This window comes from Durio zibethinus, chromosome 1 (genome assembly GCF_047325235.1).
Source record: "Durio zibethinus cultivar Kanyao isolate XHJ-2024 chromosome 1, ASM4732523v1, whole genome shotgun sequence".
Classification (NCBI taxonomy): domain Eukaryota; kingdom Viridiplantae; phylum Streptophyta; class Magnoliopsida; order Malvales; family Malvaceae; genus Durio; species Durio zibethinus.
In genome coordinates this window covers 25,184,570-25,256,658 of record NC_143162.1, presented here as the reverse complement: position 1 = coordinate 25,256,658, position 72,089 = coordinate 25,184,570, and the positions used below count along the sequence as shown (strand labels likewise).

The window sequence follows — 72,089 nt, the reverse complement described above, 5'->3', positions numbered from 1 at the left end:
AAATTATGTATTTAATAGATACTTCAACTATTAAAGAATTTTAAACTCACATACAGATTGAAGGTAAAAATCATGCAAGAGATGCACTCTTTCTTGGAGGTTCTAATGTAAATTATATGAGTGGATAAAATTTTGGAAAATCTCACAAGCTTTCTAGTAAATTTTAAAATAATTTTAAAGTTAAGGAGAATGGATTTAAGAAATCCAAATTTAATAAGAATAAAATGTATTTCCATTATGGAAATAAAAGACATTTAATTAAAGATTACGGATTTAAAAATGCTAGAATTAAGATTGGTTCTAGTTTTGAAAACAAGGTAAATTTGGTGGAGCAAGAAACTAATGAACTTGTTATAATGGTGAGTGACATGCAAATTGAAATGATCATTAAAGTTCATATGGCTATTACGAATAAGTCATCTGATTGGTGGCTAGATTCTGGTGCAACAATTCATGTTTGCAACAATAAAAAGCAGTTCAAGACTTATGAAGAATGCAAGAGACTAGAAAACATCCTTAATAGAAATCATGTTCCTGCCAAAGTGATTGGAAAAGGAACGGTTGAGTTGAAATTCACCTCAGGGCAGAAACTAACTTAATGTTTTTCATGTTCTTGAGATTAGAAAGAACCTTGTATCTACAAATCTATTATGTAAGAAAGGCTTTAAGTTAGTAGAGCATGATAAAGTTATAGTGTCCCAAAATGGTGTATTCATTGGAAAATGATATTTCAATGGTGGTATTTTTAAACTAAGTATTGATGAAATAAATAATGTTTCTATTTATATTATTGAACATTCTTCTTCTTGGTGGCATGCTAGATTAGGACATTTAAATTATCAATATATGAATCATATGACAAAGCATGGTTATATAACATATTAGAAAAATCATGACATTAAATGTTAAATCTATATTAAAGCAAAAATGACTAAGAAACCTTTTCCTAAAGCTGAAAGAAATACAAAATTGTTAGAACTCATACATTTTAATATTTATGAGTTAAATGGTTTATTAATAAGGGGAGGAAAAAGGTATTTTATAATATTTATAGATGAGAGTTCTCGTTTTACTTTTGTATATCTAATGAGAACAAAAGATGAAGCTTTTGATAAATTCAAAAAATATAAATCAGTTGTTGAAAATCAAAAAGAGAAGAAAATTAAAATTCTTCGAATTGATAGGGGTGGCGAATATTTTCTAGATTCATTTTCTTTTTTTTGTGAAGATAATGGAATTATTTATCCAAAAACAACCCCTTATACACCTCAACAAAATGTTTAGTAGAAAGAAGAAATTAAACCTTAGTTGATATGGTAAATAGTATGTTGTTAAATGCTAAATTACCTCTAAATCTTTAAAGAGAAACACTTTTAATAGCATGCCATATACATAATAGAATTCTTTCAAAGAAATTCTTGAAGACACCACATGAACTTTGGAATCATGGCAAAAAATCGAATTTGGATTATTTTAAAGTGTGGGGGTGCATTGCCTTTCATAAAATACCTCATCCTCATAAATCAAAATTAAGACTTAGAGGTATTAAAAGTATTTTTGTTAGTTATGCATAGAATTCAAAAGCATATAGATTTCTTGATTTAAATACCAATGTTATTGTTGAATCTATTCATGTGGAATTTTTTGAAAATAAGTTTATATGTGATACTAAAATTGATATGGAGAGACAAATTGAAATGATTCATATGACTAGAAAATAAAAGTAAAGAAAGTAATGATTTTGTTAAACTTAAAAGGAGCAAAAGAACTAGAAAAGAGAATCTTTTGCCTTTTAATTTTGTTTCTCCAGATTCTATAGTATTCTTAGTAGAAGGAAATAGAACCAAAGTGCTTAATAACACACCAATTCTACTAAATGTAGATGAAGACCTTAAAACATTTAATGAAGTTATTAATGAAAACTTTAAGAGATGTTACTTTTTAGAAAAAGGCTATTAATGATGAAATGGCTTCAATCATGTCCAATAATACATGGGTTTTGGTAGATTTACCTTCAGGTTCTAAACCTATAAGATGTAATTGGGTCTTTATAAAGAAATATAATACAAATGGTTTTGTACAAACCTTTAAAGTAAGATTAGTTTCAAAAGGTTTTAAACAAAAAGAAGGCATAGATTATTTTGATAGATATGCTCCAGTAGCTAGAATAACATCCATTAGAGTTTTTATAGCTTTGGCTTTCATTTATAAATTACATGTGCATCAAATAGATATTAAGACAACCTTTTAAATGGTGATTTAAAGGAATAAGTATACATAGAACAACCGAAGGTTTTATTCTTCCAAATAATGAAACTAAAGTTTGTAAATTAATTAAGTCATTTTATAGGCTAAAGCAAGCTCCTAAACAATGGCATGAAAAGTTTGATTCAACCATAGTACCCAATGGTTTTAAACGTAATGGAGTGGATAAGTGTATGTACTCAAAATTTACTAAAGAATATGGAGTTATAGAATGCCTTCATGTGGATGATATGCTAATTTTTAGTACTAGTATGATTGGCATAAATGAAACTTAAAGGTATCTAATTTCTAATTTCAAAATGAAAGATTTAAATGAAGTTGATACAATTTTGGAAATTACAGTTAAGAGACATAACGAGGGTTTCATACTTAATCAAAGTCATTATATTGAGAAACTACTTAATAAGTTTAAGTATCTTAATATAGAAGCCAATACTTCATATGATACAAGTATAAAATTAATAGAAAATCAAGGTTATGTAATTGCACAACTTAAATATGCTTGTGCTATTGGAAATATTATGTATGCTATGCATTATACTAGGCCAGATATAGCTTTTGTTATTTACAGGTTATCAAGACATACAAGTAAGCCTAGTATAAGTTAATGGAAAGCTATAGGAAGAGCTTTAGGTTATCTTAAAAGAACTAAAGAATTTGGCTTATTTTATTTCGGATATCCAGTTATTTTGGAAGGTTATTTAGATGCAAGCTAGATGACTAGTATAAGTGATAATAAATCCACTTTATGATGGATGTTTACTCTAGAAAGTGATGCAATTAGTTGGGTATCCAAAAAACAAACTTGCATTTGACATTCAACTATGGAATCTGAATTTATAGCTTTAAATACAATAGGCAAGAAAGCTAAATGGCTAAAAAATTTATTAATAGATATAAAGTTATGGCCATAACCAATGATAGCCATTTCCTTATATTGTGACAATAAAGTTACTATGTCTAGAGCTTATAGTGAAATTTATAATGAAAAATCTAGATATATTAGTCTAAGACATGATTATATCAAAAAATTGACAAAAAATGGGGTGATTACCATAATATATGTTAAATCAGCTAACAACTTAGCAAATCCTCTTACTAAGGTGCTACCTAGAAATTTGGTAAGAAGCACCATAAGTGGAATGGGTTTAAAAATCCTTTTAGACACCAATAATGGGAACCTAACTTTGAATTAGTAACCTCTAATTGCAAAGTTTAATAGGCAACAACAAGTTATTGTTATGTATCTGTAAACACTAGTCAACCCATTCTAAATATTTGGAATACTAGTGTAAGCCATTGTGTAAATGAAGGATGAGATTGAACTCTTAATGGAGTTTATAATTAAATGTCTATAGCAATGGAGACATAAACAAGAAACTCCACCTATATAAACATAGAAGTGGTGCCACTTCAACAAGAAAATTGGAAACTTTCTTGTAAATGTTTTATGAATAATGATAAACACATGGCCATAATAGTGCTAAAACGATTATAAACATCTAACAGAATATTAAATAAGTATTATGTGTGTTATATCTTCAATTTTAACATTAAGAGTTAAGGTTTAATCTATGAATACCATCAACTTTGTTAGAATTCTAAGGTATATATGCTAATTGAAGGTTTAAATTAAAAGATACCTTATTGTATTCATAATATTTATTTGTGTGCAAGGTTAAAGATTAAGCACAAACATTCCAAACTAGTGGGGGATTGTTGGTTGTTTAGAATGTGATATATCCCACATTGAGTAGAAAGATCATTTATATGTAGTTTAAAAGAGATTACTTATGTTATATAAGTAATTGAGCTTAGTGTTAGAGTGGGCCAAGTCATTTGGGCTTGCTAAAAGTTTTCCTAGTGGGTCAAACAATTTTAAAAATCAAAGATAGGTACTTGGGCACTTGGGGCACTTATGCTTGTTTGGTAAATAGATTTAATTTTTAAATCTTTTATTATTATTATTATTTTATTTCAAAATATTACTAATTTTGAGTAAACATGTTTGAACAAAGAAAAACATGATACTCTGAATAAATATATCTGAACAGAAAAACATGACCATTTAAATAAAGTTTATTTAAATAAGAAACCATGACTATATAAAATGTCATGGCTTTTTGAATTGGCTTGATTAGTAACTATTCATTTATTATAAATAGATCTTTCTACCTAACCAATTTCACTACTTCTGATTTTGAGGGTTTTTTAAGGCTTTCTTATATCCTATAGGCATAATTGCCTTTAAGATAGTGTTCTTCATGCCTTAAAGCCATATTTCTTTTTTTTATTATTATTTTTTTCTTAAATTTTTTGACAGTTATTGTTTCTTATTTTTATTTTTATGCTACTACTTCTTTACTATGTGTCTTATTCTACCAGGTTTTTTGCTGCCTTTTTCTTTTATTTCCTTTTCCCACATTCTCAAGCATGACCCTTTTTTTAACTCCTTTCATTAATGCCCAAGTAATGCATGACTTTGCATGCTTTTCCATCATTTGCTTACGACTTCAAGTGGCTTTAAACCACTTTGCTTTTAGCTTCTTTTTTTTTGGGATTTTTCATCTTATTTTTGGGCTTTTAAAATTGCTTGAGTTTAGTTAGGCTCTTTAATTGATTTTGGGCCAATTTGTTATTTTATTTTATTTTATTATTTTAATCATTACTTTTTTTTAATTTTAATTTAAGATTTAAATTTTTTATATTTTAATATCATTATCATCATCATCATCATTATTATTACTATTATTTATTGTATATATATTTTTGCCTAATAGCCGCTAAGGGGCTTTTAAGATTAGGCTTTTATTAAGCCATTTTGGGCCTTATACAGAGCATCAAAAGTGGGTTGGATATCAGGTTTGAAAAATAAAGATTGGGCTTGAATGCAAAAACAAGCTTGGATCACAAGAAAAAGTATCCCGAACAAAATTAGGTATCTATAGCTATCCCTTTTTGTATACTTTTTAGGATTAGGAATAATGCAAAGACATAGATAATAATTTTGTTTGAATACTGCCTTTTAAAACGCTTTTTTGTTTGTTTTTTGTTTTTTTTTTCATTTTCATTTTCATTTTTTTGTTTGTGTTTGTGTTTTTGTTTGTTTGTTTGGTTTTTGTTTTGTTTTTTTTTTATTTTTTGTTTGTTTTTTTTCACAATAACGTAAGTTAGAAAATACAGAATGACTAGGACAATACTACAAGTCAAAAAATAAAAAATGACTGAAACAACATCAAAAGTTAAAAAATAAAGAACGACTCGGACAATATTCCAAGTCGAAAAATAAAAAATGATTGGGACAACACCATAAGTTAAAAGAAAAATAAATAATGATCAAGATGAAATTTTCATTAGTGCTACTTCAACTAGGCTTAAATTTTCTTTGGTGCCAGGTAATTGGGCTTATATTTTTCATTGAGTGCTAACTCAACTAAGCTTAAATCTTCATTAAGGCCAGGTAATATGGGCTTAAATCTTCATGGAGTGCTAGCTAAACTAGCTTAAATCTTTCATTGATGCCAATCAAATTAGGCTTAAATCTTTCATTGATACCAGTCAAACTGACTTAAATCTTTCATTAATGCTAGCCAAACTGGCCTTAAATGTTTTCCATTGGTGCTAGTTAATACTAGGCTTAGATCATGGGAGCTAGCTAATCTAGGCTTAAATCCTAGGTGCCAGCTAAACTGGGCCTAAATCCTAGGTGCCAGATAAACTAGGCTTAAATCTTTTCATAATGTGACAGCTAAAACGAGCTTAAATCTTTCATTGATGGTGGCCAAACTAGGCTTAAAACTTTTATTAATGTCAGTCAAACTAGGCTTAAATCTTTTCATGAGGTGCCAAATAAACTAGGCTTAAATTTTCATTGTTGGCAGTTAATATTGGGCTTAAAGCATGGGTGCCAACTAAACTAGGCGTAAATCTTTTCATAATGTGCCAGCTAAATTGGGCTTAAATCTTTTCATGATGTGCCAGCTAAACTAGGCTTAAATCTTTCATTGATGCTATCAAACTGGCTTAAATCTTTTCATGAGATGCCAGATAAACTAGGCTTAATTTTCATTGGTACCAACTAAATTGTGCTTAAAACCTAGGTGCCAACTAAACTAGGCTTAAATCTTTTCATGATGTGCTAGTTAAACTAGCTTAAATCTTTTATTGATGCCAATCTAGGCTTAAATCTTTCATTATTACTAGCCAAATTAGGCTTAAATTTTCATTGGTGCCAGTTAATATTGGGCTTAAAACCTGGGTGCCAGCTAAACTAGGCTTAAATCTTTTCATGATGTGCCAATTAATTGGGCTTAATTCTTTTCATGAGGTGCCAACTAAATTGGGCTTAAATTCTGGTGCCAGCTAAACTAAACTTAAATTCTATGTGCCAACTAAACTGGGCTTAAATCTTTTCATAAAGTGCCAGCTAAGCTATGCTTAATTCTTGTCATGAATGCTAGATAAATTAGGCTTAATCTTCATTGAGTGCCAACTAAATTGGGCTTATATCTTTTCATGAATGCCAGCTAAGTTGGGTTTAATTCAAATTATGAGTATTAGATAAACTGGGATTGAATCTTTTCACTAGGTGCCAGCTAAGCTATGCTTAAATCTTGAGAATTGGCAATTCCTATCTAAAATGAAAGAGGTGAAAGGTTTCTTTTCAAATGGATTAAATGGTTTAGCACATGAGGTTTTATATTCATTCAAAAGTGTTTCTCCACCTAAAAGGGATATAAAAAGCATATTTTTTTTTGTGTAAGCTTATAGATGAAACCTAGATTTTTTTTAAAAACATGAATTCCTTAAAAGTCAAACATGTTAAACACTTTCTTTAGTCTCCAAATGCGACATTTTGATATATGTCAAGGTCAACTATAAGGGTTTGATATTTTGAAAGGTTTTTAGGAATGAAACAAGGCTAAGATTTTAAAACATCAATCCTTCTCAAACTTTCGGGACTTTGATAATCAAATCTTTCAAAAAGATCTGGCTTATATTTGTTTAGCATCTATTGCATTAACATTAGGAGTGGTTTTCAAGGTTTGCTTTAGACTACCCTCTTGTACGATTTTCACCCTATAGCTACATTCATTTTTTTTTTATTTTTTCTATTTTTTATATATTTTTTTATTGATTATCACACCATGCACTTAAATATCCAAACATATCCAAATGGTCTAAATAGGAAATTAGGTAATAAAGAGGGCCTAAAAGATTCATGCGTTTCATAACCATTTCCCAAGAGAAACTCTTCAATTTCAAGCCTCCATGCTTAATCCAATATAGACTTTTCATAAGATGTAACATATGCTAAGTTTTGGGGTTGTCAAGGAAAAGGATAAAAAGTCCTAAAACAAGTGTTTAAGGATAATTAAGACCAAGGATCAAACTCGTTTGAAGGATACACTCTAAGTTATATTCCTTTGCATTCTCTTGTACTTTCCACCGATTATTTTCTATCCTTTTTTTCTTTTTCCTTTCCTTATTTTTTGTTCACTATTTCATTCCTTCACTAGGTAGATTCAAAACTTTTAAGAATTTTTATGTTGGGCCTTTGCCCCAACATATGGGATGCCATTGGAACATCATTATTCTTAACCACTAAATTTATCATTTTTTGCCCCTAGTGTAGAAAGTGATCCTTACTTAGGGTTTATTTTGAAAGAAAACTAATTAGGCTCAATGGGGTAGCAAAGAATAAATTTCTACATTTGTGAATGGATAATGAAAGATAACCATTTGTCATTTCAAGCATTATCACTTAAATTGAAGAAAAGTTTCTTTTGGGAAAATGAATTTCAAAAAAAGGTTTTTATTTCAAAAGCTTTTTCGTTTTTACCTTATTAGCTTTCTTGACTTTTTTTTTTTTTTGCTTTTTCATCTTAGGCTTTTGTTTTTGCCTTTTATGTCTCCAAAATTTTTGGACTTGTTTGGGCTGTATTTGGACTTATTCAAACTTCTTAAGTGCATGATGTCATAACCATTTTACCTTTCCCTTTCTTTCTCTTTTGTACTTTTTTTCTTTTTTTTTTGTTTTTTGTTTTTAACATGCCCTTTATAATTCATACCTTTGTCCACTTTGCTAGACATGCATTTTATGGAAGATTACCCATCTTAACAAATATCCCTTAATGAAAGTTATTATAAAAAAAGTACCATGTGGAATGAATGAGAACAAGGTCATATGGAGTGAACCTATTTAAGGTATCAAATGATCCACGTCACTTTATCAAAAAAAAAAAAATGACTGAGTTGATCATAGCTCAAATTGTCTTAAAGGCAATGAGGTTTTTTTTTTTGATTAACGTTCATTCGAAAAGTATGGGTCAAGCCAATTTTGAGGTAAAGAACTAAAAGGTTGGTAAGTTTCATGATCAACACACCCTTGAAACACATAAGCCAAGTTAATTTTTTGGGTAAAAGGGCTAAAAGGTTGGTAAATTTGAGCAACATGCCTCTGAGACACATGAGCCAAGACAATTTTTAGGTAAAAGATTGACAGATTGGTAAGTTTTAGGTCATTTTCTAGGACTTGAGTTGGCTTTGATTTTGAAAAATTTTTGGAACTATAGGATAACATTAACATATCAAATTGCCACATCTAAAATTTTTTAAAAAATGTCATGTTTGCTTAATCTTCTAGGAGTCCAAATTTTTTCCTTTTTAATTAGATGTTTCTTTGTTTATTGCCTTGGAAAAGAATATCATCCTTTGACATCATAACATTATCAAATGAAGGCAAGGTTCACAAATTCAGCTTCTTGGGTTTTGAAGAGTTATGGCTGATGAAATGGAGTCAACTGAATGATTTAAGAATTGGTGTTTAAGTATTTGCGAAATTCCTAATAGGGATTGCCAACTCATCCAAGACTTAAGACTTTTTTTCCCTTTTTTTTATCTTTTTCCTTTTTTCACTTTTTCACTTTTTTTCATTTTTTTTTATTTTTTCCTTTAAGGCATTTATCTTTCTATAGCCTCAGTACTTAACTACGTGGGCTTTTATTCAAATCTAACATTTTCTCGTTTCCCTAATTTTCTTTTAAGAAAACCTATGATATCCAAAACTTAAAGGAAATAAAAAGACTTCAGATGATAATATAAATCCATAAAACACTATGATGCACAATGTCTACTCATGCAATGCAAACATGTAGACTAAATCCAAAAATTCACAATCCCATTGGTGCTCTTGAGATGACATTCAAAGTTATAGAAACAAAAGTTCCCTGCTTGACACTTTAGCATCATTGACTCACAATTCCACTGCTATCAATTATTAAAAGCACTAACCAGCTCTTTAAACTTTGTGAGATTTGAGTCAATCAAAGCTGAATCATATCTTTGAAGGCAATACAGTCTTCTATAGAATACCCTTTAACCACATCATGGAATTCACACTTAACATTCGGATCATACCATTTCGGGTAAAATGACATTTTGGGTCTTGTAAGAACAACAAAAATCATATGATTTTTGACCAGTAAGGTAAAAAGCTTAACGTAAGACATTGAGAGAAACCTCACCATCTTGACTTTTTTTCTTTTATGGCTTTATGAATGGCTTAGGTTGATTTTTTATTTTATAAGTGTTTGCGGTGAAAAAACTAGAGCACACAGATGATGTGATTGAGGAAATTACCAGCCTATGGTGTTGGTTGAGAGCAATATGGTGACCATTAGGAATAGTTATCCGTCAAATCTTCTTGTATAATGGTGAGGTTTCTCTTATTTTGCCCTTTAACAATTATCTTTTGGGCATATCCTTTGGAAATATTTCCTTACCTCTCATTAGGAATTTTCACATTGACATCCATGCTCCCATAAATGTCATTCCCTTCCATGACTCCTAGTCTTTATTCTAATAGATCATACTTATTTTTTATCTCACCATTCACTACTGGTACAAACATGTCATGTAGCTTTTTTTGTTCAATAAGATCATCTAAAAATGATAGGATTGATAGGACCAGATCTTGGATTAACATTCACATGTACCTGAAATTGACTAGAAGAAGGTCCAACACCAATGTAAAGTTAGGGTTGACTAACAGAACGTCCAACAAAGTGAAAGGTTGTGTGCCTAGTGGCTTCAAATAGGTTCCTTGGGAAATATGAACTTATGGTGGAGCGAATCCCAAAAAATATAGTGATTCCTCCTCTATATTAATCCCATCTCCTAATCCCTATATGCTAGCAATTTCTTTGCCTTTTAGGGAGCTAGTTAATAATTGTCTTAACTCAGACATTTGTGCCTTGATATTCAACCATATTTCCATCACTCTCTTCTTTATCTCCTCTTATGCCTTCTTGACCCTCTCAAATCTAGTTGAATTCTTTTCTTCCATAACTCGAGAATTAGAACGAGTATTATATTGTATGAAATTGCTTCACCTGACTTATTTGGCTATGCTATCCTTGAACTTCTAATTATTAATCATGAATTAGAACACATGGTATAATCATTATTGTTATTACTATCAATATTATTATTATTATTATTATTTTTAGTTTGTTTTTATTAATTTACATGTATGCAATGAATGTAATGTAATACAAAAAATGGTATTGCTTTGGATTAATCTAAGCAAAAGAAACATCCATTAACCATAGAAATGTTTATACATCAACCAATCATCCATGCATTAAAACTATAAAAACACCTAATTTGAGCATACTACTCCTTAACTTTACATAAGAAACTTAATAATCACTAATTGTAATGCTGAGTCGGTATGACCTTTCGCTCAAGTTCTTTAACTCTCTCCACCAATTTGTTTGCTTTCTGCACTACCTTGTAGATATGTAAAGTTAGGTGCTCTATGTACTTTGCCTTTCTAGGCTTTTCTCTTTCTATATTTCTTGAGTTTCCACTTTTATATTGTAGGTATGAGCCCAATTATCCTCTCTTTCTTGCCATTAGGTCAAAATCTTATCTAGTGATTTGATTATTGACCAACTGAATTTCCAAGCTTAGTAGTTCATGTTCCAAACTTTTTTTTGTTTTTGGAAATCAAAACTCCTATTATGTTATTTCTTTAATCTGGCCTTTAGCTTCTCATTTTCTTCTTAGCATTTGGCTATCTTTGCAGAGATTTTTGAAAACCTTTCTTTTTATGCATGCTGTTTTTTCACGAGTGTAGAGATCTTTTTCTTGTTTTCTTGAGTCAACTTTTCCAAAAATCTATGCACATCCTTTTTGGATCCCCTTGAAGGTCCGATATCCATCTTTAATCGCTTATTCTTTTGGTGAAGATCTTGCAAATCTCTTTTTAACACCTTTTGTTCTTTGGTCAACTTTTGTAATGCATCAACTTTTATCATTAAATCATTCCTCAACTGGTTGACGTGATTTATCATCGCCATCTTCTCTTTCTCTATCTTTTTCTTTCAATCTTGAACTTTCACCAGGTGATCTTAAGAATTGATAATACCGGCTCTAAAATAAGAGTGGGCAACTAATCTGAAACATTTGCTAGTAGGGGTCTAACTTTATTGACTCTCTTTATTCTACATGCAAGGTACCTTTTAGCAATATTATCTATATATTTGGCTAGGTTCATCTGATTAATCAATTACTATGCCTTGATGACCTCTCAGACCTTTTTTCATATAACCAAATGCCCTATAGTCAAATTTGAGCAAACTAAGTCCATCAGTCGTAAGGATGAATTGATGAGAATCATATTGCCTTTGAACCATAAAAGGTGCATAACTCACTACCTCCTATATCCCTAGTAATGGTACCCATGACTCAACTCCACAACTATAAAAAATGGCTATGGGAACCATCTAGTGCTCCCTCCATGTTACATCATCACCAGTAAGCTTTAGAAAAAATGACATCCATTAACCTTTTGTCCAATCTTTACACCATTCTTTGTTGACAAACTCCTTAATGGGAACAAAATGAATAGAGAAAGGTCAAAAAGATATCTTTTTTTTCCCCAAAAGTGACTTCTAAGCTAAATAAAAAGCAATTGAGCATATCTTATGAATTGACCTTGACCCTTTATTCAATAAAAGTTAAGCAATCTAATGGTCTCCACTAAAATGGTCAACAAAAGATTTATACCCTTATCCAACTACTTGAAAAAATCAACTATTGATACCTCTAGTTGTCCTAATACCTTGGGGAATATCATCAACCCATACACAGCCAAAGCAAACAAATCCAATCCTTGATCAATGTCAAGATGCTTCTTTATATGCTCTAATAAAAAGGCTGATGGAATGGTCTCTATCTCGTTCTTTTCCTTCTTATGCTTGTCTATGTCCTAGATCCCTATCTGCATAATCCTGGCTAACTTCTTTCTATATTTGATGGCCTTTTGCTCCTTTTAATAAATCTTATCTTGATTAGCAAACTCTATATAGAGAAAGATGAATATTCTTTAATTTAGGGGCTAAGTTTTGTTAGTTGAACATAAAACATCGATAAGATGGATCCTAAAACTGTATCACAACCCTAACTAGTGACTTATCAATCTTCACCGACATGAGCAATGCCACATCCCCATATTTCCTAAAAAAAAAAAACTTTTTTTTTCTACTTCCCACTGTTGCCATATGGTTTCCAATTCGGCTACATCATTTTCACTCAAATCCACATACACCAACTGTGGAAATGTAGAAACATAACCGATTCCTAAACAATCTTTTCATTTTCCTTAAGTGCTTTCTAATTAGCTTTTGACTTCCAAATAATTCTTACTAGAGGCTGATGCTATTGATGGCTTTATGAGTACTTTTTTTACTGTTGATTGACCCAAAATAGATACCCCCCTTAAAATGCAGTGTCTATATTTTATATGCAACAACATTAACTATTATACAACTAAAATAAATAAAAAATCCAAACAAACAAATAATAACAATAACAAAACAATCATATCATACAACAAAAATAACATAATGTATACACTATCCTAACCTTTGGTAATTTTTTAAAAGGTGGCATGGCTCTACCCTAGGCAAGCTTCCTATAGCTCACGATAAGCTGGGTCAAGATTTACTTGTCAAAGGTTCCCAAATCAACCTTACATCATCATCCATTATAGACTAATAAGGCACACCAATCCTTACCCATTACAAGCTATAAATAGAAAATGTTCGATCTGAGTAGAAATGTTTCGCTAGCAAATGTGAATGGTTTTTATATGGAGTTTAATTGTAATTCTCTTTGTTTTTAAGAAATAAAATTAGTTCTAAAAAAATTTTTATTTAAGAATATTATGAAATTCTTCAAATTAAAGAAATACCTTCAAATTCTCCGACATGAAGGCAGAATTCAAAGATAATCTTTTCATCTAAGATTAGTGGTAACATTCCTTTAAAAATAATAAAATAACATTCTTGGTAAATGATAATCATTAATGACTCTTCAACATCTAGGTAGAGTACCAACAATTATATTTCATGAAATACTATTTTAATTTTATTTGTTTAAAACTATATTTAAAAAAAAACTTTTTATGTAGTAAGACGAAAAAATGGTATAATTAATATGAAACATCAACATTTACAATAAACATACAGATGCAATATAAATGCCTTAATCTAGAAATGAGACATGCAAATGATGAGAAAATACGAATTTAAGAATCAGATTTTTAAATATAAATAGACCACTTAGACTTTCTAACCTCTAGGCAGAGTTTGGGAGAGACTATTTATATTTAAAATCTCATTTTATAAATTATTTTTATTATTATATTCTTCATTAAAATTTTTATTTTAAGTTATAGAAATATATGAAAATTCTTAATAACATAAAATTTCCTAAATATTCTATCATATTGGCAGCATTCAAGAACAGATTATTTCATAAAAAGGTTTTTACATTTATCATTTCACCTAGGGTTTAGGGTTTCACCTAAGGTTTCGGTTTTTATGGTTTAGAGTGTTACCTAGGACTTTCGAGTTTTACCTAGGGTTTCAATTTTCACCTAGCATTTTTGCTTTTACCTAAGGTTTCATTAACGGCTTTAATTTTAAGGTTTCAAATTGGGGTTTCATTATAGGGTCTTAATTTTAGGGTCTCAATTTTGAGGTTTCAAGTTTAGGGTTTCATTTAAGGAATTTACAAACCTCTCTAAAAATTTTCAATATCTAGGCAAACTTTTGGAGCAAACTTGTATTTCACAATTTTCAAAAATTAATTAAAATTAATTTTTATATTTTTCCCTTATTTTTCTTTTAGTTAAAAAAATTTGTTATTATGATTATAATTTACTAATCTTTTATGATTTGCTTACTATTTAATAATTCCCCTGCATCTAGATGGAATTATTAATTTTTAAACATGATTTTTAATCCCCTTCAACATCTAGTAGGGAATATCTTTTTATTATTATCTTTATTATTATAATTTTTATTTTATTTTATTTATTATTAGTATTTTTTAAAAAAAGTGTAAGTAATAAATTAAAGTATAAAAAATTAAATCAAATGAAATTTAAAACAAACATATAAATTTAAACCACAAAGGAATTAAAATTAGATGAAATTTAACTAAAATTAGATCTATAAAAGAAATATCAAGAACAAGAAGAAATTTAGTGATCCATTCATAAGTCATACTTATCAACCCAAAATAGGAGACCTAAACTAAAGCAAAAGGCAGAAGCTTGTTCTTGTCTCTTCATTTGGCTAACATATGAATATAAACATGTAGAGTTTTCCCAAGCCTCCCATACTATCATGCAAAGGAAAGCCATATGCGTGTCTTCATACTAACATTCAAAAATCCAAAAAAAAAAATTGATAAAGCTTTATACTCTTACAAACACACCATATATAGGAATGGCAGACAAACGAAGTCTAGACATGATGAAGTTTCTAACCAGTTTTTTTTTTTTTTAACACCAAACCTACTTTTTTTTTAACTCCAAACCTACTTTTTTTTTCCATTTTACTTAACCTTAGCAAAGCTGTTTGCTCTTCCATGAAACAGAGCATGAAATCTTAACTGAATATTAACTCCATATGCACTCAATACATTAAGCAAACTTGTGAAGCTAAAAAGAAAAGGAAAGAAGACTCACATTTCCTGCTTCTTTTTCGTTTTGGTGAATTTTTCTGTCTTAGTTTTTCTTTTGTTTTCTTTGTTTCAGTTCTTCTTCACTGGTTTCTGCTTCCTTTCCTCTTTTTTTCTTTTTGCTTTTCTTTGCGCCACAGGGTTTTCTTCACTTTTTTATGCCTTTTTTGGGTGCCCGTACTTCCTGGTGCTCGCCTTTTTATGCTTTTTAGTTGGTCGTTTTTGCTGCAGGTGCTTCCTTTCCTTTTTTGCTCAGGTTGCCAAGTTCATCCTATTCCACGTTTCCGTTGGCCCCTTTCTCGCTGCATTTCTTCTTTTTGTTTTCCAGTTTCTATTTCACGCCCCCATTGTTGCAGTTTCTTCTCCCCGCTTTCTTTTCTTTACTCTTTTCCGTATTTTTCTGCTCCTCTTTTGTTTGCTTTCACCCCTCCTCACTGCTTCTGCTGCTATTCCTTACGACTCCTCTTTTCTTTTTTTTCTTTTTTTTTCAGTCTGTTTTAATTTTTTTTGGTCTTTACAGCCAGATTTTCTGCTTGGCTCCTTTTCGTGGCTGCCAGGTTTTCTGCTTGGTCCCTGTTGCAATCGATTTTCTCCCATGTCGTTACTTGCTTCTTGTTTCTATTTTCTGCGCTACTGCATCTTTGCTGCGTGTCTTTTTCTACCAGGTTTTTTACTGCCTTTTTCTTCTCTGTCCTCCTCCCATATTCTCATGCTTGGCCCTTTTTTTAACTCCTTCCATTAATGCCCAGGTAATGCACGACTTGCATGCTTTTCCATCCTTTGCATGCGGTTTCAAGTGGTTTCAAGCGACTTTGCATTCAGCTCCTTTTTTTTTCTTGTTTTTTTTTTTTTTGGGGGGGGGGGGGGGGGGGGGTGGGGAGAGGGGGGAAGCGGGGCTTCTGCATCTTATTTTTGGGCTTTTAAAATTGCTTGAGCTTAGTTAGGCTATTTAATTGATTTTGGCCCAAATTGTTATTTTATTATTTCTTGATGTTTACACATTGAGTACAATGTGTTCTTTAGGTGGAGGTATGGGAAAATTGCTCAAAATTTGAAATTTTTTTTTTTTAATTTTTCCTTGATTTTTGCTTTGAAATTGAGCTAGACATGTGGTAGTATGAGTCATTATTATACTTTCTTTGATTAGTTCTTTATGAAGCCAATGATAGGTAGTGATTGATAATGAATATAGCTTTAGAAAAAGACTGAATGTGTGTGAAATATGAGATGATGCTTAAGTTTAGTGAATTCTTGAATATGGTATTCATTGGTGAGTGATGCTTTTAAACATTGAATTATGTTTTTTTATCTAATATTGATTACGTGAGCATGAGATTGTTTTTCACATTGGCCTTTAGAGTTGTGTTTCATTATTCTAGAATTTGTTTTGATTAACTCTTGAGATGAAATGCTAGAGGACACATGATTGGGGAAATGATATAGGCCATCTTTGGGTCATTTGAGCCTTTCAAGCCATCCTTGATCTAATACTTCCATAGTCACCTCATTTAAGCCTTATGATATCCTTTTCTTTGTTTTGAAACCACATTACAAGTGCAAACCTTTGTTTTGATATTTCCTATCTTTTTGGTCCCTTACCCTATATGCATTAGGGCATTCATGCACCATTTATGAGTTATACTTACTATGGAGGAAAAGTGGAGCTTGGAAAAGAAGGGGAAAAAAAAAATTCAAGCTAGCAAGTGGAAAAAATGTGAAAAACAAAAGAAAAGCAAAAAGAAAATCTATAACAATAAAGTGGTGAAAAAGCAAAGAAAAGAAGAAAAAGAAGAAAAATAGGCAAAATCAAAGTTCGAGGGGGAGATGATACTTTAGTCAAGCTTACCTTCCTTACCTTTAACTATGGATGATCCTAGACATGTGATGCATTGTTAGGGTACTTATGTTTAAATGACTTTTATCATACCTTGACCTTAGCCTTACATTACAAGCTTACTAAAGTCTTAAATGATACTCGGCCATGTGTTTGTCGACATTAGTGGAAAGAGATGTGATAAGCAAACTTATGGAACATGGGCATACTTTATTGATCCTTGTTATTAAAGTTCAATGTCTTGCATAACATTACTAAATTTCATGCAAGGATATGTGAAAGGTATTGCTTGCTTGTGGAACTATAGTTAGGAATGATTTTAGCCTGGGTAGGTTCTTGTATACTAGCACTTAGTCATGATTTTGCTTTAGTTACATCCATTATTCAATCCATGAGGCATTCATGTTGAATGAAGCATTGAGAGCATAGTATGATTCTTGCTCAATCTTGTTTTGCTTGAGGACAAGCAAAAGCTTAAGTTTGGGGGTTTGATTGCACTTAAATTTTAGCTTTTTCATGCTTATTTCTAGTGTAACTTTTTATACATTTTGGCTTGTTCCTTAGGAATTTAGGCAAAATTACTCCTAAATGCACATGTGTAGGTACAAATTATAAAATTAAGGAATTTTGGACAATTTTGATACATTTTTAGAGGATTTTTGGTGAATTTTGTGCAAATGGACTAAATTAGTGTCAATAGGTCACAATGACACGTAGGGAGTTTTCTTGGCTTTTCTTGAATAATTTTTTTAGTATTATTTTCATAGTTACTTTTAGTAAATATAGGATAAATATATTCATAAAGTGTTGGAAATTTTTGCAAAAAAAAAAAAAAAACAAAATATATACAAGTGAAAGACATGTGCATGGGTGAATGACGTGTGCATAGAAGTGTAATGCTTGAACACTAAAATTGCAAGGTGTCAAAGATAGGTTGAAGAACACCAAATAGAATAGCTAAGCTAGCACTTTGGAAGGCTATGATTGGTCCTTAATTTGACTCTTTAGACCGACAATTACACATGAAGAATTGAGCTTGCAAAGTGACTGAAGTAGCCAAGCATTAGTGCACTAGAACCAATGTAAAGCAAGAGAAGAAGAAGAAGGCTTTGAGGCCTAGCCAATCGAAGATCTTTTTGGAATCATTTTAGGACCTTAAGCTCCTCTTTTTTACCTATAAATAGGGGGAGAGGGATTTAGAGAGTTAGATTAGGATTTAAATTTTTAGTTCTTTACTTTCCTGCACTTTCTTTTCTACATTTTAAATTTTCTTAGTAGCCAAACAATTTTATTTCCAGCAATTTTCATTTGAATTTCATTGCCATCTTAGTATTTCTTAAGTGCTTTTAAGTTTTCTTTCAGAACCTTTTAATAAAATTTACATTTGAATTCATTTTCTAGCTCAAATCTACTAATTTCTCATTGATACTCAAATCTATTTTTCAATCTACCAATTTTGACCTGCCTATAGTTTTTAGAGCATGACTCATTCAAATCTTGCTTGTTTTTGCTCTTTTTCATAGTTTCCTAATTCGTCAAGTTCTAACATAGTAAAAATTTAGATTCAAATTTAGACCACATAATTCTAAATGAAGCTTGAAAGTTTAGGTTGGATATAGGAGCCAGATGCAATTTCAATTCTAAGCAACCAGTTTGATGTGAACTTCTTTCCACTTTGGTGATTTGTTTGCATTCATTTCTTCTTTAGATCTTTTATTCTATATATTACCTTGCTTAGTTTAATTTTGCTCAATTTATTTTATGCTTTTAAGTGCTATTTTTCTAGATTATGCACTATTTTTTAATTTGAGTTTGTTGAGCTGATTTCTTTATTGATTCATGCTATTTTCTTCTTGATTTCATAGATCTATGTAGTTCTAGCTTAGATGAAGTTTATTTGTTGTATATAATTGTAGATTGAATTTTTCTTTTGCTATTTCATGTAGTTTCCAGTACAAACCAATAGCAATTTTAATTTCTATGATCTATTCATGTATTTTCTTGCATGTTTTCTTCTGTAATTTTTTTCTACATTTAGTTTTTTACTCTTTTACACATTCAAGTAGCATTTTCACATGTAGCATTGTATGTTTACTACATAGGTATCATTTTTAGTTTCCATTTGTTCCTTCTTTATCGGTTCTGTTTTAATGTTTCTAAATTATTGTTTCTTTATATTCTTCTTAGTTTTAAATTTTTTAATTCTTATTTTTCATATGAAATGTTTAGTGGTTGTTAGAATTTAGTGCATGTCTAAAAAGAATGGTTTGTTAGCTTCGCTTGTATGTAGCAAATTTCATTTCCTTTTTCATGTTCATGCTTAGATGTTAATTTTAGGTTAGATGTTACCTTCATTTTTTTTTTATGTTCACTTCACTTTTATACATGCATTTTATGCTTGATTCTCAACTTTGCAATTTATTTTAGCTATTAGTTTCTTTTTGTATTTTAGGATTATTTCAAAATTCAATTGTCATGTATTTATTGTTTAGTGAAAATTTCATATATTTTTACATATTGGTTGATTTTTTTTTTTGTTAGTTTAGTTTCATGGATTTTTTTTATCGAACCAACTTTAGAAGGGTATAGGGATAAAAGGTATTTAGTCTACGAATTTCTTTAGATAATCTTCGTGGGATAGACATATAGACTTTTATAGTCTTTATTATTACTTGAAGGGCCTGTCCGTTTACAGAGTTTACCTAATCATCATACATTCATCATATTTTATTATGTTTATGCATCTTATGCATTTATTTTAAAAATTGGTTTTTAAAAATAAAAATTTTTTAATATAAGATAATATCTCGAGTAAATATATTCATCGACATCTGGCCTAACTATAGGGGACTCTCGGTGATTATTATTTATGAGAGGTGTTATCTCGATTTTGTATTATAATTTGAAAACCTTTAAATAAGAAATATTTTTGAAGCTATATTTAATTATAGGAGAGTGAAAAAGGTGTTTCAATATTTAAAGAGTTTTCATCTTGATCCAAAAAAAATTATTTTTAAAATTTTATTTGTTTTTGTTTTTTGAAAAACAAGGAATTAATTTAAACATTAAGGAAAGTAGGACCATTTTTACTAAAATTAAAGGATAGTACGCAATCGTCGGAGTGTTAATTCTTCCCTATGCATAACCGACTCTTGGACCAAAACTTTGGTTTTGCAGATTGCGAATTTGTTCTTTTTATAAAACCTTTAAACCTGTTTTGAAATGTTTTATTAAAATGACAAATTTTTTGGGTGCTCAATCACACCCTAAAAAAGATTGGTGATAACTCTTTGTTTTGTTTTTATCAAAATATTTTTAGCCCCCATTTTTCAAATTTCCCCATTCATCCTACTTTTAGGTCACCAACCCCTTAGGTCTTGAGACTTCGCTATAGCTTGACGACTCTACTAAAGACAAATTTTTAGAAAGTCAGGCCAAATATTAATTATATATTATCCTATATTTTGGTTTAATGGTCCTAGTTCGTGTTTAATCTTAATTCCTTGATTTTAATTGTCTTGTTTTTCCAAAAAATGAAAATATTTGAAAAAAGAAAAATTTCTTGATTTCAATTTCCTTGTTTTCAAAAAAAAAAATGAAAAAAATGAAAAAAAGTGTTTCGATTTTAATTTCTTTGTTTTAAAAAAAAATGTGTGTGTGTGTTTCATATTTCATGCATATTGTAATCATGTCATTTCACGTATATTTTAATTATGTCATTTATTGTTGTCTTTATTTTGTTTTGATAATTGTGGGGTAGTTTAGGAAAATGTAAAAGGATTGTTTGTTCCTTTGCACACACTCACATTGCATTGTATATACAAGCTTTATATCCGGGCTCTAACCCTTTTTAAGAGGAAATAAAGTAGCTACACCCTCGTGAGGCGTAAACTTTCGCAATGGCTAATAAAACACTCCCACTTAGATTGAACTATTTTTGTTCGTAACTTGTAATGGGTAAGGATCGGGGTGCCACACTAGTTAGTAATAGATAATGATGTGAGAAGCAATTTGAGAACCTTTAGATGCATCAATTCCTAACCCAATATATAGTGATCTTTAGGAATTTCTTTTTTTTTTTTTTTGTTAATTTGAAAGTATGTATTATTTCTTTTAATAAAAGGGAAAAGAAAAGAATCATCAAGAAAAACAATCTTTAGTGTTTAAAAAAAAAGAGAAAAAAAGAAAAAAATACTTCCCAATAAATTTTTTCTTTCATGTAGTTCAATTCATTTGATTTGTGTCCAAAATTAGCAAAACAAAAAAAAAAAAAAACAGGATGAAGGGTTTTTCTTATGTTATTTGTTTATTGGCTTAATAATAAAAGTCAGAAATGAAAAAAATTCTCTGATTATTAATCAAATTTTGTGTGATTCTTTCTATTTTCCTGAATTTTTTTTTGTTCTAAACAAAAAAAAAAAAACTACAAAAACCAAAAGAAACAAAAGCAACAAAAATGGAAAAAGAACAAAAAAAAATCTTTGAATCCTAGTCATTTTGTGTAATTGCATTTCATGTGTGTTTTTTGAAATTTTTTCTCCTTCTAAAATGAAGGCTGAGTTTAAATGTTGTTTTATGTTTCATATTTTATTCTTTCATATATTTTTATCATGATTGGAAATAATAAGATAATACATTGACCTTATCTCATGTATATAATAATAGGATAATACATGCATTCCATCTCATCCACATCAATAGATAGTAGATGCATTCCATTTCATGCACATGTTAATAGATGGTACATAAATTTTATCCTATGCACATCTTAGTAGGTAGCAAATGCACTCCACCTCATTGCATGTCTTAAGTAGTGTTAATCTCATTACATCAACACAACACATGCATTGCATTCCATGTAGACATGTCTTAAGCATATAATACATTAGTGCATTTCACACAAGTATGTCACATTAGTTATAGGTATACATTTCATCACTCATGTAAATATGTCATAGCATTTCATGGATATGGATTCATAAATAATAGGATTTCATAAAACATGCATTGCATTTCATACCTCACCACCCTTGTAATAGAACATTACATTTCTTGCATACACATTCATGGATGATGAAATTTTTATTATTTGGGGCCTTATACATATGAAAATCCTTTGTCTTAGGTGTCATTGCATTTCATGACATTCTTTTACACCATTATCATATTTATACATTCATAAACATGCTCTATGTGTCATGTAAATTAGCATTTGTTTGGAGGCATTCATTCATAAGAATAATACCATAGACTTTTTGGTCTAAATCCTAGAATAAAATGTCTATCTTGGTGGATATCAAAAAGGAAAAAAATGGAAGATCAATTGGAGGTAAGGATCTGTGCATTGGAGTTAAATCAAGTGAAATTTGGGCACGAGCTTTGGAAAATAAAATGATAGATTGCTTAGTTAATAAAAATGGTTAAAGGCAGTGGTGGGCTTAAGTTTGTTTCTCTTCAAGGGTCTTCATCACTTCCAAATAAATCAAATCAAGGTCAACAAGTTCTTGCCAGGTCCAACACTTCATAAAAAGATTCAGATACACACAATGTCTTAAGTGAAGACCAGAATAAGCCCATGGAAGGAATATATGAATTGACCACACAAATGATGGAACTTGAAAGTTTGATTTCCAAGTTGGAGTCACTAGATTTCAAGCAACCCTTACCAACTATCTAAAGTCCAAACTTGCACTTAAATCCTTCTCATGACTGCCCTTAACCTCTTGCAAGAACCTAAGATCAAACCCCCAAAACTTCGTGCAATCTCTAAAATTTTCACACCTGAACTCATGTCCTCCACCCTACATTTCACAACTACTTGTTTAGCTTGCAACTCCCTAACTACCTGCTAAGTTAATGCCTCAAGTTCCTGGTAATACACCTTTGGGAAAATCCTTTAAATAAAAAAACAAGAAAGGAAAAAACTCAACTTCACCCCATTCCTATGACATATATTGACTTGTATCCTTACTTGATAAAGGCTCATCACATTGCTCAGACCCATACAAAACCTCTCGAATCCCTATATCCTAAGTGGTAAATGCTTATGCTTATTACGAATATCATTTTGGCAATATGGGTCATTCCTTGAAAGATTGCATAGCTTTAAAGCATAAAGTGCAAAGTTTGATCAACGCCAACTTATTAGATTTTGATGCCAAAGTATAGCCAGTTATTTATGGAAATCTTTTATTGATCTATGTCAGGATAATGAATAATGTAGTAGGCAATAATAAAATTGGGTAAGACAAAAGAAGTGGTGACAAGGGGTTTCTAATAGAACATACACCCAAAGGTTTGATTAAAGCTAATTTAGCTCTAGATAAGCTGATCCTCCAAAACATGGATATAAAGAATGGCAAGATTGATAGGAGTAATGAACAAGAGGATAAAGGAGGTTGCACAAATAAGAAAAAGAAAACAAAGGTGTAAATAGTCACACTCGAAAGGCAAGAGACCATAGATGCTAAGGAAAACCTGACCTCTAAGAAGAAAGGATCAAAGACTCAAGTAGCCATCTTTGGAAGTCCATCATATAGATTTTTTATACCTCACCATCCATACCTTACCTATCCACCCCATTACCCATCTGCAAACCAAGTATCTTAAACACCTTACTTATACTCACCACCACTATAACTAGTGCACCAACCTAGTTTCAAATCTAGAGTTCCACAATTTATTCCAACACCTACCATACAACCATTTTCCCAACAAAGCAATTCAACCCTAAAACAAAAGAACTCTTGCACCACCAACACTAAGAAAAGAACCCCTATCGACCCAATACCCATCTCTTACACAGATTTTTACTCATAACTCTTGAAAGGCCACTTTATTTCTCTTGTCCCCATTGAGCCTCTCAAACCACCATATCCTAAGTGGTACAATCCCAATGCCCAATGTGAATATCATTTTGGCATCATGGGTCACTCCTTGGAAGACTGCATTACTTTGTAATATAGAGTACAAAGACTGGTAAAGGTTAGGAGACTAAATTTTGACACTCGAGCAAACTAAATATTGGAGGAAACCTATTACTCAATCATGCTAGGGGTAACACCAATGCAATAGTGGAAGAGAAGGGAATCAGAAGGTAAATATGCTTATTACATGGGGGTAATTGACCATTCGATGGAAAAATATAGGTAGTTGAAGGAAAAGATTCATGAGGATAGTATTTTGGCTTCAAAACTCATGGAGCAATGGAGATCAATTCTATTTAGTCAGGATTAAGAGCTATGATAGTCAAGGATCAAATTCTAAGGATTGGAACACCAAATAGGACTTTCTTTTTAATGTTAGAGCATATTTGAATGTTTACATCAAATGAATGGACTTTAAATTTCAATTATTATGCATCATATGGTCTCATGAATTTGAACATTTGTCATTGAAGGTTTTCAATTCCTTTTAAGTTTTGAATTTTTAAAGATTCTTTTAAAAAAAAAAGAAAAATTGTTGGATTTAAATAATGCCCCACAAAATTGATTTCCAAAGTCATAAAAATGGCAAAAAGTGTCATGAAAAGAAAAAGAAAAAAAAAAGAGAAAGTTTTCTTTTGTAATAAAAGGTGAAAAGAGTTTCGAAAGAGTTGGTGATTCTTACTTGCATGCCTTTTTCAAATCACTCAAATAATTTCACTCACCAATCATAACCCCTCAAGAAGCATGAACTAGAATTAATGAACCTTTACATTCACCTAATAACATTTTGATATAACAAGGTGATAATCTTTACCAAGGCAATGAATAATGAGATGGCCAATTTCAAAACTAAAATTTAGATTTCCTAGAAGATCAGGCAAACATAACATTTTTTTCTTAAGAATTTGGATGTGGTAACTTGATAAATGTCAAGGTTATGTTGTAACTTTAAAATTAAAAAAAAAAATTAAAGCTACCCAAACCTTCGAATGACCACAAGTATACTAGCCTCCTAGTTCTCTACCCCAAAATTTGTCCTTATCCAGTATCTTAGGGCACATTGGCCAAAAAGAAAAACTTCGTTATGCCTAAGACAACCTGAATTATGATCAACCCTTGTAGTGGAGTACCATAGATTCCTTGACACCTTAAATGTTTCACTCTACATGACCTGTTTTCTCACATTAACCTTCATTAAGGGTGGTTTTCCGAAGCATGATATCTTTCTCGAATGATGGTAGGGGGCATGCAAAATAAAAAAAAGAGGGAAAAAAATAAATAAACAAAAGAAAATAAAATATAAACAAAATGGGGAAATTTTTTTTTTATAACTTTATGCACTTAAGACATTCAAATAAATTCAAAACCAAAAGGGTCTTAACAAATTCATGAAAAAACCAATGAAAGAAAACCAAAGAGTTCAAAAAAAAAAAAAACTTCCTTTAAACCCTTTTTTCAAAAAAAATTGCTCTTCAAATTTAAGTAACTTATGCTTGAGATGAAAATGGTCATCTTTCATCATCCAATCACAAATGTAAAAATTTATCGTTTATTACCCCTTTGAGCTTGATAAAGTTCCTTTCAAAATGAACCATAACCAAGGATCATCCTCCACACTGGAGGATAAAAGGGATTTAAGGGGTTAAATATGGTAATGTCCAAGAAAGAACCTTAGATATTAGGGCAAATGTCCAACAAAACATTTTTAAATTTCAAATCTACTCAAAGAAAAAAAAAATGAAAGAGAGAAAAGGAAAAGAAGGAAAAAAAAAAGAAAAAAAATGAATGATTAAATGGAAAATATAGGAAAATAAAAGGACATATGCCTTAAAATGAATCCTTCAAATAAAAAAAAATGATCATTCTTTAATCACCCTTAAACACTTATTTTGGGCATGTTTATCCTTTTATTTGGCAACCCTAAACTTTGGCCTACATTATGTCCTGATAAAAGTCCATATTAGATCGAGCACAAGTGCTTAAAATTGAAGATTTTTTTTTTAAGAATGACCGTAAAACCCATGAACCATTTTGTCTCCCTTTATCACCTAATTTTTCATTGGATCATTTGTTCATTTTGGATAAGTCAGAATTTTTGAGTGCATGGTGTGATAATCAACAAAGAAAAAAAAAAGAAAAAAATAAAGATAAATATGGCTCTAGGGTGTAAACCATGCAAAAAGGCAGTCTATAGCAAACTTGGAAAGCCTTAAAACCATTTTTGATGTTAAGCAAAATAGATGCTAACCAAAGGCAACCTTTACCTTTTTGAAAGATCCAAAGCTTGAAAAAAAGGATCATTTAAAAAAAAAGGAGAAAATATTTTTGGAGCCTTCTTTCCTCATCCTTAAATGACTTTCAAAAACTGTGAACCCACCACAACTAATCTTGACATCTATCAAAATGCCATATTTGAATGCTAAAGGAAGTGTCAGACATGTTTGATTTTCAAGGGATTCAGGCTTTGTAAAATAATTTATGTTTCATCTTTTAGCCTATATTGAAAAGTATACACCCTTTTTTATCTCCTTCAAGTGGTGAAACCTTTTGTGATTGAACTAAAACCTCCACATGCTAAACCATCCAATCTGTTAAAAAGAAAATTTTCAACTCTTCTATTTTTAATAAGGAACGCCAACTTCCAAAAGACTCCTAAAGCCAGATCTGTGTAAATATTTCATTTTTCTTGACTAAAGAATTTAATTATATGGAGCAAATTTTATTAACCATTTTGAAAATTTTTGAATAATCAATCATGCATTTTTGTGAAGTAAAAAGAAAACCATGTGTGGTGTAGAACAAAGAATTGAATTGTGATAATCTTTAAACCAGTTTGGAAAAAAAAGGGGTTTTGTCTTTTTAATTTTACAGTCAAGTTTGAAATTCATAATGCATATTGCATGTTGAAAAGGAAAAAAAAGAAAGCATGTTGAAAGTGAAAGGAAAATCAAAAGCCTGTTGAAGAGACCACGTGGAAGATGGGTGGAGGAACAAAGAAAAAGACATGAGAAAATGGAAATGGAGACCCTTTCGGGAAAAAGTTGAAATTCTAAGAAGAAATCAGCTAAAATGAAATTTGAAAAATGAAAAATCTTGGCATTTGCATCTTTATGTAGACATTTACATCAAGTAAAAAGAGTGTATGTTTCCATCTTGCTAAAGGTTTTTGCATTTGCATCTTCATATTTACATCATGAAAAAGGTCTTTACACTTGCATCATCGCAATACATTTGCAGTGCTAGGACATATATTTGCATTTGTATGGATCATTCGCATTAGGAAAAGACATTTGCATGTTCGCATAAAGTGTTTATTTGCACCTTTGCATGAATTAGAAATTTTGTAGTTGCATGATTATTTTAATAGCCTTTTGCATTATGGTTATGTTTGCCAAATTTAGATGGTAAAACAAGAAAGAGAAAATTTGTTCTTTGAACTTTTTAAACACTTGACAAATGATTTAGAGCACTTCTGGAAAGAAAAAATACCGCAGCAAAGATTAAATATTTAGCATTTTTAAATCTAAAAAGATAAGATCTTTTGAAACAAAGAGTGCAAAAACTTTTGGAACAAAAAGTGAAAATTTTCAAACTCTAAAACTGATTATGATTGAGAGAATGAGTACAAAACTTTCAAGACTTTTGGGTAAAATCCTAAAATTTTGAAAGAATTCCAAAACCTTTAGGGAAAATCTTATATTTTTGAATGATTTCCAAAATCTTCAAGAAAAATCTTAAATTTTTTATTAATTCCCAATACCTCTGGGCAAAGTTTTTAATTTTCGAATGATTTCTAAAAACTCTAGGCAAAACTTTAAATTCTGAATAAATTCCACGACCTTCAGGTGAAACCTTAAATTTTTGACTAAATTTCAAGACCTTTAAGCAAAATCTTAAATTTTTGAGTGATTTTCAAGACCTCCAAGCAAAATCTTAAAATTTTGAAAGAATTCCAAGTCCTTCAAGCACGGTTTCAAAGTCTTTTGGGCACAATATCAAAGTCCATTAGGCACAATTTTGAAGTCTTCCTAGCACAATCTCAAAGTTCTTTGGGCACAATTTCAATTTTCAAAAATCTTTGACAACAAAAAAAAAGAGAAAAAAAAAGTAAAAAATAAAAGGCAAAAAGTAAAAAATATATAAAAAATAAAAAAACCTTTTCCAACATAAGAACAAACAAGACCTTTCAACCCTTGGTCCCTAAAAAAATCGATGCCTTTAATCTTTACATTATTTCTAATTCTAAAAAATATGCAAAGAGAGATAGTTGTAGATACATAATGTTGTCAAGACAAAATCAGACCATTTAAGAAACACTTTAAATTTTGACCCAATTCAAATTTAACATTTTTTTACAATTTTGACAAGTTTTTAAAATAAAAAATTGAACTAATTTGATCCAAATGCTCCAAAGTCAATTATGGTAAAATTCAATCAAAGTTGGTCAAACAAAGTTAAAATTAGTCAAACATAGTTAAAATTGGTCAAATTTGGTTAAAACAAGAAGTTGGGTTAAACCTCAAAATTCACAACCCAATTGGGATCAATGTGGATTAAGATTGAAATTTATGGTTTCTAAGTCGTTAAAAAGTTTAATTGCACTTCAAGAAGTATAAATTACTTAAATGCCCTTAGAGGTATTTTTATAATTTAACCTTTTCGAAGCCGAATTTTTGTAAAAACTTTTAGATCATAATTGAATTTTTTTAATAATTTTTTATGCATTGAAAACCCAAATCATAATTGAATTTTTTTTAATGATGGTGTTTGGCTTGTGTTTTTGTTCATACGATTTTCTTACTATTTTAGTATGTTACATTTTTTTATTAATCTTCCTTGAAATAAAATGGCTTTGAGTTTTGGTTCTATGGATGTTCAATGCATGTCTAAGCATAGTGGAATGAGAATGCAAGTGTCGAGATACCATCAAGGTTTGGCCATGGTTATTTTATGGGTTGGCTGAACCTTGTTCTTCATTTGGGGTGAATTTTTGCTTCAGGTTTTATGTGTCTGATTGTATATATGTTATGATTTTCATGTTTTTTTAATTGTTGAGATCAAAATTTTCCACAAAAAAAATGTTGTTTTAATGATTGATTTTTGGTAAGTTTTCAAAGTTGTTTGGTTGGGTTTAATGATGAACAAATGGTGGAACAAACAAACCAAATTCAAAGTTATTTTTTTCATGCTTGATCCATTTTGTTCTTGAATCTCATGCACATGTTTGTGATTTAATTTTGAAAATACCTTTGTTTGTAATTATTTGTCGATGTCATGCTTCAGTCACATGCATTCATTAATTGTATTTTTGTAATTTGCTTTTATTACATATCGATTTCCATAAAATCTCAAAATTTAAAACCCCAAACTTGAAACCTTAGAATTTGAAACCCCAAATTCTGATGAAACTCTAAACCATATGACTAAACCTTAAAACCCTAAACCTAGACCACAAACCCTAAACCCTAAATCAAAACCAAATTTCCTAAACCCTAAACCAAACCCCAAACCCTAACCGTAACCTTAAACCCTAAACCTAAAACCTAACTATAAGCCCTAAACCCTAATCTTAAACCCTAAATCTTAGACCAAACCCTAAATACCAAACCAAACCTTAAACCTTAACCTAGACCCCAAATTATCCCTATTCCTAAATCAAATCATAAACCCTAAACCCTAAATCCTAGACCCCAAACCAACCTAAACCCCAAACCACCCTAAATCCTAAACCAATCATGCATTTTGCATTTCATTTTATCTCGTCATCACATGCAACATTATATTGTCATGCATTCACGCATTATCATTCATGTTATATTGTCGTGCATTCATCATATTTTATTATGTTCATGCATGTCATGCATTTTTTTTTAAATTAGGTTTTAAAATTAAAAATGTTTTAAAATAAGATAATATCTTAAGTAAATATAGTCTCGAGATCTGGCTTAACTATAGAGGGACTCTGAATGATTATTATTTATGAGAGCTATTATCTTGATTTTGTGGGTAATTTGAAAACCTTTAAATATGAAATATTTTAAAAGATCTATCTAATTATAGGAGAGTAAAAATGGTGTCGCAATATTTAAAGAATTTTCATCTTGATAAAAAATATGAATTCACGTGAAGGCTTAAGGGACCATTGTATGAATTTACAAGCCATAAAAATGGCATTGGCATATAGAAATATGAAGATGTGCCTAAACCCACCTACCACCCTATCGATCCACGGCTTGCGCATCCCGTCTCTCTGGCCGGCATAGTGCCCGCCCGTCCGCTCGTTTCGTCGGTTGGCTTAGGCATACGGAGTTCATTCCCAGTCTAAGATCGGACTGAAAGGAGGTTTGCGGTAGCTGGATCGACAGCACGCAGAGGGGGACTCGGTCAATCCCTGGCTTGTGCATCCCGCCCTTCTGGCCGACTGAGCACCCGCACACTCGTTTCGAGGGTTGACTTAGGCATACAGAGTTCATTCCCAGTCTAAGCATACGAAGTTCATTCCCAGTGTAAGATCGGGTCGGACCGAGGGTTGTGCCGTATTTTTCTTCGTCGGGGCACCATCGTCGGAGCATCGCCGGAGAACCTGACCGACAGCATTGTGGTTCTGACGATCGGGGGCCCGAGGGGTGTGCGCACATGATGTGCGATGGGTGCTGGTATTTGGCCTTTATAATGGGCCCCTATCCCTCATCAAACCTCAAGAACTCACACCCCCTTAAAGAGCATTTGAGATTTTACAGGTTTGCTGCCTGTAGCTATTAATGTGTCTGAAATGGGGACACTTTTTTCAAATGGTAACAAAATCTTGTACACTTCGTGTTTTTAGCTGAATTTTTTTATGCATGCCAACAAAAAAACAAGGATCACGTCTACCAAGTTTGGGGCCAAAACCCTTCCGAAAAAATTTTAAAAAATCCCGAACCGTAAAAAGTTTCGAAAATCTTGAAAAATAGAAAACAAGTCGTCTTGCCATGAAACTTCACATGAAGGCTTAAGGGAGCATTGCATGAATTTACAAGCCATAAAAAAGGAATCGGCACATAGAAATATGAAGATGTGCCTAAACCCACTACCACCCTATCGATCCATGGCTTGCGCATCTTGTCTCTCTGGCCGGTGTAGTGCCCGCCCGCCCGTCCGCCCACCCACTTGTTTTATCGGTTGGCTTGGGTGTACGGAGTTCATTCCTATTCTAAGATTGGATCGGACCAAGGGTTACAGTAGCAGGATCAGCAGCACACAGAGGCGGACCTGGCCGATCCCTGGCTTGCGCATCCTGCCCTTCTAGCCGGCTGAGCGCCTGCACGCTTGTTTCGTGGGTTGACTTAGGCATACGGAGTTCATTCCCAGTCTAAGCATATGGAGTTCATTGCCTATCTAAGATTGGACTGGACCGAGGGTTGCGACAGCATATGCTGGGCTCGGGCATGTGTTGGTGCTGCATTTTTCTTCTTCGGGGCACTATCGTCGGAGCATCGTCGGAGAACCTGACCGGCGGCATTGGGGTTTCGGCGATCGGGGGGTCGAGGGGGTGTGTGCACATGATGTGCGATGGGTGCTGGTACTTGGCCTTTATATTGGCCCCCTATCCCTCAACAAACCTCGAGAACTCACACCCCCTTAAAGAGCATTTGAGATTTTACAGGTTTGCTGCCAGTAGCCATTAAAGTGTCTGAAATGGGGACACTTTTTTCAAATGGTCACAAAATCTTGTACACTTTGAGTTTTTAACTGAATTTTTTGTGCATGCCAACAAAAATACAAAGATCACGTCTACCAAGTTTGGGGGCAAAACTCCTTCCGAAAAAATTTTAAAAAATCCCTAACCGCAAAAAGTTTTGAAAATCGTGAAAAATAGAAAATGAGTCATCTTGCCATGAAACTTCATGTGAAGTCTTAAGGGACCATTGTATGAATTTACAAGCCATAAAAATGGCATTGGCACCATCACCGGAGCATCGTCGGAGAACCTGACCGGCGGCATTGGGGTTTCGACGATCGGTGGGTCGAGGGGGTGTGTGCACATGATGTGCGATGGGTGCGGCAACTTGGCCCTTATATTGGCCCCCTATCCCTTATCAAACCTCGAGAACTCACACCCCCTTAAAGAGCATTTGAGATTTTATAGGTTTGCTGCCAGTAGCCATTAAAGTGTCTGAAATGGGGACACGTTTTTCAAATGGCCACAAAATCTTGTACACTTCGAGTTTTTAGCTGAATTTTTTTGTGCATGCCAACAAAAATACAAGAATCATGCCTACCAATATTGGGGCCAAAACTCCTTCCGAAAAAATTTTAAAAAATCTCAAACCGCAAAAAGTTTTGAAAATCATGAAAAATAGAAAATGAGTCGTCTTGCCATGAAACTTCATGTGAAGGCTTAAGGGACCATTGTATGAATTTACAAGCCATAAAAATGGCATTGGCATGCAGAAATATGAAGATGTGCCTAAACCCACCTACCACCCTATCAATCCACGACTTGCGCATCCCGTCTCTCTGGTCGACGTAGTGCCCGCCCGCGTGTCCGCCCACTCGTTTCGTCGATTGGCTTAGGCATACGAAGTTCATTCTCAGTCTAAGATCGGACCAGACCGAGGGTTGCAGCAGCAGGATCGGCAGCACGCAGAGGGGGACCCAACCAATCCCCAGCTTGCGCATCCTGCCCCTCTAGTTGGCTGAGCGCCCGTACACTCGTTTTGTGGGTTTACTTAGGCATACGGAGTTCATTCCCAATCTAAGCATACGGAGTTCATTCCCAGTCTAAGATCGGACCGAACCGAGGGTTACGGCAGCACATGCTGGGCTCGAGCATGTGCTGGTGCCGCATTTTTCTTCGTCGAGGCACCATCGCCGGAGCATCGCCGGAGAACCTGATCGGTGGCATTGGGGTTCCGACGATCGGGGGGTCGGGGGTGGTGTGCGCACATGATGTGCGATGGGTGCTGGTACTTAGCCCTTATATTGGCCCCCTATCCCTCATCAAACCTCGAGAACTCACACCCCCTTAAAGAGCATTTGAGATTTTACAGGTTTGCCGCCAGTAGCCGTTAAAGTGTCTGAAATGGGGACACTTTTTTCAAATGGTCACAAAATCTTGTACACTTCGAATTTTTAGCTGAATTTTTTTGTGCAAGCTTTCAAGATTCAACTATGTTCTTTTATGTTATCTTTTACTTTCAGCCAACATTCAAGTTTTCAACTTTCTTTTGTTTTCTAGTATAATAGGCCTACCTTTTAAGCTACCAAGTGACAGTTACTTTGGTACTTGATTTTGCTCCCCAACATAAAGTTAGAAAGAACTTCCTTTGGTACTTGATTTTGCTCCCCAACATAATTCTCAAGGGAAAGACCAACATTACTCCCACTCTTTTTACTTGATAATGACCTATGCATTTACCTGTGCACTTACATACTCATAAAAAGGAGCAACCATTACTACCATCCCTTCTCATATTTCTTAGATAAATCTTTTTTAGTATCCATTTTTCCTCATATGCCAAATTATTTGGCATTTTTCCAACTATGCTTATTTTGGATAACATTATAGTAAAATTATTAGAGAGTTGATATTAGAGTTGAGCAAAGTCTAAGGACACCGAATCTTCTTATACATGTAAATTGGATTATATAATAGGGCTGCTTATACATTTGGCATTCAAACTGTACTTAAATTATATGTCTAAAATTTCAAAATTTGCAATTTGGTTTTGACCTTTTACTTTCATCTATCAATTTGCAGCCAAAAGAAATATTAGTAGCCAAATAGATGGCGAGTCCACAACAATCAATAAAATTGCGAAACATAGCAAGTGATGGCATTTTTGAAACATGAGGCATGTTTTTATCAATTAGTTATATTTTGCCCCATCATTCATTTCATTTGACTAAAAGTCTTAAGTCTTCTTACGTGCAAATTGATGGACGGAAGATAAGATCAATACCTACTTGCAAAATTTTAAATTTAAAGTAACAATATTTCTGAAAATTTAACCTATCTCAAGTCTCGAAAGTGTAATTAACTCTGTAAAAAAGTTATTAAATGCATGAAATTTCATATCCTTATTGTTCAGTAGTCAATTAAAAATAAAGAAAGAATAACATATAAAACTGCAAGAAGTATTCAATGTTTTCACTAAACATATGTCTCCAATTTGTCTAGCATCACTAGCTAGTTAATTTCTATTTCTTACAAGACCATTTTATCACTAAACTTTGACTGCAAACACCATACGTACTGAATATGGACCACCAGACCATGTTAGAGACCCAAAATTATAGCCAGTGGAAGCTTCCCTGCCATCAAATGACACTTTGAAAGGAACCCTTCTTACATTCTCAACAAAAGTAATCTTTTTTGGCAAAACCTTCACTTTCAATCCCAATGGAGCATGCACAGCAACAGTATATGTGACATTTGCGAGTCCAACATTTGTAACACTTCTTTTAATAGTTCGGAAACCTCCATTTTTGTCTAGTCTACTTATAGAGATTGAAGGATAATTGATGCCGGAAATAAGATCATCAGAGGATTTTCTTGGACATTTGAAGTTTGCCATTGACATGGATCGGATTTTTTTCTCTGGGGACCCATTATAACAAAGAAATTTAAGATAATCTTCTGTTGTTGTTTCAAAGACTAACCCCGGATTAAGGGCTTTTAGTGGGTTTATTTCTCCAACTCCCATCTCGTGTGGGATGGCGAAGGAGCCTGAACTATTCGTTAACGGTTTCCCCATGTTACCATACACAGTTGCTGCATTTAGGGAAAGGCAGAAACAGATAATGTAAATACCTCTTCATGCATCCTACTTATATGGAAATGAAATTTGTATAGAGTAAATATTAAAAATTTTATAAAAAAATAAGCTTATTTTAGTTGGTTCATACGATCACTTTTAAGAGATAATATTTAACTAGTTTGGGATTCAAATCTCTCAATAACTCTGCAACCTTTTCCTATATTCTCAAGCTATGATCTCTTTTGCACCAAAAAACTTAATTGAGAAAAGCTTGTTTTGGCTAACCTTGACACACTTGTTTTCTAGCATTCTTGAGCTCAATTCTAACGTAGTTTGCCAAGAAAAATCTAGTCATGTATAATCTCTTTCTAAATTAGAATTACAATTTGTCATAGTGACAACAAATCCTTAAGTTAATTTGAACTCCTTTCTTTAAATCTTGCCAGTTCCACCAAATTATTATACTTTGACACAATTTTAAAAAGTTGTAATAGAGGAATGTACTATAAGTTCGTTGATTTCAATGTAATATAAGTTTGTTGATTTCATATATTAATTTAAGAGCTTAAAAATTTTAGCTTTACCAGTTGTCATGAGTGCTGATTTGATCATGGAAGAAGTCCATTTAGGATGAACTGATTTTATGAATGCAGAAGCCCCTGTTACATGTGGACAGGCCATTGACGTTCCAGATTTTATGGCATATTCGGGCGGCTTGTTACCAATCAAAGCACTCCCTTCTTCAACTTTTGGAATTACTGCAGCTAAAATGGCAACTCCGGGTGCCATTATATCAGGCTGAAGAGTGAAAAAGCATTAATCGTGTGTGTCCATATATATATGTATATATATATTTCATCAATGTGATAGAGAAGGACCTTGAGAATGTTTTCTGTTAGCACACTAGGACCTCTTGATGAAAAATATGCCACGACAGGTGCTGGTTTATGTCTTGGAATATCAGCTGTAGGAAGGATAGTTGCAGTTGGATTCCTGTCATAACAAAAATGGAAAACTTGGCATCAAAAAATGCCTTTTTTTTCTTTAAGCCATATTCAAGATATAACTATAAGCAATTAAGGATATTAATTATAGAAAGGCTTCCATAAGCATTTGCTCCAAGGATGGAAACAGAACAAGATGATGATCAAAAGGATATAATGCTACTTAAAATTTTGAGTTTTAAGGGAAAAGAAAATGTTTTCATTATGTAATTATGTCTATAACTCCCAAAAGGTTAAGGTTGAAAAGTTACAAATAGCTAAGCAAGAGATCATCATAAACTGAAAAATATAACAATAAATATAGAGGTTTTGGTGTGTTCAAGAGTAATAATATATGCTTACTTGTTAGAATTAATGTACTTAAGGATCTTATATCCTATAGTGCTTCCAACTTCAGTGAATGGAAATGCACCTGAATCAAAAGGAGCACTTTTTTCCATTTCATTGATCAAAATCAGTCCTTTTGCTTGAGCATCTTCCGCTACTAATTTCTTGATTTCCCTCGATACAAATGGGAAAGTGTCAACACAAACAATGACCTTGCCCTTCACCATTTCCGGATCTAAAGATCCAGGATAACAACTCCTGCAATTATTATAGAAATTAAGAACTCATCCTAAAAATAACTAGAAAACTTGCTTGACAATGCCATTCATTATCTTTATTCATTTTTTTTTTTTTTTAGTAAAAAGAAGGTTGCAATATGGAGATAGGAGAAACAATTACAAATGCTGAGATTCGAATCCAGATCTGTTGGATGCTAGCTCTTAAGAGTAGCTACATGAACAGCCAATAGACTTCAGGTTCCTTTTTCTCCATATTTTTATTGTACAGTACTCGCTTGTTATTTGGCGACATATTATTATAGTCTATTTTATTAAATAATGTTAAATAGAAGTACCTTGCTTCTGATATTGGGCTGAACTTATCAGCAATGTCCTTTCCATATGCAAGAGGATAGGTCTCGGAGTGGGTGAGGTTTGAGAAATTGATGGCAGATCCCTTTCAGCACAAGAATATGAAAATGAAGTTTCTGTATACAAAGAGGTTACTTTTCTTGACAAAACTAGATATCTTACTTGAAAGGTTCTTCCATTCCCTAGAAGCACTGTAGATTGGAAATCTCTATCAATAGTAGAGGCTGTGACAGTGAAAATCCATGGTGCTGCATTAATGATAGTGAAAGGGTCAGGCCCCTCATTTCCTCCTGAACATACAACCATGACCCCCATTTGCTCTGCATGAAATGCTCCAATAGCTATGGGATCTTTTAAGAAATCAGACTGGAATAGAGAGCTCATCCCAATAGAAATGGAGATAATATCAACACCATCCTTAACCGCGTCATCGATTGCCTTCAATGTGGTGGAACCAGGACAACCATCTTCCGAACATGCCTTATAAACTGCAATCCTAGCGTAGGGTGAACCACCCCTGGCAGTCCCTTGAGCCAAGCCATTGTAACTAGCATTGACGACTTGGGCACCAGCTGCAATGGAAGCAGTGTGGGTCCCATGCCATACAGTATCCCTTGGAGACTTGACAAGTCTCATCTGTGTGGTCTTTTTACCATTTGATGTGTGCGGGACATTGTAGTACCTTGCTCCTATCAACTTCCTACAATTACAAACAATTGATAATTTTATTATTAACAATTGCCTTCTATATTTCTTTATGATCTTAATCCAATTCTTTATCAGTTTGAAGTTTAATTTGTTAAATTGAATAGCAGAAAACAATTAGTTAACCTATTACAATCAGACTTTTTGAAGTCTGGTCCCTCCATGCATATTCCTTTCCATCTTGTAGGTATTTCTTCCATTCCTTCATCTCTAAAACTTGGAGATTCAGGCCAAATGCCTAAAAAAGAAGAGCAATTTCAACAATAAACCATTATTCTATTGACTTTAAAGTTTATTATTTAAAAGCAACATATAAGATAAAAATCAAATTAAATTAAACTTCATGTTATAAATAATGACTAGTGATGAAAAAAGTGTTCAAAAATTGAGCTATATGGCCAAGATTATAGGCTCAGCCCAATTTGGCTCAGACTTAATCTTAAATTTTTAAACCTAAGTTTCACAGGATATATTTTATCAATATAATATGTTTGATTTAATTTTAATTTCTAAATATTTTTAAAATATTAAAATATATATTATTAGAAATATTTTTAATAAAAAATTATGTAAATAGACAAGCTTTAAAAGTTTGCTTAACTTTTAAAAGTTTCAGCTTAATATGCCAATCCAAACCCAATCTAAGCTGGGCCAATGACACATATAGACGATGTGGGAGAATAAGACAATTAACATAACTCTCTTATCTTTAAAATGACTTCTTAGTGTACCATTTTGGTTGAGTTCTACATAATAATCTCTTTCCTTATGTAGATTGCAAGAATGGCAAACAATAAGAAACCCTGTATCTGTACCATGTTATAATACCAGAAAGAGTCCATTGTAATTGAAGATTCGAGGAAGTTAAAGCACATTCTAAAGTCAAATATTTAATAGAAAATTCTTTTTCCTTAAACCGAATATGGGTGTCAAATAAATTCTTGAACCACATCTTTTGTGTCCCTTTACTTTTTGCTTATATTATTTTGGTTTTCTTGTGGGATATTTTGCCTTGAATTTAGTAATCTAATTTCTAAACGATTAATGGTAAATTTGCCGTTGTAAATTTTGTTACATTTTGCCGTTATACTTTTCATTTTTGATGATTTTTTTTTTCAAAACTAATGGAAATGGACCAAGGTTTGAACTTATGATTGGAACATGAAACTTTTGTCGTCAAATCTTGAAACTGGAATGGTGTGTAGAAGAGGATCAATTATCATTGTATAACCCAAACTCATATTCATGTATCTATACACTTAATATTAGAAAAAGTGGTCTTAGTGGGCTGACTAGACAGATCTATGCCAAATATCAATTTTAAGATTATTTGTTGGGTTAATTGAATGACATTACTCACAAAATTTTTTCTTTTACTTTTAGTAATTTTTTAACTTTTCTTTAAAAACAGAAAAAAATAGGAAAATAAAAAAATAAAAAGAAAATTGTGGGTTTTTTTTTTTAATTTGTCTTATTAATTTTTCCTTTAATATTTTTAGAAAATATTTTTCAAAAAGAAAGTTATAAAAAGGAAAAAAAAAAAAAAAAGGAGATAAATGAAGAGATTGAAGGAAAATTAAAGGTAGTTCGAAATAAGGAAAATATGAAAGAGGATCATTTGAGATAGTTTAGACATGTAAAACTTAGATCTATTTGTGCACTAATTAGGAAAAATGAACATTTAGATTTGGAGGAGATCAAAGCTTATAAAATTAGATTATGAAAGACATGATGAAAATAATAAAAAATGATGAGGGTTAAATAGATGAAAACATTATTTTTTATATAATTGAATAGTGCAAGAAAATTCAAAATTATAATCTAACATCATTTTTTATTTTGACCTTGCATACAATCAACCCTAGAATTATGGATATAAGGTTTAATTTGTTATTGCTGTTATCTATCTTTTAATTTTACCTTTAATTTTTTTTCTAAATAAAATTTTTCATTGAAAATTATAAAAACAAATAATATAAAATATCAATAATCAATAATCATTAATGAATTAATAATTAATAACAATAAATACAATTAAATTTATCCTCAATTATGGACAATCCAATTTTAATGCTCAATTGATCGTCAAGGAAGAAAAAATCAAAACATAAAGGTTTCATTTATAATTTATAATAAATTAAAATTAAAATCTTAAAAATCTATAATAATAATAATAAATCAAAATCATTTCATTAAAAATTATAATTTTTTACTGTTCTTATTTTTTTTCACAAAAAAGGTTTTATAATGTACAATAAAGTGAAAAGATCATAAAATTAATCAAATAATTAACAAAATCACAATACTCTTAACGTTGCATGAAAAGTTAATAAAAAAGAAATAATCACAACATATCAAATATTATATTCAATTTTTTTAATTTTTTATTTTATAATATTTCCTGTATATTAAATTTTTTTTTTATTTTTATATTAAAATAATAAATATATTAAAAATAAAAATTGATGGAAAACGATTAAGAAGAAGCGATGGCAGATATAGCAGTCCATAATATAATAAATATATTATGCATGTGTGTTAAGAACTAAGTTTGGTTGCCCACATCATCGATCCATACTTTTTTAAACTCTTGGCAGATAAAGCGATGGCAGTTCAAGAATTTAAAGACTTTTGGGTTTGGAGATTTAAGTTTTTAAAAGAGGTTTGAGATTTTTTCTTTTGCTGAAGAAAATGATTTTTTTTTTAATTTTGAATAAAATTTTAAAAATAAAATATGAAAATGGAGTAGCTGAAATATAAAGAACGAGATACGAGATGATCAAATTTCAAAGAATTTAGAGTGAATCTTCAAGAACTTGAAGAATCTGTTGAATAAATATTTTTTTAGTTATATTTTCTTTTCAATTAAATTTTTTATTTTTTATTTATTTTTATTAAAAAGAGATAAAGTATTTTCCATTTACGATTAAACTTTTTAGCAGCTATGGTAGCAAATTCCGTTGTTGTCATTAAAAGTAACGGCACGTGTTTTTTTAAAAACGCATTTCCGTTTAAAAAATCTTGATATGTTAAACTGTGTAAAATTAAAATATTAATTTAATAATAACTTTGATCTTGTGAGTAATAAATCAAACGTTTCATCTTAAATTAAAGATTAATTTAATATATGCTAACAAAATATTTGCTAAAGTTCAACCGAATTTACAATTCATGATTAAATAGAGAGCCACTCCTACGAAAATCTTTTTCTCTCATTACTTTTTGGCCATATGTGTGACATCCTAGAGATAAGAATCTTATCTAACATGCATTGAGGGATGGACCCTCCACTTTTTGGTTTTGTTCATTTGAGTTATCCTACATTATAGACAATTATCACATCAACTCTTTAACTACCAAAAAAAGTTGTCATTTTTATTTTAAAAAAAAAAAAGTGCTAAATTTAGTGAAACGGCTTTTTCCCATGCATTGTGGTGGCTTTGGTTGATTTGATTAGAATCCTTTTCTGGATTGGTGTACGCAAATTTTGTATGTGGACAAGGAAGGCCTATCTTTTAAATATGAGATAAAGAAAAGCAACTATGTTTCAATAATCCAATCTAATAATGAACAAAGACAAGAAAAAAGTAAGATATTGTGATTAATTATAAAAATTTCTCCTTCTTAATCTTGTAATTATAAAAAAAAAATGCAACTTTTTTCTAGCACTTGGCGAGTTGTAGTAATTTATATAGAAATAATTTTTTTAATTTTTAATTTTTTATTACATCATATAATTAAAATTAAAAATGATTTAATAAAAGATTCAAAATTAATTAATCATATATTGTTATAATGATAGTAACTTATCATGGTTAAGAGTTTCAGATATTATACTAATTCATGAACTAAATGACCATCCTAATATAAAATAAAATAAAAAGAAGTTAAGGTACCTCCATCTATCATCCCAATTATGACATCATAACTTGATTTATGCTGGTATGATCTATGCCTAAACCTTGCGCTTGATTTTCCCTCTAGGAAATCCCAGGAGCGTGTTGTATGGAGTAGAAGAACCGAGTCCGGGAACACAGACACAATCCCATCACGCCCTGCTTTCACAATTCCATATGTTAATTGCCCGAAGTTGAAGTTTCATACACAACTTTACAACAAAAATGGTAATCTGTCTGCATAGTTAGATATAGTTCGATCACTCACCAAAAATTAAGATTTTTTTTTTTTTTTTACATAGATGTTATATACTGAATCATATAATGATGTTTTATAAAAAAAATTAATTTTAAAATTTTAAAAAACAAATACACTTAATCTAAAAGGTATATTTAAAATTAATATTTTATGATGTGTCGTGATTCACTGATAATACATCAAATTTAAATCCAAAAATTAAATGTTGTAGATTTTTTGGTAAATGTTTTTTTTTTGTTTTTTATTTTTATATTTTTCCTTTTTATTACTATTTTTTGCAAAAAAATAAAATAAAATAAAAAAATAAAAAAATAAAAGCATCTACCAGACAGCTATCAATTCATTAAAACAAGTTTGGATATCCTCCTATTAAAACTTTTCTTTTGAGGTAAAAATTTAAAATTCGAACTTCTTTATAGAAAACTTATAATAGCAGTGCAAATTTCCAATGTTTAAGAAAAAACAAACTAGTGATAAATAACAAAAATCAGAAGGTGACAGGTGTACTTCGCAAATGGCCAAGGGAACTTACCAGACAGGTCGGAAGCTTCATCCTCTGTGAGCATTGCAGAGAATCCTCTGAAGGCATGATTGTAATGATTTATAAGTGATATTCTTTCCTTGTCCTCCCTGGCAAATCTCAATAACTACATATTTTAAAACTGCTACAAGTTGAAAAGTGAATGATTGATGAATTAGTGATAATAGACAGAATTACAACCTTGGAATAACTGAGGTCAGTAACTGCAGATGATCTGATTCTGCAGCTTCATTATTTTCTTCAGATGAACTTCCCATATATACAACATAATGCTGCCAACAGGGAAGACGAAAAAAAAATCAAATCGAATTGGAATCATTTCAATCTCCTCTGCATCACAGCTCTTGATGTTACAGCATTATGGTAGCCATGAAAATAGTAGACCAAGGAAAATTGAACTGTCGGCTACGAAACAAATACTAAGAATTTGATGAAATACGATTCAGAGACATACCTTTGGGGTTTGGTTTGATGAAGCTGAACAGATGAGAAGACATGTAAGGAAAAGCGAGCAGAGTTGCAGCAGAGAAGCCATTATGCTGATGATGGGTTGATTATGGTGGATTTGCAAGGCTGAATTCAATTTATAGGACTGGATCTGGCTAAGTTTGAGAGCTTTTCACACATGGTAACTTGAGCTGTGAGGAAAGCATCTTTGATTATTCTTGAGTTAAGATTGTTTTACATAAAGTGTTTGTTCCAGCTACATGTTTAATAAAGTCCCTCGGAAAAATAAAGAGTAAGAAAAAAAAAAAAAAACTGTTGCAGCGAAACAAATGAAACAACTAAAGCAGGGTCATTTGATCCAAGTAAAAACAAAAGGCTTCTCTATATTATGATCCTATTCTGAGATATTTCTCTTTGGGGGTGGATTTTCTCGTTAGGGCCGGATCATTTAATCTTGCACTTATTTTTCATTAGTAAAACACCTGAATCTGAAACTCCTCTAAATCTGATGAAACATTCTCTCGAGGATTTCGAAAATTTGAAATCGTCTGGATTCTGTTCCCATTCATATCATCTATCAGCTGCTGTCTTTCTAGAAATAGCTTGAATTTGCTTGCCATTTGAGGAAATCTGTCGCTGCTTTGCAATCATATCCCTTGGTTCATTGGATAAGTCTGGATGAGACTTCTCCACGTACGGTTTTCCAGTAGTGGAGAACCTCAATTTGCTTGGAATAGGACCTGGTAAGGATAAGGGCCTAGGAGGAGTTGCCGTTAAATCGATAAATCTCAAAATAACATTAGATTGCGGAGCCAAATTCTCAATAATCTCTTCTTGATCTGAATTGAATTATTTGGTTTGTAATGCAATCATAAGTGAAAAACAAATTTAAAGTCTCAACTCATCCTACCCATTTTTTTTTTCACTTCGATTCAAAGAGAACCATACAACAATTACTCAACTTCACATACATTTTATTTTGTACTTTCTTATTGCTGGTTGATTTTTATTTTTTTTTCGAAAAATCTGATAGCGATCTGACTACTCAGATGATCAAAAGGATCTCAACCTTTATACTTCTAGCAAGAGCAGAAATAAGCGACACAATGAAAGAAGCTTTGATAAATTTTTATGTTAAAACTACTTATAAGTGCATGAAAGATAAAGATAGCATACTAAAAAGGTAAAGATAAAATGCTGAAAGGTTAAAAGAAAATGCTTGAAAAATTAAGATAAGTTTAATTGAATGTTGATTGCAGTTTCTGTAACCATTTGGATATTTTTGAAACTCATATTTATATATGAAAATATATATATATATATATAATATTCAAAGTTACTAAGATAACTAATGCCGATTAACTCCCTTGCTTCGCATGTTCAATAATAGGTGAAAACTGCTCCACACGCTTCTCTCCACTTCGTGTAACTGCAAGTCGAGTTTCAACTTTAATCGTTTGAGATTCCAGGCCGAAATATTCTCCGTGTGAAACTGATAACTGCTCAAAATGAAAGACTATAATATCTCCATAATTTTCTGTAGTACTAATCCCACTTATCTACGTTTCATGATGTCGGGGATTCCACCTTGCTGGATTCTCCTCAATCTCTTGGTTTTAACCTTACCTTTATATTTATGTGCTAAATTCCTTCCAAGCACAAGGCATGTAACAATCTTGGGCCTATAATCAGTTAATTAATCCTATAAATGATCACAATTAATTCTAATCATATTGTGTTAATAATAATCTAAGACTTTAGGCCCTATACGACTTGGGCTCTAATTAGTTAACCATTAATTAATTGATCTTAACCTAATAACTTATAATTACTCTATTTTGATTAAACTTAATCATTTGTTTTATGGAATAAATCTCTTGTTCCATTTTTTGGATAATTGTGGGTGTAAACAACTGCCCCAAAAATGTGATTTGACTTTAATCAAATCATATTTTACTTTTTCACCGAAAATTAAACCCTACCTAAAGTTTTCACTCACCATCTCATATCTTATATAGATGCTTATTTTAATATTGTTATTTGAAATCCGATAGAAGGTTTGTTTTTAGGGTTATTCAACCATTGTGGCACATAGGACTTACCTCTAGTAATGTACACAAAATCCATCTTACATGAATTCCATTAGATAATCAATGAAGTTTTAGTTCTAAGCAATCTTCATTTAGATCTTATATCTTAATAACAAAGCTTTCCAACTAAAAGGTTTCATAATCATATTATGAAACGTTAAGCTTAGTTTTACAATACACTATAAGAAAATGGAAGATTAGTGGCAGTTTTGTAGCGGTGTTTCACTTACAAACTCCTTTAGCTTCCGTGTTTTTATAAAACTTAAGGCTTTTATTATTAAAACATCACTAAATATTCAAATAGCGGTATTGTTACTTATAAACGTCACCCAAGACTTGATATTAGTGGCGTTTATCGACTAAAACGCATTGAATTATCTTATCTTAAAATTTTGAGTAAATACCAACGGCGTGAATAATCCCGTTAAAAAAATTGATAGGGAATTACTGAAGGCATTTTTGACAGACAACACCTTCAATAATCCCCTCATAAAAAAAGGTATGCAATTATAGAAGGCATTTTCTATAAGAAATGTCTTTAATAATTCCACCAAAAAATTCCACAAGCTTATTAAAGGCATTTTTGATAAAAAAAAAACACCTTCAATAAATATCATATCATAATTTTAGGATCGTACAAATGTTAATCATAAAATGATAGGTTTGATCCCTCATTTTAGCATTTTTTTTTGGGTTTTTACAGAGATTATTTGTAATTGATTATTCTAGGCGTTTTTTAGGCAAAAACGCCTTCACTAATTGCTTTAAAAAATTTTGGAAAGAATATTAAAGGCATTTTTTGACAGAGAAATGCCCTTAATAATCCAAAAGAAAAATATAAAACTGATTCTTGAAGATATTTTTGGTCGAATTCGCCTTCTATAATCCAATTAATAAATTTTTAGTTAGGATTATTAAAGGCAATTTTTGTCAAAAATGCCTTTAATAATCCATAGACAAAAGTTGAAACGGATTCTTGAAGGCATTTTTGGCTCAAAACACCTTTAATATTCCACACGATAAATTTGAATAGTCAAATTATTGAAGCCGATTTTTTTTCAAAAATGCCTTCAATAATATTTTGTTAGGAATTATTCAAGGCATTACCGATAGGGAAATACCCTTAATAATCCACTTAATTAATTTTTAGTTTGTATTATTGAAGGTGATTTTTCTGATAAAATGCATTTAATAATCCATACAAAAAAGTTAGAACAGATTCTTGAAGGCTTTTTTTGCCCAAAACACTTTTAATATTCCACACAATAAAATTTTAGGTGAGATTATTGAAGGTAATTTTGGTAAAAAACACTTTCAATGACATTTTGTTAAGAATTATTCAAAGTATTGTCTTGCTAAATATGCCCTCCATAATCTATTGGAAAATATATGGAATAGTTTCTTGAAGGCATTTTTGGGTGAAAGTGCCTTTAATAATCCAATCATTAAATTTTTAACAGAAATTATTAAAAGCAGTTTTTTTCAAAAATGCCTTCAATAATCTATACACAATATTTGGTATGGATTTTTGAAAGCATTTTTGTCCTAAAACGCCTTTAATATTCCACATAATATATTTTTATGTAGGATTATTGAAGACGGTTTTGGTTAAAAATGCCTTCAATAACATTTTGTTATGGATGATTCAAGACGTTTTCTTGCTAAAAACGCCTTCATTAATCCCATCAAAAAAATATTTTTGATATTGTATATATCAAGTTAGTTGTAGGTTTATACCTAGAAAACATTTGAAGTCAATTTTATATTTATACTCAAAAAATATTTGGTTTATATATGTGATACTACGAATTACATTTTGGAATTTATATAATGAACATTGTTATATTTCAATAAATTAACCCCACATCCAAAATTAAAACTGATAATGTTACCATATTAATATACGTTTCTGAAATAATCATACTCAATAATATGTTAAGTACACATAGTGTATTCATATTAAGTATACCAATAATATTAAACCAATACCCCAATGTACAAACTTAAAATTTCCATTCAACATGGCATGTTAAAAACATTATAACAATTTGTTCCTCATATATTTACATTTAACCAACAATGTCTAACCTCAAGGTTTATAACATTAATAAATGATAATACATACTCACACCATTCTTTATGGACTTCATCCAATTCCTCTTTCGTGAAGCTTTCTTTACTCTCCCACTAAAAAAAAATCATAAGTAAATGTTAATAAATGAAAACATAGTTTACCTTTTTATTTTTTTGAAGATATAACAAGTTTATAAAATTTATACTAACCTTGAATGGTGTGGTCATAAAATCATTTAACACTATCTCCCACATAAAACGAATGATATAATATCCACATTCAGTATTACTGGGTTGACAAGGTACCTGAAAATTAAATTAAGTAGGTTTAGGAAACATTTATTTATATAAACTCAACATAAAAGAATAAATGATCATTGGGACATCGAACCGTTCTTAAATTATTTAACACAATTAGTATGAACACATTGAATTTTAATTAAATGATCATTTAACAAATTTTACGAAATAGTTGAATAAACATATCACAACTGACTGTCATATATCATCTTTTAGATCATCAGGAACTCATCGTCAATTGGTGTACGTAATTGAAATCCTACGATGGACGACAGCTCCAATATGAATAGCCAACTTAGTAGCTCCTTCAAACACAGGCTGCCTACTTTGATTGAAGTTAACGTGAAGTTTTATGTCACTCACTTTAATTTTTTTATTTGGGCCCCTTCTCTTTCTTTTTTGGACTATAGGTGTGTTTTTTACATGTTCAATAGAAGAAAAATGATGTTGTTTGGAGTCCATAATACTTACAATTTTAATCATAATTATACAAATTACACAAAATGACTGTTTAAATTTAACACTGTACATAATTAAATACAATCAATACCATACTACATACAAAAACACCATTCAACAAACCAATCAGCAATGTGTTCGACACACCCTTCAGCAAACCATTCAGCATATGATTCAGCATACCATTCAGCATATGATTCAACATACCAATATCATACAATACCATTCAGTAAAACAATATCACACAATAAGGTTCAGCAAACCACATTATTAATAGAAAACTACACGAAAATTGCATACATGCAATGATAGGTGCTTGGACGACTATGCTTATGGTGAAATTAATAAAAATAGATATGCATATGTAAATAGTAAGGAACAAAAAAAAAATAGCTCTATCAAATAATATAAATAATACAGTAAAAAAAATATAAAGACATATCGATAAACAGAAAGGTGTGCGCCGTTGATTTATTGAAGGTCAGTGGCGATGATAGGGCTAAAGTAACCAAAAGTCTGATAGAAATGCATTTGTAGGTTTGGTTTGGTTTATTAATGCAGTTTTTAATCGTTCTATGTACTAACAATTGTGATTTCAATGTTCAAAACAAGGAATGAATATAAAATTTATTATTAAAGGTATTTTTCTATATAAAATGCCTTCAATAATCCCCTTAAAATTTTACTTGGAGATTATTGAAGGTGTTTTTTACTAAAAGATGCCTTTTGTAATCTAAAAATAATTTTCAAAGGAAATTATTAAAGGTATTTTTCCTCAAAAAATACCTTTGATAATTCCAAACAAAAATTATTGAAGGCATTTTTAATAGAAAACTGTCTTCAATAATTATGTACAAAAATTAAAAGGAATTAGTGAAGGCATTTTTCTAGAATAAACGCCTTCACTAACCATTTTAAAATTTGAGTAGTGAAATAATAAAGGCATTTTTCACTGGAAGACGCCTTTAATAATCTCAAAAATTTTAAAAGAAAATTATTAAAGGCGTTTGTTCTAAAAAAACACCTTCAATAATTACATACACAAATTAAAAGGAATTAGTGAAGGTATTTTTCTAGAATAAACGCCTTCATTAATCATCTTAAAATTTGAGTTGTTGAATATTGAAGGTGTTTTTCTATGGAAGACACCTTTTATAATCCTAAAAATTTTAAGAGAAAATTATTGAAGGCATTTATTCTCAAAAAATGCCTTCAATAATTATGTACCTAAATTAAAAGCAATTAGTGAAGGTGTTTTTCTAGAATAAACACCTTCACTAATCATCTTAAAATTTGAGTTGTGGAATATTAAAAGCATTTTTCACTGGAAGATACCTTTAATAATCTCAAAAGTTTTAAGAGAAAATTATTGAAGGCGTTTGTTCTAAAAAATGCCTTCAATAATTATGTACGTAAATTAAAAAGAATTAGTGAAGGTATTTTTCTAGAATAAACGCTTTAACTAACCATCTTAAAATTTGAATTGTGGAATATCGAAGGTATTTTTCACTAGAAGACACTTTTAATAATCTCAAAAATTTTAAAAGGAAATTATTGAAGGCATTTGTTCTAAAAAAATGCCTTCAATAGTTATGTACATAAATTAAAAGAAATTAGTGAATGTGTTTTTCTAGAATAAATACCTTCACTAACTATCTTAAAATTTGAGTTGTGGAATATTGAAGTTGTTTTTCACTAGATGGCACATTTAATAATCTTAAAAATTTTAAGAGAAATTATTGAAGGCGTTTGTTCTCAAAAAACGCCTTCACTAACCATCCTAAAGTTTGAGTAGTGAACATTGAATGTGTTTTCACTAGAACACGCCTTCAATAAATTCCTTCAAAAAATAAAATGAATTAGTCAAGGCATTTTTCTAGAATAAACGCTTTCAATAACCCCTTAAAATTTTAGTAGTGTAATATTAAAAGCGTTTTGTATAGAAGATGCCTTTAATAATCCCAAACAATTTTTAAAAAGAAATTATTAAGGCATTTTTAGTAAAAAACTATTTTCATTGATATTCATAGATAAAAAGAAAAAAAATATTGAAGGCATATTATGCAAAAAACACTTTTCAATAAATACACCATAAAAATTAGATGAAATTTCTAAAGGCCTTTTTGGGGCGTAAACGCCTTAAATAATCCCAAACAATTTTATTATGACTCTGTTGATGGCGCTTATAATATATTCAAAAAATATTTAGGAGAAAATTATTGAAAGCATTTTTCTTAATAAACACCTTCAATAATCCGGTCCAATAAAATTGTCTCCAAACTTCCAGTCATCAACTTGAAGCTTTATATTCATTATTTTACTATTTCTCTTTCTAGACCAATTTAATTTACTTTCCATTTCCTTCAGCTTTTACTATTCGAGCATTGTCTTTTAGAACCCTATTTCGACTATTCATTAGTTATTTACTGATATTTTTACTTAATTTGACTATTCCTTCAGCTTTTGCAAGCGACGATTTTCTTTTTAGTTTAAACAATTATCTTTAAAACCCACCTTTCTCAAATATCTATTTGTAACCCGTCATCCACTTCCTTTTTCCTTTCATTTTCTTCTTATTTTGGGTTTCGTCTATACCGTTTTATCTTATTTCAACCCCAACTACAAAAACTTTTAGATACTGTCTACGTTAGTAGTAGATTTTAACATTCATAACATCAGGTAGCTAATAAAATACTTAACAATAAGGAGTTCTCATTTTTTGTAAATACTGGTCTTGTTATTATCTTTTGTTTAAAACATAGTAAACTTAAGTATTTGACATGCTCGTTTTCATATAAATTGTTTATATACATTTGGTCTGATAATGTAGCAAGTACTAAATGGATAAAAGTTGGATGCAAAAGTCAAGATTAAGTCAAGAGTACAGAGATGGAGTGAAAATTTTTCTTAATTTTGCATTTAAAAATACAAGTGAAGATAATATGATATTATGCCCATGTGTGAAATGTGCCAATATAGATTGGCAAATACGTCAAGTTATTTTTGAACATTTAATTTGTATTGGATTTCTCTTGGGATATGTTAACTGGTATTTTTATAGAGAGTCTATACCGTCGAGGTCCTTCACTAGAGTTCCTTCAACTTCAAGGGCTCCCTAATACCAATATGATCCTTTTATAGTAGATAATATTGAAGGCATGTTGCGAGATGCTTTTAACACTCATAACCAACATTTTTGTAAACTTTCTCCCTAAAATGATGGATTTAACAGTCCAATGTTGAAATGAATGAATTTGGTAAACCTGGGATAGGTGTAGATGACCAACAACTTAGAAGAGAAGCATCAAAGTTTTATAGGTTGCTTGAAGATATAAATGAAGAACTTTATGAGAGTTCAAAGCATTCAAAGTTATCTTTCTATGTTTATCTTTTTCACTTGAAATGCTTATGTAGATAGACGAAAGACTCTCTGACTTTATTATTAGAGTTTATGAAAAAATATTTTTCTTTTGCAAAAATCCTTGAATCTTGTAAGGAATCAAGAAGATGATCAAAGATTTAGGTCTCGAATATGAGAAAACTCATAGTTGTCCCAATGATTGCATGTTTGTACTGAAGTGATAGAAAAAATCAAGAATCTTATCATGTGTGTGGTATTTCTCGTTGGGTGGATAAAAACTCCGATGAAAGGTTGAATAAGGATGGTGATGAACTCAATGTCAAAAAGAAGCCTATTAAGATTTTACGTTATTTTTCATTAATACCAACACTTCAACAACTCTTCATGTCTTTCAAAACTGTAAAATCAATGAGGTGGCATTATGAAAAGCGGATAAATATTGGATCATCGAGGCATCTTACAGATTCATTGGCATGAAAATCATTTCATTCTAAGTTTTCAGACTTTGCATCTGATCCTTGAAATGTTATGCTTGGACTAGCATCTGATGGATTCAACTCGTTCAAAATGATAAGTACTTCTTATAGTACTTAGCCAGTTATAATGATTCCTTACAATTTGTCACCATAGATTGCTATGAAGCAATAATCATTTATAGTGTCTATGATAATTCTAGAGGAAAAAGATCTGAGTAATGATATAACATCTACTTACAACCTCTTATTAAAGAATTAAAGTAATTATGAAAAAGAGTTGAGACTTATGATGCATAAAAAAAAAAGAAATTCAATATGCATGTTGCTTTATTATGAAATACCAAAACTTTTTTTGCTTATGCGAATTTATTTGGTTGGAGCATAAAAAGTCATTATGCTTGTCCATGTTATGCTGCACAGACATGTTTGAAGTGGTTACCTAATGGTAAGAAGTTCTATTATATGGGACATCATCGATGGTTAGATGATAATCATCGATTTAGATTCCAAAAACATCTCTTTGATGAAACTAAGAAGTTAAAGAGATCACATTTACCCATTAGTGGGTCTAATATCTTGTCAAAGTTAAAAGATATCAATTTCACTTATGAAAAAATAACTCCATCAAGGAAAAAAGTAAGGGACATCTTTAAAGGTGTCTGGCCTCATATTACGTAAGTTAGTGATACTGATACTAACATTGGTGATCTTGATGTTCAAAGCGATGAAGAGGATAATAAAAAAGATGATTCCAATGAGTCTAAGTTGTGTTGTGGAAAAAAAGAAGTATTTTTTTTTAGTTGCCTTATTAAGAATATAATTTATTATACCATAACCTTGATTTGATGCACATAGAGAAGAATGTTTGTGAAATTTTATTGGGAGAAGTCTTGATGTGAATAGAAGATCAAAAGATGACTTAAAGAGTCAGCTTAACCTAGTTGATATCAGGATTCGGCCTAACCTTCATCCGAAGTTGCTTCATAATGGCAAATATCGATTGTCTACTACTTGTTTTAAGATTTCTAAAGCTGAAAAAGATGTGTTTTGTAAGGTTTTGAAAAATGTCAAAGTTTCGGATGGCTATGCATAAAATATATCGAGATGTGTGAATCTAAAGGAGCGAAAACTTTCTTTAGTGAAGTTACATGATTATCACATTTTAATGCAAGACTTACTTTCAATTGCTTTACATTCATCAATGTCAAAGCAAGTCACTTCTGTGGTAATTGAATTGAGTAACATATTTAAATCTCTATGTGGGCAATGTATGAATATGGAAGATCTTGACAAACTTTAAGATCGAGTCATGATTACTTTATGCCATTTAAAGAAGATTTTCCCTCCATACTTTTTCATTATTATGATGCATTTAGTTATCCACTTTCATATGAAGCAAAAGTTGATGGCTAGTTTATTATCGATTGATGTATCATATCGAAAGGTATTATTGTTTAATAGATTGATTAGGTTTTTATTAATGATCATGCCACTCTAGTTAAAAAGATATATGACTAATGTTTTATGCGATAGGTTTTTGGGGAGGTTAAAGTCTTATTGTCACAACAAACGCTATCTGGAAGGTTCTATTGCTAAAGGATATTTAACAGAATAGTGTATGACATTTGTTCTCGTTATTTGAAAGATATTGAAATGAGATTTAATAGACCATCGAGAAATATTGGTATGCAGCAACATGACTTTGCCTATAGTTATCTTTTTCAAAGTTTTGGACAACTAATAGGCAAAGCTGAAATGGTGGAGTTAGATGATAAATCTTGGGCACAAGCACATCAATATGTTCTTTTTCATCATGACTCTATTGAATTGTTTCACACATAAGTTTTTTAGCAAGGAAATTATTCATTACATTAAGCATAATTTATTATATTTTTATTGTTAATACTTTGTCATGATGCTTTATAGTGAGTATAGAAATAATTTGAGAGCTCTTGCACATTATCAACGATCAAACCCTCAAAAGCTTGACAAGTTGTTCACCGAAAATTTTCATGAATGGTTAAGAGCAATTGTAAGTAATGCTATACTTCCTTTTATGAGAAATCTACATAGAATGCTTATGATATAACTAACATTAATAACATATATATATTTATTCCACTTTTGTAGGTTTAAAGTGGAAAGCTTGTTAGTGAAGAGGTGAAGTGTCTTTCACAAGGTCCAAACAAGATTGTGAAACGATACAAAGGTTTCATCATTAATATATTTGGATTTCACACTAAATCTCATGAGAGATTTAGCAGTATACAAAATTCTGGAGTTGTTGTTACTTCATCAACTACTAGCTATGCTAGTGCTAGGGACACAAACCCTTTAGAGGGAAATGTTGACTATTATGGCATGATTAATGACATCATTAAGTTGGATTATTATGGCAAGTAAAAAATTGTCTTATTTTGGTGTGATTGGGCTGATGTGAATAATGCAAGAGGTATTAAGAAAGATCAGTATGGATTTACACTTGTGAATTTTTCTCGATTAATTCACACTGGACAACAACTCATCGATGAACCTTATGTTTTTTCATCTCAAGTCAAACAAGTTTTTTATTTTAAAGATCCCAAAGAATTGGGTTGGTTTGTTGTTCTTCGAAATACACCTAGAGACCTATTTGATATGGGGTTAAATACAAAAGATAATGTTGAACATGGAACTGAATGTTATCCTTTTACTGAACAAAACTTGGATGAAAATATCTCTAATACCTACGCTCAGTGGATCCATGAAGATGTTAATGAAGACATTTATGAACCATGATGGATCATTTATATTTTGTAATTCAAGTGTTTAAGACATAATGTAGTAAATGATTGTATGTAATTAATGTCACATTCACTATTGTATATTTATTGTATTGTAAATCATACATTATCTTTTGATTTAATTAAATTGATATGTTCTTTTTTTATCGTAGGTTATGATTTCTTAACTTCTCAATGTCTTTATATGTGTTCTAAACTAATATCTTTTATATATTCACTTTTATGATGCAGATAAGCTACAATGTGAAGGAGTACATTTAAAGGAATACATATAAGAGATATTAGTTCAGAACCATCTGCAACGCCTGTTGATATTGGTGATGTACTGAATCCTTTGGAGGGTAATGAACATATTGTTGGATCTAACTCAGTCACTTTTAACCTTTTAACTTATATTGGATCTGGCAATACGGGAGGTCTAAGTTTAGATAGTATCCCGTCAATTGATTATGCTTTAAATTTGAATGAAGTATCATATACTCCATATTTAGAAATCGATTATAATAAAAGTATTACCATTTTACAAATTTATTTTTTAATTTTTGCAGTTAATAATAATGGTCAACGAAGGACCAGAGGCCAGACAACTTTGAAGGAATTGTTTGTACTACCTCTAAATGAATATATTGTAGTGTCTGCAAACTCTAATAAGCAACCAATTGGTGAAGAGACTCAATTGTTGGCTGGATTTCTAGGTATACTTGCCCGTAATGGAATGAAATTGCCTATTTATTATGAAACATGGCATAAAGTTCCAGCAGAAGTAAAGGCCGACGTTTTAAACTTTATTGAGGTATTAGTATAATTAATTACATATAAAAAAATTAATTATTTTAAATTTGGTTTATTGATTAAAACTTTTCTTTTTTGTATTATTATAGTCAAGATTTGTACTTAAAATACCAACTTTGTGTTTAAGTCATTGGGAAAGAAACGGAAAGATTATAAGCATAATTTGAAGAATAAGTATTTCGATCGAAATACAACTGTAGAGGCAATGATGAAAAATCTACCCGTAATGTGATTAGATAGCAATATGAACAATTAGTTAGATTTTGGTTCTCAAGAAAAAAAGAGGTACTAATTTATAACTTTGTATAGTAAAATAAATAATGAAAGTGTTTTATTCTTTAAGTTGGTAATATTTGTATTTCTATGATATACCCAATTATTTTTTATGATAGGAAAGAGAACATATTGTGATTGGTAGCAGAAAGCAACATAAATATAGCCACACAAGTGGATCAAAAAGTTTTGCAAGAAAGCAAAAAGAAATAGTAAGTTTATGATTTTAAACTTATTCCAATTATTGAACTTTTTGTGCCGTTAAAAGGTAAATATGCAAATTAATAGTTATTGTACTGTGTTAATAGTTTTGATAGTTTCAATACATGATATTAAATTTATCGAAAGTTTTGAACTTAGTTAAGATGGATGATATGTATGAAAAAATTATTGTTTACGTCTATTTAGGTAAAATTACAAATTTTTGTTATTGTTCTATTTAAAAAGTTTGGATAGCTTCAATACTTGATATTAAACTTGTCCAATTGATTGAACTTGGTTTCTAGGTTGATATGGTGAAAAAGTTATCGTTTATGTCTGTTTGGGACTATTTTTGCCTTTAAATGGCAAAAATACAAATTAAACTTTTGGATGGCTTTCAACAATTTGAATGGCTTCAATCCATGATATTAAACTTGTCCAAATAAATGAATTTGGTTGCCATGGTCGATATGTGTAAAAGGCCAAAATGCTTTTATTGTTTGCGTCTGTTTAAGATTATTGTGTTGTAAATAGGTCAAAATATAAATACATGATATTAAAATTATACCAAAATTTTGAACTTGATTGATAGACTTGATATGCATGAATAAGTTGTGGTTGATATGTATCCTATCAAATAACATATGTTTTTGTATAGGAGATTGAGACGGGTGGTAAAATTGGACGTGTGAAACTTTTTCACTTAACATACACAAAAAAATATGGATCTTACATGAATGTCGAAACATAAGAAATTGTGATAATTTGTAACATCTATTTTAACATAAAGTAAATATTTACTTTTTTTAACATATTAACAATTAATCATTAAACTTGATAGTTGTATATGACTAATTTACAAGAGAAAGTGAAAGAGAAAATGGCTACTAAGATTGAGTAGCATTTGACGGTTCTCTCAATATGCAAGAATTGAAAATTCAGATATTTATAGAAGTTGCTAGAAAAAAAAAGCATGGACGGATCTAAGGCCTTGGATTGGGTCCAACACCATCAACCTACTATGGATGTAGCTCTCAGCAATTTACATTCTCAAGAAGTCAATCTTCGTAAGACATTTCGATATTGAGAAAGGAGTTGCAAACTATGCAACAACGTTTACAATAAACGGAAGTAGAAAGAGAATAGGAGCATGCCAAAATTAAGGAAGAACGTGCTAGAATAGAGCAAGAGCATGCAAAATTTCAGCAGTTGCATGATCGATTCGATCATCTTATGAATTTTGTGCAACAACAATTTTCAGGAGCTAATCTCGGTGGTCCTCCAACTCAAGTATTATATTTAGTAAATATTTATATTTTTTAATATAAAAAAAGCTTACAATGAAGTGTTAAAAATTGTTTGCATTTATTCAGTAGGTTCTTGAACACGCTAGTGACCAAGGTGAAAAAATTCCTTCATCAATTGGCAACCTTCAAAATGTATGCAGTCATCAATTTCATACATTTTTATTTTTATTTTGTTAATGTATTAAAAAAAATTTGAATGTTATTATATTAATTATTAAACTTTGTGTTAATTAGATGCATATTTGAACGTGAATTAAGTTTATATTAATTTCAATTTCTAAATTTAAACTCGTTTATGAAAATAATAAATATTAACAGAAAGTTTTTATTTTAAAAAAATACATTTCTTAATTTCGTGGCATTTGCGTTCAAGAATGTCGCTAAATGAATAATTTAGTGGCATTTGTATCATAAAATGCCACTAAAAGTAGTGGCGCTCTTGCTAGAAAATGCGCTAAATTAGCAGCATTTTTTTTATACAAATGCCATCAAAGTAACGATGTTTTTCTAATAAAAAGGCCACTAAATTAGTGGTGTGTCAAAGATACAAATACTATTAATATAGTGGCATTTTTCATATACAATTGCCGCTAATATAACAATATTTTCTAGATTCAAACGCAGGTAATATAGCGGCATTTTTCATATACAAATGCCACTAATAAAATGGCATTTTCAAGATACAAACGTCGCTAATATAGCGGTATTTTCTAGATACATAAGCTGCAAATATAGCAGCGTTTTATAGAAAACGTAGCTATTTTCAGTGACACATGTATAGCCGGCACTTTGATTGATAGTTCGAGTATTAGTAACATCTTATTATTATTTACTATTCTCATGTCTCATTTTAATTATTGATTTAAATTGACTTTAGTAAAAAAAATTTAAATTTGATATGTTTTATATTAAAATTTTAAATTATTTTAATAGAAATTTATGTTCTAATTTTTAAAGTAAAAATATGTTAAAACTTTTCAATAATAGATATGTAGAGACTTTTTTTAAAATCAAGTATGAGTTTGATTTGATGCACTCATTTATTGATTATTTAAAATAAAAATAGTATTTTTATAATAATAATATATTTTGAATGTATCTTTAAAATTAAATATAAATAATATTTTATAATAAATAATTCAATTAATTAGGCTGATTTGATCAATGGGCAAGTGGCCTATTTGATCGATCATGAAATGCATGCTTGGAGTGTGGAGTTGGTTAATCCTTTGTTCCATCAAGAGGATGTGGAGTTAATTCTTCGGATGCCTTTGAGTTGAAGATGTATCCCAGCTAAATTGTTAAGTCAAGAAGATGAATGCATCCATATTGGAACAATTTTTTTGTTAAGTCAACTTATTTTGTTACTCAAGGAGTTTTTGGAGAAGGAAGTTTCTAATATTGAGCTTCGTTCTCCTTTCTGGAAAATAATTTGGTCTGCGCAGTTATGTAAGCTTCAAATTTTGCAGCCTTGAGATTGGATTTTAACTAACCAATTTTAACTCAAGATTAAATGAAAATGGCATGAAAAATTGATTCTGACAGAGTCATCTTGTGCCGATCGACACTTCTTGCGTGCTTCCCTAGCAATCTATTGGTGCCAAAGTTCAAATGTCAGCACTGGAGGCCAAAGTTCACTTACGCCTCCCTAGCCTTGTGCTGATAGGTAGAAGCTTGTGTCGATTGACACACCATCGACCACATAGAGTCCAATTTGATCCCTGCTGCACCCCTTGCAGGTTCAGCCTAGAGTGAAAGAGGAAGAAAATAAAAGTTTTTGATTGACGTTTCATAACCATCTTGCTAGCACAAGATCATCCTCAACCCTATGAAGGTTTCAGCTATAGTGATTATGTGGATACCTTTGGAGGCCAAACACTTTGGCTGATATTGTCTTGGCTTTCCTTTTTGGTGTTCAAGTATTCTTGGGCTGTTTAAACTCAAGGTTACTATACCTTTGATTGCTGATATGATTCTTAATGATATGGTTGATTTAATTCTTATCATCACGTGAAATTTTGCAAGTATGATCCTATAAGGTTTTGGTTGTTTAGATGTTTAATGTACGATATATTTTCCATCTAGATGAAATTTTGGCATCAACACAACACCTTGATTGCTTATGTATGCCCTCTTTCGTATGCCTAATCCATGTACAAATCGATAGTCGACAAAACATTGGCAATGGCAAGCAGTCAACAAAACCTCCAGACAGTCATAAAACATACAGAAAGAGTGGGGGACAGAGGTGGTGAGATCAATTTAATTAAGGTGGCAGCCCAACTGAAATAAGCATCACTTAATTTAGTTTTTTTGTCAGATTCCACTTAGGAAGGTTAGGCGAATTTCTCGTCTCTTAAATAATGTCTTCTATTAATTTTTGTTATCCAAACAAGACATTTTTTTCCTTTAAAATTTTTTTTTTATTTACTAATGTTTATCCAAATATAGATTTACTACAATTTTATAATCAAACAATCACAAAAAATTATTAAAAAAATAACTATTTGTAAAGTTCAAGTAACATTTTGAAAATTGTTATATAATGCTAAATTATAATCAATTTTAAATCCAATTCTAATTCAATAAATTTATATAATTATTTTTAAAAAATAATATTTAATAATTTTAAATTTTAAAATTTAATATTTATAATTTCTTTAACTATTTAAATTGCGCCTTCTTTTATTAAAAAAATTATAATAATTTTGATAGATGCCATAAAAGCGGATGATATGCTCCAAAAAAGAAGCAGACATGTGACAAAAGTACAATTAACTGCACATGCCAAGACGGTTCCCACTTCCTACCGTGTGTTGCTAACTAGAAGATCGACAAATGTAAGCTTCAAGTAACAAGATGGGCAGTTTGCTTGTGCCAACAGTATCACAGCTGGAAAGTTGAGCTCCGGAATGCTGTCTATGTAACCTTTACCAAAGCAAAATTTCTGGAAATATTAAAAAGAATTCCATGTCATGCTTTAGTTAGCCACCAATATAATCTTGTAAAAAAGGAATCGACCAAAGTTATTCCTAGAACAAAATCTTGAAGAACTTTGGCATCAAGGAATTCAAATATTTTATTCCACGTTTTTCCATAGTTATTACACTTATCTCCAATCTGCGATTAGAGCAAATCCAAAGAAAGACACGCTAAAGCAATTATTAATTCCAATGAGAGTTTCAGGTCTCCAGCTTGACAACAGCACTTAACTGGAAAAACTTTTTTGATGGATAGCTTAACATTTTGTCATAACATTGACAGATATTTTTCTTCATACTGGATTGTGATACAAAATAAGTAAAAGAATAGAATAAAATTATGGGTAGCTTTTATGTAGTTGCATATGAAGAAATTAAATTTACAATTATATCCTTTATTTTATATATTTATTATAATTAAATTTGATTTTTAATAACTAGAAGATGACTCGAAACACCAATTCAATTTAAAAATTTATAATTAAATATAAATATTTTTTAGCATAATATTCAAATAAACATTCAAACTCCACTTAAAATCAATTCTTTTTTGTATAAAATTAAGAGAATAATTTATTTTTATGAAATTACAAATTTAATTTATAATCATAATAAAATATTACATTCATATATAAAAAAATCGTAAATAATCAAACTAACTAGCTAATCAACAATCTAAAACATAACTACTAACATAAAAATGAACCAAACTCATACATGGTGAAACTTGAATCTAATATCTCAAAATTTTAATACTTCCTCCTTACAATTAAACCAAACCCTAATTAATTTAAAAAAAAAAAACACTTAAAACACTTACTGGTAAAAAAAAAACTCCTAAACAATCAATTCTCTATATTTTACTACATAAAATTAAGAGTATAAATAGTTATTACGTTGAAATTTAATAAATGAATGCACTAATCCTTCTTTTATATGTAATTAATATAATGGATTGTTGTAACGGTTTTGGGACCGCCAGACATAAAGAATGTAAAAAAAAAAAAATAGAATGACTTGCCACCAATCTTTTTTAAGGTATGATTGGCCACCCAAAAATTTATCTTTTTAATAAAACTATAAAAACGGGCTTAAAGTTTATCAAAAAAATAAATTTTGATCTACGAAAATCAGGTTGGGTCCAGGAGTCAGTTACGTGTAAGGAAAGATTAGCACCCCCATAGTGCCCATAAATTGGTACCAATTAATTATGCGTTATTTCTAGTATTGGATGAAATGGTTTCGATTTAAAATTTAATAATAATCTCCTTATATTATTTTAAAAAAAAAAAAGGAAACTAATTTTATCAAAAAAAATTTATTTAGTAGTATCGAAGAAACCTTTAAATTAAAGAATTATCTTAAAATTCTTCAACATCTAGGCAGAACTTTATAAATAATGCTTTTAATTGATATTTACCATGACATCCCTCGAAAATGAAAACAACATTCTTTGGAAAAGATAATTGTTGATAACTCTCCAACATCTAGGCAAAGTACCAATAATTATTCCCCTTAGAATGTTGCTTTTGTTTTATTTTATAACTTCACTTTTTTAAAGTACAAACATTTTGTGCATGAAAGTAAATGATGGTATTATCATATAGCGAGTAAAAATTAAAGAGAAAGAAATGCAAATGAGTGCAAACAATAACAAATAAATGCATGTAAGCCAATAGGTGTTGTGTATGATGATGAAATGCAAATTTGAAATTAAATTCTTAAATATAATGAGACTACCTTGACTCCCCAAAATCTATGCGGAGCTTAGGTGCGATTATTCATATTTAACATCCTATTTTATTATTATATATTTTTTATTTATTCCATCATTAAAGCAAATTAAAGACTCACATGAAAAACTTAATGAAATAAAGTTTTTTAAATACTCCGTCGTCTAGGCGGCATTTGAGAACAAATTATTTCAAGTGAGATTTTCATACGTATCATTAAGATTTTAGAATGGTCTTGGATAAAACTTAGGTCGTGGTTTTAAAGTTTGGATGATTTTTGCATTACATATTCTAAAGTTTGGGATTTTGGATTTTAAGATTTTAGATTTTAGGGATTTGAGGGTTTTTGGGGTTTCAGGGTTCAAAGGGTCTAGGGTTTGATTTTAAGGTGTATAGGTTTTAGGGTTTCGACTTTAAGGTTTGGGGTTTAATTTTAGGGTTTGGAGTTTTTAGGGTTTCCATTTAAAGATTTAAGGTTTAGGGTTTTAGTTTTAAGGTTTAAGGGTTTAAGTATCGATTTTAGGGTTTAAGGTTTAGGATTTCGATTTTAAGATTTGGATTTTAGAGTTTTAAGAAAATGCTAACATCTTTAAAAATTTTCAACATCTAAGTGAATTTTCGAATTAAGTTCGATTTTTATAATTTTTGAAAATTAATTTAAAAATTTTTTCATATATTTTCTTTTTATAACAATTTATTATTGTTGTTGTTGTTGTTGTTGTTTTATTATTATTTATTATCTTTTTTTTATACTTTTTATACTTTTTTTTATAATTTCCCAACATCTAGGTAAAAATACTTTTAAAAGAATATTTTTATTCCCTCCAACATCTAGGCAGGGAAAAGAAAAAAATTACTTTATTCTTATTATCATTTTTTTATATTATTATTATTATTATTATTGTCATTATTATTTTTTAAGCATTTTTTAGTTATTATCCTATTTTGTTTTCATTTTATTATTATTGAAAACAATCAAATATTTATTCTAACAAATTTAAAAATTTATCATGTATAAATATTAAAAATAAAACTCAGAATAACAAAAATGATAATATAAAAAATTTTGAAAATTTAAAAAAAATTAAAAAAAATACCTGAACCAGACCGGTCAACGATCCAGTCAATGTCGGTTTGAGCCAGTCTGTCGGTTCAACGGTTCGACAATTCAAACTAGGTTTTCTAGTAGTTTAATATTGGTTTAATTGGATCGATCTTAAGCTGAGGTAGAAATGGATCGTGGGTCGGGTTACGCGGATCCCAGGTCAGATTCAGGTCAACACACAAATCCTTTAAGCTCAAAACAACATCATTTCACCCCTGTCCTTAAATGACATCGTTTCAAGTTTCAGCTTTCTATAAAAACCAAATTTTTTTCTTTCATTTTTCTCTTTTCTCTCTCTTTCTACTACTCTCCTTTTCTCAAGGCTTCTCTCTCTAGACTAATCCACTGATCGTCATCAGTTACATCAACTTTTGCCATTGGTTGTCGATTGACAATCATTGATCATTGAAAAATCTTAAAATTCTCCAAAAGATTCGCCCTAGCCTCTTGACCTTCAATCTGACCTCCCTTTTGTAAGAAACAACCATGATCGACGTAAATCGGGGTATGAAGTTTTCAATGTTCTTTTTTTTTTTTGAAAAAAACAAAATTGAGGAATTTTTTCTATTTTTGCAGGTGACTTGGTGCTGATGGTTCCTCCCCTTTGGGAGGACAGTGTTTGTTGGTTTTGATTTTCTTTTTTTTTTGTGGTTATGGCTGTTTGAAAATGAACTGGGCTAGGGGTGGAGCTAGGTGAAGATGGAGTAGTAAGGGCTTCTAAACGGGTGCCTCAAGGGTCCGGTTGGGCATTGGGCATAGGTCTATGTAGGTCACTGAGGTTTTAGGACTTCGGTGTTAACTAAAGTGCGTTGAGGCTCAGGTGGAAGGGCTACGAGCTGGTGCTATGTTGAGATGCTATGATGGGGCACAAGGTGCTCATGGCTAAAATGCAGAGGCTCCAAGGGAGAGAGGGACAGGTACTTAAGGGTTCTCGGGTGCTTTCTAAGGTAGTGGGTAAAGTAGGTGGTGGCTGGAGAGGTGAGTGTTGTCAGGGTATGGGAGTGGGTCTGTCTTTCTTTTTTTTTTATGGCCTTTGTTTGTGGTTTTTTCATTGTTTAATTAATTATTATTATTATTAATATCTAATTAACATTTTATTTTAATACTAACTTACAAAATCAAAATGAAAATAAAAAAATAAAATAAAAAATGAAATAAACAAAAAAAATAGACTCTGGTTCGATTTTAGAACTGAGGCCCCACTTAAAAACCTAAACAAATTTGGTGTCTATAGCTTTCTCTCTTTGCACATTGTTGAGAATTAAGAATAAGGCAAAGATAAAGACAACAATTTTGTCTAAAAGCAAATCGAGGATTTTTCAAAAGTTTTTTTTTTGTATTTTTTGTTTTGTATTTGTTTGTATTTGTTTGTATTTGTTTTCTTTTCTTTTTTTTTATTTAGGATTGAATCACAAGTCAAAAGATAAAGAAAATGATTAGGACGACACCATGAGTTGAAAAATAAAAAATCGATTAGACAACACCATAAGTTGAAAAATAAAAATTTGATCGAGATAACACCACAAGTGAAAATTATGCCCAAAGATCTTGAAAATTATGCTTCAAGGTCTTAGAAAATTGTGCTAAGAGGTTTTAGACATTGTGCCTGAAGGTCTTGAAAATTGAGCCCAGAGGTCTTATAAATTTCAAAATCTTTGAATGCTCCTCCTAATCAGAGGCAATAAAACTTTAAAATGTTTTGCTTAGAGATCTTAAAAATTATGCTCGGAGGTTCTAGAGATTATGCTCAAAGTTTTTAGAGATTAAGCCTAAAGGTCTTACAAATCTCAAAATCTTTGAATGCTCTTCCCAATTAGAGACACTGAAACTTTAAAATGTTTTGTCTTAAGGTCTTGAAAATTATGCCCAAAGGTCTTAGATATTGTACCCAAAGGTCTTACAAATCTCAAAATCTTTGAATACTCATCCCAATCAGAGGCAATGAAACTTTAAAAAGTTTTACCCGGAGGTCTTGAATATTGTGCCTGGAGGTCTTAAAGATTTCAAAATCTTTGAATGCTCCTTCCAATTAAAAGTAATAAAACTTTAAAATATTTTACCCGAAGGTCTTGAAAATTGTGCTCGGAGATCTTAAAGATTATCCTTGGAGATCTTACAAATCTCAAAATCTTTAAAAGCTCCTCCCAATCAAAGGCAATGAAACTTTAAAATGTTTTGCCCATAGGTCTTAGAGATTTCAAAATCTTTGAATGCTTATCTCAATCAGAGGCAATGAAACTTTAAAATGTTTTGCTTCAAGATCTTGAAAATTATGCTCACAGGTCTTACAAATTTCAAAATCTTTACATGCTCCTCCTAATTAGAGGCAATGAAACTTTGAAAATTTCAACATCTTTTGCCCAAAGGTCTTAAAAATTATGCCCAGAGGTCTTGCAGATTTCAAAATCTTTAAATACTCCTCCCAATTGAGGTAATGAAACTTTGAAAATTTAAAAATCTTTTGCCCAAAGGTCTTAAAAATTATGCCCAGAGGTCTTAGAGATTTCAAAATCTTTAAATGCTCATCCCAATCAGAGGCAATAAAACTTTGAAAATCTAAAAATATTTTGCCTGAAGGTTTTAAAAATTGTGCCTAGAGGTTTTACAAATTTTAAAATCTTTAAATGCTTTTCCTAATCACAAGCAATGAAACTTTAAAATGTAAAAAAAAAAAATCTTTTTAAAAATGGCTTTCACCTAATCTGAGATTTTTGAAACTCTAAAGGTCTTGTTGAAAAAAGTTCCTCTTAAATAAAGGCTTCAAAATCTTGATTGAAAATGGTTCCCCTTAAACAGAGGCTTTGAAACTTTTAAATCTTACTTTTTTTTCTCTCTCTTTCTTTTTTTTTGTACTTTTTCTTGTTTTCTAATATTGATAAATGCAATCATGATACAAATGTCTATTCTCATTAAATGATGCTAATGAAAATGTCAATGTGAATGCAAATGTCAACACAAATGTAAGAATGTGAATGACAATGTGCTTTTTATGTAAATGCCCCTACAAATACCTTTTCTTATGATGCAGATGACATGATGCAAATGCAAATTTTTCTTATGGTGTGAATGCAAATGTCTTAAACAAGTGCAAATGCAAGTGATGCAAATGTGAATGTTTTTCTTGTGATGTAGATGCAAGTGATGCAAATGTAAATGTCCTTTTCATGATGCACAAGCAAGTGATGCAACTACAAATGTATTTTTTGTTTTTTCATTTGTAGGTCAAATGTTTTTCTTATAATGCAAGCAATGCAAATGCAAAGACTTTTTTTACCTTTTTTTTCTCTAAAGATATCTGTTCAAATTTTTAATGTTTAATTTTCACTAAAAAATGATCTCAGTATTATGTATAAAGTGCACAAATAGTCTTTAAACTTTTCAAAAGTGATCACAAAATTACCCCGCATAAAGTATCTTTGCAATCAATGAGAAAATTTAAAATCAAGACTTCTGAATCTTTTGCAAATTGATGATTACTATTTGGAATACTTATGGATGAGGGTAATTGACTAATCAATTTGTTTCACTGGCAGGCATATCTCATGAAAAGCTTAATGAGGGTTTAATGATTTCTTTTAGGCTCACAAAAGAGATAATTTTCTAAAGCACTTTTCTTTTATTGAAAATGTGATACTTCAGTATGTGTCAAAACTAGCCATTATTTTTTTTAGCAATATTTGGAAAGAGAAAAAGGTTGGGTTTTTTTTTTTAGTGAAATGCAAAGTCTTTAATAGGTACTGATCTTTCAAAAAGTTCAAACTTGACCGAAATTATCGTTAAAAAATTCAAATTTCGTCGAAAAATTCACCGAAATCTGGAAATTTTCCAAAAATTTCCAGAAAAAAAATTCGTAAAAAACTCTCTGAAAATTTCCCCCGATTCCTAAAGCTATTTTAATGCCTCAAACCCCTTTTTAGCTTTCAAATCTCTTCTGTCTACCTTTTTTCTCTTAGTTAGCAACTCCTTTCTGTTTTCTGTGTTCTCTTCCTTCTGTTCCAGTACTTATTTATAGGGATTGATCTGAAGAGTTTCGATCAATCCCTGTTCCTTTTTGGATGGGGATTCAATCTTTGAATCCAATCTGGATTCTGATTGAATCCCCATTCACGGTAGGATTCTTCAAAAAAAATTCAATCTCAGCCCCAAAAAAAAAAAATCAGATAAATAAAAAAATATTAATAGATAATTAGAAAAAAATAATAAGATAAATAAAAAATATTACAAGATAAATAAAAAATAATAATAACAGATAAATTATAATACATAAATGAATAAATAATAATAAATATATAACTAGATAAATAAAATACATATATAAATATTAACAGAAAAAAAGAAAAAGAAAAAAAAGAAAAAATAATAATAATAAAGATATACATATATTAATACATAGTAATAATAAATAAAATAAATAATAAATACATAAGATACAAAGGAAAAAATATAAAATAAAAATAATAAAAAATATAAAATATAAAATACAAAATACAAAATAAAAGCAAAATTGGGCTTACCCATTTGGACCAGGCCCAATTGATCCGGGCCTGGACCAAATTGGGTGTCCAAATTGGGTGTCTATAGCTACCCCTTTTTGCACATTTTCTGTGAAACATAAATTTCGCAAAGACGTAGACACCCAATCAACTCGACACTTTTTATTATTTTTTTGTTTTTTTTTGTTTAAGATTTGATCAAAACTCCTCTAATCAGAGGCTTAACGACTTTGAAAAATAAATAAAGCTCCTCTAATTGGAGGCTCAACGATTTTGAAAAACATAAATGGCTCCTCTAATCAGAGGCTCAACAACTTTGGAAAATAAATGGCTCCTCTAATCAGAGGCTCAACGACTCGAAAAATAAATGGCTCCTCTAAACAGAGGCACCACGACTTTGAAAAGTAAATTGCTCCTCTAAACAGAGGCACCACGACTTTGAAAAGTAAATTGCTCATTGACAATCATGTTTAAAGGAGTTGAAAATTGTGTTTGAAAAAATTGCAGGAGATTATGCCCAAAGGTCTTATAAATCAACCTTGATACCGAAAAACATCCTGTTTCAAAGATTAGGAACTTATTTGACAAGTTTCTTCTCAAATTTGAAAATACCTTCACATTTGTCTTCTCTATGTGGGATGTTGGAACACCCCTGCTTCTTGAATTTATACACTATACCTTCTTGAAAGTAGTATATGCTATGCAATGCATATGAATTTCAATGCATGCTATGCAAATGTTGGCCAATTAATTCCTATTTAATGTATGGTACTCAAGTTTCTCAAGCTCTTTTCCTAGGCATTGAACGCTTTGATTCTTCAAAAATCAGATTACGCTACTTTTTTTTTAGATTGAACTAGTGTAGCTCTTAATCATCTCTTTCACTCGTATTCTTCTTGTAAGAAATCTCTTTCCAAATTCAATGTCCTCATCAGGAACTGAACATCTCTATTCTGCCTTTATCACTTTTGACTTATTCAATGTAATGTAAAAATCTTTCATGCTATTATTCATTCATCAATCATTATTTCAAACTCAAAAAGTAAGAATGCATTTGCACATTTCTTCCATTGTAGGATATTAAGAAAAAAGAATATGAATGGTTGAGAAATAGTCACTAGAAAAAAGACACAAACAATGAAATGGAATGTCTTTTATTAGCAAAATGTTGGCAAACTTTGGCCAAGAAAGAATTACAAAGATAAGTGTGGGGACAAAGCCCAAAAATGAACAATCGGATGATCATGATAACATATCTCAAGGTTTTTCTGAAAACCCAACCCTTTGATGTATTTAATAACTTGGAGCTCCTCTGGATTTGCTAGTCTCTATGCCAATGAACTTTCAAATTCAATGCCATATTCTCCTTATCTAAGCTGCCTTTTCAGGTTTTCAACTTAGACAAACCCCTTATAACTCAAACCGCTCTTTTAGGGTTTTCGCCTTGAGTCCTCCTTTTTTATTCACTTTTTTTTTCATTTTTTTTTCATTTTTTCATTTTTTTCATTTTTTTTCTTCAAGCATAGTATTTCTTCATAGCATCAGAATTTATAGGATGAGGTAAATCATTTTCATCCATCTTAGTTAGTATCAACGCTCCACCCGAAAAAGCTCATCTCACCACATATGGTCTTTCCCAATTCGGAGTCCATTTTCTTCTACTATCGTGCTAGATTGAAAGGATTTTTTTCAAAACCAACTCTCTTTCTCGAAAGCAATGGGGTTGAATTTTTTTATTATGAGCCTTCATCATTCTTTTTTGATATAGCTGACCATGGCACAGTGCAGTCAATCTCTTTTCTTCTATGAAATTTAACTGCTCATAGCATTCTCGAATCCATTCAGCTTCTTCCAACTCAACTTCTTTTAGAACCCTCGAGGAGGGAATCTCTACTTTCACTGATAGTACAGCTTCTATCCCATAAACCAAAGAAAATGAGGTTGCCCCAGTAGAGGTGTGAACTGACGTTCGATATGCATGTAATGCAAATGGCAACTTCTCATGCCAATCTTTGTAAGTCTCGATCATTTCTTCAAAATCTTTTTTATGTTCTTATTGGCTGTCTCAACTGCCCTATTCATTTTCGGACTGTATGGTGCTGAGTTATGATGCCTGATCTTGTATTGAGCACATATTTCTTGCATCATCTTACTATTTAGATTCTTGGCATTGTCTGAAATAATTCTTTCTGAAAGTCCATATCTATAGATAATCTCTCTCTTTATGAACTTGTAAACCACAGATCGTGTCACACTTGCATATGATGCTGCCTCTACCCATTTTGTGAAGTAATCTATCATCATAAAAATGAATCTGTGCCCATTAGAAGCCTTTGGGGTGATTGGACCAATGACATCTATGCCTCACATTAAGAATGGCCATGGTGGTGACATAACATGCAAAGCAGAAGGCAGAGCATAGATCTTATCAGCATATATCTGGCATTTATGGCATTTACGAGCATAGTCAATACAATCACTCTCCATCGTTAACTAGTAATACCTTGCTCTTATGATCTATCTCACCATCATATGTCCACTAGTCTGTGTCCCACATATTTCGTCATGCACTTCTTCAATGATTTTTCTCGCTTCAGTCTTACTTACGCACCTTAATAATACTTGATCCCAGCTTCTTTTGTATAGAACATCCCTATCTAGGAAAAAGCTCATAGCCAATCTTCGGATGACCTTTTTATCATTTTTTGTTGCTTAAAATGGGTACTGCTGATCCTTAATATACTGTAAAATGTCATGATACAAGGGCTTTCCATCTTCCTCTTCCTCTACATTGGAACAATAAGCTGGTATATCCTTAACATCTAACTTGATGAGCTGAATGTCGGTATTATCATTAATTTGAATCATTGCAGCCAGAGTAGCCAATACATCAACAATTAAATTCTCTTCTCGAGGTAAGTGGTCAAACTGGATATCTTCAAATTGTTTCGTCAACTCTAGAATATACTTATGATATGGAATGAGTTTTGAGTCTCTTGTCTCCCATTCCCCTTTCAATTGGTATATAATTAGAGCTGAGTCTCCAAACACTTTTAATGCTCTCGCTCCTCTATCTATAGCAGCCTGCAAGCCCATGACACATGTCTCATATTCAGCAACGTTATTTGTGTAGTTAAAATTTAACCTTGCTGTTACAGGGTAGTATTATTCTTCTGGAGAGATCAGAATTGCTCCAATTCCATGTCCTAAGGCATTGACAGCTCCATCAAAATACATTCTCCAGCATTTTTCTCCAAGCTCTTCTTTCTCTAGTTGAGAAATAGTCATTAGGTCTTCATCAGGGAATTCCAACTTCTTTGGCTCATATTATTCAGTAGTACGGTCTACAAGAAACTCTGCTATAGCACTTCCTTTTATTACCTTTTGGCTCATGTATATAATATCATATTTCGAGAGCATTACTTGCCATCTAGCAATTCTTCCAAACAAAGAAGGCTTCTCAAAGATATATTTAATTGGATCCAATTTTGCTATGAGCCATGTGGTATGATAGAGCATATACTGTCTGAGTCTTTTGGCAATCCACGCTAATGCACAACACATTTTCTCCAATGAAGAATACTTGGATTCGTACTCCGTGAACTTCTTACTCAGATAGTAAATAGCTCTCTCCTTTCGGCTAGACTCGTCTTGTTGCCCCAGCACACATCTCATTGAATTTTTGCATATTGTTAAGTACAAAATTAAAGGTTTCCCTAGAACAGGTGACACCAACATTGGAGGGTTTGACAAGTATTGCTTAATTTTATCAAACGCCTCTTGACATTCCTCAGACATTCCTCATTCCATTTTTTAGGATTATTCTTGCGAAAAAGCTTAAATATGGGATACGTAAGCTGAGAGATAAACTGAGAAATGTAGTTCAATCTCCCCAGAAAACCTTGAACTTCTTTTGGTGTGCTAGGAGGTGACAAATTCTGAATGGCCTGTATCTTATCTGGATCGACTTCAATTCCTCTTTCACTGACCACAAAGCCTAGCAACTTCCCTGACTTTACCCTAAAGGTGCACTTGGCTAGGTTTAACTTGAGCTGAAATTTTCTTAACCTCTCAAATAACTTTCTGAAGCTAGTGGCATGATCTTCATCCTCACAAAACTTTGCAATCATATCGTCTACATACACCTCGATCTTTTTGTGCATCATGTCATGGAAGAGTGTTACCATGGCCCTTTGATATATTGCCCCAGCATTTTTTAACCCAAAAGGCATGACCTTGTAACAAAAGGTTCCCCACATAGTCACGAAAGTAGTCTTTTCCATATCATCTGTAGCTATTTTTATCTGATTATACCCTGAGAAACCATCCATAAAGGAGAAAATCAAATGCTTAGCCGTGTTATCTACCAGTGTGTCAATATGAGGCAAAAGAAAGTTATCTTTTGGGCTAGCCTTATTCAAGTCCCGATAGTCTACACATATTCAAACCTTTCCATCCTTCTTAGAAACTGGGACTATATTGGCTACCCACTCTGGATACTTAGCCACTTGTGGAAAACCTGCATCAAATTGTTTCTTCACCTCTTCTTTAATCTTTAGTAGCATTTCGGGCTTCATCCGTCTCAGATTTTTGCTAAACTGGCTTACATTTTGGCTTTAGGGGCAATCTGTGCTCCACTATCTCCGTGCTCAGCCCTGGCATATCCTGGTATGACCAAGCAAATACATTTATAAATTCTTGAAGTAGGTCTTCCAATCGTTGTCTATCTCCTGATGAAAGTGAAGTGCCCATTCTGACATCTTTCTTTATTCTCTTCATCTCCCAAATTCACTAAGTCAACTATCTCTTGGTGAGGCTCAATTGGCTTATTTTCTTGTTCAATCAATCTCATTAGGTTCAGAGGCATAACATATTCCTCAGAATTCTCTTCATTGTCAAGTTCATTAGTGTTAATTGAATTCTCAAAGCTAACCTCTTTATTGTTATCATGATTATCTTCATGTTCATTTAAAGACCTAAAATTGGATGAAATGGGATATGTTGGCAAGATGTGCTTGGAAAGATGAAGACACAAGAAGAAATGAATGAAAATGCAGCCTTCTTATTTTTTTATTAAAAATAATAAAT

The 72,089-nt window shown here is 31.0% G+C and overlaps 1 protein-coding gene across 1 annotated transcript; it reads right to left on the bottom strand.

Annotated features, from left to right (window-relative positions):
• Positions 1 to 34,150: 34,150 nt before the first annotated feature.
• Positions 34,151 to 42,910, bottom strand: LOC111312177 (CO(2)-response secreted protease-like). Its single transcript, XM_022912214.2, has 11 exons — positions 42,582 to 42,910; positions 42,308 to 42,399; positions 42,119 to 42,216; positions 41,328 to 41,486; positions 37,558 to 37,669; positions 36,889 to 37,426; positions 36,711 to 36,811; positions 36,152 to 36,394; positions 35,684 to 35,798; positions 35,390 to 35,603; positions 34,151 to 34,819 (listed from the first exon to the last, which is right to left on the bottom strand). Exons 1-11 carry the CDS (start codon positions 42,660 to 42,662, stop codon positions 34,272 to 34,274), a joined length of 2,301 nt encoding a protein of 766 aa, XP_022767949.1. The 5' UTR covers positions 42,663 to 42,910; the 3' UTR covers positions 34,151 to 34,271.
• Positions 42,911 to 72,089: the final 29,179 nt, after the last annotated feature.

Bases quoted from the DNA above. Each gene is read 5' to 3' on its own strand.
- LOC111312177 (XM_022912214.2), bottom strand. From the start codon at position 42,662: ATGGCTTCTCTGCTGCAACTCTGCTCGCTTTTCCTTACATGTCTTCTC. The intron at 37,427-37,557 runs GTTAACTAATTG...TTGTAATTGTAG, and splicing joins AAAAAGTCTGATTGTAATAG to GAAGTTGATAGGAGCAAGGT. The intron at 34,820-35,389 runs GTAAAGCTAAAA...CCCTAAATGCAG, and splicing joins ATCAGCACTCATGACAACTG to CAACTGTGTATGGTAACATG.